The 60948-nt window shown below is 41.2% G+C and overlaps 3 protein-coding genes across 11 annotated transcripts in view; 2 read left to right on the top strand and 1 right to left on the bottom strand.

The window, feature by feature from the left end:
- Positions 1–806: 806 nt before the first annotated feature.
- On the top strand, positions 807–11005 carry LOC112958569 (endonuclease domain-containing 1 protein-like). 3 transcript variants are annotated; one of them, XM_026052448.1, is made up of 5 exons: positions 807–867; positions 1058–1248; positions 5391–5475; positions 8469–8840; positions 9795–11005. In XM_026052448.1, the coding sequence occupies exons 4-5, from the start codon at positions 8556–8558 to the stop codon at positions 10341–10343; spliced, it is 834 nt and encodes a 277-aa protein (XP_025908233.1). In that variant the 5' UTR covers positions 807–867; positions 1058–1248; positions 5391–5475; positions 8469–8555; the 3' UTR covers positions 10344–11005. The 3 variants fall into 3 exon arrangements, with proteins under 3 accessions (XP_025908233.1, XP_025908234.1, XP_025908235.1); XM_026052449.1 differs by lacking the exons at positions 807–867; positions 1058–1248 and having other exon boundaries at positions 5355–5475; XM_026052450.1 differs by lacking the exons at positions 807–867; positions 1058–1248 and having other exon boundaries at positions 5453–5475; positions 8523–8840.
- Positions 11006–19245: 8240 nt separating this feature from the next.
- Positions 19246–32932, bottom strand: LOC112958573 (interleukin-2 receptor subunit alpha-like). The gene is given in 6 exon segments (XM_026052453.1): positions 19246–19289; positions 20242–20289; positions 22448–22678; positions 22985–23128; positions 23323–23505; positions 32857–32932. Coding segments are annotated over 6 exon segments (726 nt in total).
- A 22049-nt stretch (positions 32933–54981) lies between these two features.
- RBM17 (RNA binding motif protein 17) overlaps positions 54982–60948 on the top strand; it is a 13850-nt gene continuing 7883 nt past the window's right edge. For 2 of the 7 annotated variants that reach the window (XM_026052436.1, XM_026052432.1), the window contains exons 1-5: positions 55821–55913; positions 56523–56663; positions 57974–58090; positions 58977–59143; positions 60731–60828. In XM_026052436.1, the coding sequence (XP_025908221.1) occupies positions 56541–56663; positions 57974–58090; positions 58977–59143; positions 60731–60828 (505 nt within the window). In that variant the 5' untranslated portion in view covers positions 55821–55913; positions 56523–56540. Of the gene's footprint in view, positions 55034–55249; positions 55307–55700; positions 55796–55820; positions 55914–56522; positions 56664–57973; positions 58091–58976; positions 59144–60730; positions 60829–60948 lie in introns of those variants that run through there. The other 5 variants (XM_026052434.1, XM_026052438.1, XM_026052433.1 and 2 more) reach the window with 5 other exon arrangements.

Here is a 60948-nt window from a genome sequence, read left to right as displayed (position 1 = left end):
TAAATGGATCTCCCAAAGCCGATGAAATGTACTCATTCCAAGGACAGAGAGGGTAGATTCCCAACCTGTCTAGCCCTTTTTCTATAATTTTTCATGACCCAGATCATGTGAGTAGGCAGTGGTGGGATGTTACAGCCAAGAATGATCCTTGATCACTGACTTAAATGCATTTTGGTCCCTCCTTTTGGTCTCACAGATACATCTTCTCCATCCCTCACTGCCTAGCCCTGCTTTTGTTGGCAGCATTTCCCCATCAGTTTGAGGCTTGCTTTTCTTAATGCAGTCCATTAAAATCAGTAAGGAGTCTCACTTTGGTCACAGAGTTGAGTTCCTTGAGTTCTGAGCACATGATTTCTTCTGTGGGGAAACCCATCTATCTGACCTAACCTAGGTCATCTTGTAACTTACAGAGGTGTTAGGATGTTCTCTGCTAATTTTCATAATGCAGGGTGAGAACCAAGCTGCCCTGTGGGTTATGTGGGAAGGAAATGCCTCAAAACATGCAGGCGAGACCCCAAGGCTGTTGTGTCTCGGTTTGCAATGCTCTTCCTCTATGTGGACATTGTATTCTAAGATCAAAATCACCAAGATAGAGAGTGCATTTAGTTCACAAAATTTGAAGCAGCTAATTGTCAGACTTTAATGACAGAGATATCTGTTTAGACTGCCTTTATACTCAATACAGAGAAGTAAATGCTTTTATTAAAGCTGTTTTACATAGTTTTGCGTTTTACATTTGCCTAATTTAGGCTAGCATGAACCTCTCCCTGGAGATGTCTTGTTCTCTTCATGAAACATACATTTGGAAATCTGTTTTTTGACTGCCTGAGCTAAGTTAAATGAATCCCAGTTATAGATATTCTGAAGGTGAGCATCTCTTCTTACTGCTTTCATTATAAGAGCTTTATATAAGGTTAATAGGTTAACATAAGTTTTCCATCTGTCATAAAATAGGCAGTTCATAGTGTTTGTATTTCCCTTCTATGTCAATATATCACTGGTTTCATCCGTCTAGGCAAATATCTTGCTCTTTACTTGCTGCCTTCTCTTCATGCAGGAACATTTGACATCTAGAAATACTGACACACGTTCGTAGTGAAGGATTTCGATTACTGCTTAACTGCCCAACAGACCCCGTGCTGCTACATGAATTGGAAAGTGAAAACTACAGATTGATTTTTGGTCTCCAAAGCTGAATGAAACTGAAAGAGTGAAAGAAACCACAGGCAACCCAACAACTGTCAGTTGGTGAGTATTTGCAGCAAGGTGGTTCATCTGTATTGAAGATGAGACCCCACTGACACCAAGCGTTGTCAGGCCTGCATGTACAGAGGCCAAGGCAGTCAGTCTACTGGAGATAATACACCTAAAGCTGCCAGGAGCACGTGCCGAATTTTCCAGTTGAACTGGAAATAACTGATTATTAAAATCACCACTTGGTCCTTATGGGGAAAAGATGAATTTAGCACATTTGTATCCAAAAAGCAAGAATGGCCTAAGAAGCATATTGCACAGAAGAATAACTCAGGGCAAATAATTTAAAATCAGTAAAATGCACCTGTTCTGCCTGTGGAAGAACAGGTGACCTAATAAATCTTTTGCAGTCTCACCTTATTTCCTTTATTTTCTCCATAAATCTCATGACTTTTGCAGACCCTGGTAAAGGGCTGTATTATTTGTACAGGAAATGAGCTGTGTTCCTTTAGAGAGATGTGTGTAGTGGAGCTTTGAGGTCACTCCTGGGAAACCAGGAAGGAGCAGAAGAAGCAGCTGCCTCTATTGGGCACCTCAAACCTTTGGTCTGGTCTAGGTCAGATTTTTATCCCTCATTTAAAGGTCATGAGCATTGGAACACCTCATAAGGGTGAACATAGTTGGCGCAGAGGTAGAGTGAGATGTAGATGTCTCAGCATCCTGGTTGTTATGAAAGAGTGCACTGACCAGCTCTGCCAGTTCACAGTGTGTCAACACTCCTTCTCTGCCCACGCTCACATCAGTGGACTGCCTCCCAAAACAGGCGGTTGACACACACGTAAATGAGCATGACATGTCCAGAGTCTGGACACCTTCACATCCTGCCTGTGGCTGTGAAATTCTGGGATCTTTGCTGCCCTCTAAGGAAAAGAGGGCAGGCATACTTCTCAGAACAGCATACTTCTCAATTCACACGTTGGAGCAATGTTTCCCTTCCTCATTCTTTGATTTCTCATCGCCATTTGGCTGTGGCTTCCATAATTTAATCCTTCGTGAGGACCAGCTTTGCTCTGTCTATTCATCTTCCCTTTGGCTCTTTGCTCCTTCCATGGGGACCAAGAAGTCAAGAAAAGGCTTTTGTGGTATCACTTCTTCTGCAGTAGCCTTTCCTCCTCCTACTGTGCTTGTCTTCTCATTTGTACCACCACCTCATGGCTTGTCGTAATGTGAGGTAGAGTTTGGACTGGAGACTTCTTGAGGTGCCTTTCAAGCTGAATTACTATGTGATCCTATGAATGGCTTCTACAGCACAAAACACACCTCTGCCCCATGTCAGCTGTGCAGAAAAAGAATAAGAAAGAAGTTAGAAAGAATACGGAAAGAAGTTACTAACACAGGACTACCTGCAATAATGAAACTGCTGTCTTTGGCACCCACTGGAAAGAAAATTGAGGTAGATATCAAGAAAGCATGTAGAGAAGCCAAGACTTTGGTATACATCCTCTAGAGAAGCACCGTGAATCCTGTTTCTTTCAATTATGATGCAATTGGAGAAAATATTGGAGGAGCTACATCTACAAACCTCTTGGCTCCTAGAGAATGGCTCCAGAATCCTCCTGGAGGATTCAATAGGATTTTCCCCTCCCTGTTTTAAGGGTCTATGAAATGGAGGTTTTCCTTACAAGATAGACTATGTAGGTATTTGTCTAGAGGAGAGCTAATTCAGTGCATCTCACCTCACTCATACTGGAAGTTCACAGCTGTGAAGAACATACAACCATTGTCCACTATGACATGAAAGGTAAAATAATGCCAGCTTTTGAATTTTGGAGGACATTTTTTAGAAAAATCAATAAAATGCAAAAGCATGGCTTTTTAGACTCCAGGAGCAGGAAGTAAAGTTCATGGCTCCTTCTTGTTATTTCACCAACTCATTGTTAAAGTGCTCCTAACCTGTTATCTATATTTTTAGACATGTGTTTTTGGATACATTCAGGAAAACTTGTCCAGATTAACTAAGAGTGTGGGCTTAAAATGGAAGAGTTCAGCTTCATTCCCAGAGGTCACATACTCAGAATTAAACTGAATTATTTTCTTTCACTTCCTAAAAAAAAAAAAAGAGTGCCCACATAAGAGTTTTACATTGGTCCATTTAAGAGTTTAGCATATATAGCTGATATCAATAGAAAATTCTTACTCATCCAAGGTCGGCTTGCTGCAAATTGATCTGTGTGGGATTTCAGCATAAGGCCTTTTGAAAATGTTGGCTATATTTCACTTGAACTTTCGTCGTAACTGCTGGATGTTGATTGCATTACCTTCTCTGACTGTTCACTGTTGTCCTATAGATATTTTAAGCTCTTTGTGGAAGGAAAAAAAAAAGGAGAGAGAAACTTGGAATTGGCTGCCTGTTCTCTTTCTCCACATATAACAAGACTGTGAGTGGCAGCAGGGTAGTGCCATGGCCTGATTCTACACTTTGTTAAAAGCAGAAGACCAACAAGGATTGCCTAGACATCAGGCTCAGACTCTTGCTATTCTTTTTGAGAAATTTCCGTCAAAAGCTGTCTTTAATTCTACTGCTCCAGTGTCAAGAAATATGGAATCCGTCACATTGACAAAATGTAGCAGGAACAGACTCAGAGGACAAGGAGAGGGCTCAAAAAGTGAGATCCAATGCAAGGAGACAGCTGCTTTTTCCTCTTGGTGTTTTGACTGCAGTATGTTTGGAAGCATTTGCTATATCAGAGAAGCCGAGCTCTGAGTTCATAGATACTCAGGGTAAGACACAGCATGTGGCAAGAGGACTATAAGGTCTATATCGTGATGGGAAATTCAGGATCAAATATTCATGCTTCCTGCAGTTTTTAATTTATACAAAATATTGCAAAAGCCCTTCTATCATGCTCTAACATGAGTGCTCAGGCCAATGGATCCACCTTCCTTCTGGTCCCTGACTGTCAAACCCTATTTTTAGTGCAGGCCCCAAGCTCCAATACATCCCCATTACTGCCAATGTTTCTTGGCCATAATCTTTAATGATCTTCAGTCCCATTTCCACCCCACTGTTAATCTTGGAATCTCATATCTTTCCTTTAGCTGTCTCTTAGCAAGACCAGAAGAATCAATACCTCTTGTCATCTTTGCCCTTTGAGATCTGGAGAAGGCAGCCTACTGAACCCCAATCTCTGCCTCCACCTCCAAAATACCTTTTGCCCATTCCTCCTAATGCATCACTCAGCATCCTTAGTGTGCAGTTTGGGATCCTATCTGAACACAAATGCAGTAGTGCCTGTAAAGGCAGAAGATGTGTTTTGCAGTCCCTTGCACACTTGCTGCCCAGAAAGAGCCATTTGGACATCACTTATTTTGTGAAGATGCAACCTGGAGGTGATAAATGCAGTGCTACATAAGAGGAGAGAGTATGAGGTTCAGGTATGAGTGCAGATACAGAAGAGGACCTGAAGTCTAATGAGATAAAACTTGTAAATATTACTTTTTCTAGAAAATGTAAGTATATAATAAATACTCCACAGTAATTTAGGACAGTGATGTGCCCTCAAAACCTGTCAGATGGCATTAATAAGTGCTGCTCCAAACTCATCCAAATCAGGCACAGGAAACATACTCTGACCATGTTGATTATGTTGAATTTCTGAGAGGCTGCAGAAAAGCCAATTTTGGAAGATTCGTGCATGCTCAAAGCTGGACTGTGTCGTCTAATGTCAGGGAAACAATTTAGTGCTTGCTTTGCTCTATCTTCTCCTGGGCACACAACCATGGATTTATGTGCCGCCAAAAAAATGTCTCTGGGCCCAAGTTGACCTATCTCAAGCTCCTGAGCTTGAAATCTGCTCGCCAGCGATGTGCAATCCCAGGGCTGCAGGGTAGGCCTGTAGGGACGTTGTGCTGGGAATAGAAATGTGTGAAGATGTTGCAGTAAGGGCTGCTGTGCCCCTGGGAAATGAGGAAATGGAAAGCGAAATCACCAGACACAGTTATCTGTTTCTGACACGTGATTCTAGTCAGCAAACTTGAAAGAAATCCTGGGGAAACTGCAAGTAGCCACTGCTACTCTATTTCAGGACCAGCATGAACAAATCTCCTCAGAACAGTAGTGACAGAAATCCCTCTTCTTTCTGTGAGTTTCCTTTGTTGTGAAAAGGGGCAGACTTATAACCTGGTATATATTGCAGGGGCCCTCTTGAGGAAACATGCATCTGCTTGTCCAGGGAGTAGAATGAAGCGATAGCTCAATTCTTCTGAGACTGGTGGTTCAAGGTAAGTTCTCACTTCTTTTTTTTCCACTATCAGCTTTAATATTTCTTCTCTGTTAAGTGTTATGTTAGACTTAAGAGAAAACATAGTGGGCAAAAGTGCAATTGCTAAGATCTACCCACCACTTTAGGAGGAGGTTACACATGCACCATACTTGAAGTACTTTACAATTTATTAGAGAGGGTGAGGAGAGAAGAAATGACTTGGGAAGGGAACACAAGCATAGAAAAGAGAAAGGCAAAGACCTGGAGAACGTGAGAAAGGTACTTAGAGGCAGCAGAGATTGGAGGAAGCTGGAAACTTGTTCCTATGTGGGCTAATAGCCAGTCTATAAGAAAATAAAATTAAAAAATCAGGTGGTGTCTAGGATAAATGGTACTTTTGCTGATGCTCAGATCAAAACCCTTGAGGAAGGAACACTGTTTCCAAAGGGAATAAACTATTCCACTGTGAGCTGGAAGCCGGTCTCCAGATGCTGTTAGACCAGAGCCCCGGAGCCTCTAGCAGCTCTGGTGATGTTTTGTTCATCTGCAAGAGGCTCCAGACCTTGATGGGACAATCCAGACTAGTCAATCTATTCCTGTCGCTGCTACTCACCAACCGTCCCAGCCAAGTGTTGGACATAGCCAAAGATGCTTAAGAGAAACAATAACCACAGGAAGCCCAGGGAACAGCACAGCAAGATGCCTAACAGTGGACTGAGATGTCAAATTGTAGGAAAAGAGATTCCTTGCTGTTTTTTCTTTAATTATTCACCATCAAGATGATAATAATCTTCATATTGCTATTGTCATTTGTTGTTGTTATCATTAAATAACTTCCAAAGAAGTGGCTATCCTGCACTTCTAGTGACTTTTCACAAGCCTCAAAGGTATTTAGCACTCTGGAATTAAAACAGCGTGAACTTGGCTAAGCAGGTCTTAGTTATTCAGCTAAACCATTTGGCTCCATAGGGACTGTGGTGGTAACACCGGTGTTATCTCCCAAAGACAAGTGTGAGGTTGGTTGGCCTGGTTGTTAGCTCACCTGGTAACTTCCCAACAATATCAGTTATAATTGAAACCGTGAGATGTTTCTTCTCCTTCTCCCTTTTTCTGCAGTCTTTGATCAGGGCCTTCTTGTGACAAGGTGTAATCTGAGTTGCTGTGAGTGTCCCTATGGACACATGAGTGTGCGTGCACGCAGGACGACTATTGGATCCTGCAGTGTGTCCTCACATATAGTGAAGGGGAACATTTATCATCCATATTATACCCTTAGATGGACCCTCAATTTTTTCTTACCCTCTCAAAGTTTCCGCAAAGCCGTGGCACAATCTTCTTTTTCAAACTGAGGAGATGCAACCACAGGCTATGAAGATGATGGGCCAGACTCAGTCTACTTACATTCGGTCAGGGTACATTGGATTTATCCCTTGTAACCTGAGGCATCCATGCAGTTCGCAGGGCTGAGCTATGGGCCCTGAACATCTTTCATAATCAATGAAGTCAAGCAGGCTCTTTGGGATGTGATTTCCCACAGCCCATGCTCAGCAGACAGGAATAGTCTTGTGGTTTGCACCCTCTTTCATGTGTGTCTTCAGAAATGGGTAGATTCATGGTCGTGTTTTGGCCTTCTATTAATAGAGGTTTTCTCATAAGGGAGAGATGTTTCAGAAATGTCATAAAACACCTTGCATAATAAAACTTTTTCATTTGCCAAGTCACCTGGAAAATTTATACCAAACTGCTATAGGAACTGAGCAGACTTGTGAATAAGAGGAGGTAGTTTGTAGGGTACTGTAACTCTGCCCTTGACCTTGCAAAAAAAACTATGGAAAAGCACAGGTCCTGGCTCCACCCCTTACCAGTCTTACTCCAAATCCTGTTTGAGAAAGCTAGTAAAACAGAATTACGTATAACTCTCCCTTCTTGAAGATCATATATAAACAGCCCCAAGGTCACAGCCAGTTTCAGACTGTGGTGGAAAATCCTCTACCCCTTTGGGGCTCCAAGCAAAACCACAAGAATAAACAAATTCATCTGCTGCTCTTACACACGGTATGTTGGTTTCTGTGTACCTGAAATGTACTTATTTTTATATATATATATATATATATATAAAGATCATGGAGGGGATAGTCAAGAGGAAGAACTTTTCAGTAATGTTTCTGTCTAACCTAGAGCAGTTACTCTCTGGAGATTGCTAGGATGAATCACTTCTCAATGACGAGTTAGAAAAAGTGCCTAGAGGAGAGATATGTCTCTGGGATTTCTCACTTCTCAATTTTCAGGTTACTGCTTTCCACATTCCTGATCCAAAGCTAGTCAAGAGGAAAAAAATGAAAAAGCAAAAAAGCCCTCATTGTAACTTTCCATTTAGATGACTGTAAGAAACAACTCTTGGGCTGTGAAATCAAGGCAATTTTCAGCTAAAAATACGTAAATAGGTGACAATATAAAATATGCCATAATGTGCTTAGGCTAAATATAATTGTACCAGATGTCTCTTGGGTCAGAGCATGGCTATCTCTAGCTCCGTATCCTGAATTCAGTGGAATTTAATAGATGAGACTCAGGGAAAAGAATTTAAAAAAAAAAAAAAGCAGAAGTGTAAGGTAAATTTCCTCTTCTTCAGCAGTCCTCAGTTTGGACAATTCCCCAGCCAAAGGTGGATTTTTGTGTGTTTTACAGACCATGGCAGCTTTCTCCTCTATGAATCACCTCAGCTGATTTTTCTACTTGCCTTTTTTCAATGTTACACATTTTAAAACTACTCAGCTGAAGATCTAGCAATGCAAATAGGAAGGTCACTGCTTTTCCAAAAGGAAAAGCAGAAAAAAAAAGAAAAAAAAAAAAAAAAGCAGAAGAAAAGGAGGCAGGATTGGACAAAAGATGTCCAACTTCAGCTCATCTTGAAGAACCAGCTGTGTCATAGTTTTTCACCCCAGGTAAAGAGGAGAAGGTGCCGGAAGACTTTTTTCCCTCTTTGATCTTTCAATGTCCTCTTTTTTCCAGGACAAAAACAACTCCAGGCTGTGAAACCTGTCTCTGTCTGCATTTGCCCTCCAGGTGCAAGAACTTTTAGCTTGATTTCCACCCAAAATGCTGTTACTGCTGCTGCTACAGATCTCAGCGAGCTGCCTCTGGCTGGGACGCAGTGAGGTGGTGACATCGTTTGAACATTCATGCCCTCAGTTTTTCTTCAAGGAAACCCCACCAAATGAAGCCCTGGAACCAAAAAATGCAGCTCGGATTTGCCAACGTTACAAAAACAAGTATTATTTTGCTACTCTATATGACAGGGACCGACGTATACCTGTATACTCCGCTTACCTGTACCAGCCTGGATCTGGCAAAAGACCCAAAACTTGGATGGTTGAGCCCCAGGTGAGTATCCTCTTTTACAGCACATCTCCCTCTAGCCAATAAACCTGAGCTGCAATGTAAAACCAAATATTGCCCTTTCTCCCTATGTACATGAAAATGGGCCCACTGGAGGGGATTCATTTCATCTAACTTCAGGCGCCCTGAACACATGATTCCTTTGATTCATTTTAGCCATCAGCAGGAGGATGGGATGAGTCAGGTCCTAGAAGTGCACATATGTCTGCATTGACCTTACAGGAACTTAGATGACCGTCTCATATATATCTATGTTCTATATTTCTCCATTTAGCCATATAACCCCTTTTTGTCGCATGCTGAAGTGGAGAGGACAAATCATGGGAAAAAGAGCTCAGCTTGGGGCACCAGTTTGATCTGAGCTGCTGTGCCACCATGGCATAGTTTTTTTGCTCCATGTTAAGAGTTACTTTGGCTTTGTAAGCACTATGAGCAAAGTTGTAGAAACTCAGAAATGGATGAGATGATCTAGTGAAAGAGTCCAGTCACAGGCACACAGGAATAAGTGGGCTAGGTTAAATAAATGATAAAAAAAAAAAAAAAAAAAAAAAAAAAGGGAACCAGTTGTGTGAGGGCAGACAACTCACTCAACTCAGCTTTTTCTGAAAACTTGGGAGAATGGAAAATATTCATTATCTCTTGTGTCCACCCGCACTTCCACAGCAGGCTGCAGGGAGGATTTCAAAGGTCACAAGTCAAATCAAAAGCAGTCAAATTTTGAACTTTGCTTTCTTCCAGTTTCCTGCATTTGTAGGGAAGGGGTGTCAGCATTATGATCTCTGATAATGTTTTCTTACGTGGAGATGGCAAAATCTCCAAATCCAGCAAAAGCTGGAGATGGCAGCTGTTTTCTAAGCTCTCAGAGACTTCTACTGCAGGGCAACCTGCTCCGTTATTCCTATCCCCAAGAACTAAACCCTTTCTTCTTTACTCCCCAAGCTGATGGATTCTGTTTATCCCAGCTCAATGGCAAGAGAATGGGTTCTCATAAACTATTATAACGTCACCTTGGAGCAAATCAGCAAGAGCCAGGCTGTCCTCGTGGACTACAAGAACCTGACGGGTTTGAATCGCGGTCATCTGAACCCCAGCGGCCATCATCCTGACAACAGCAGCAGGACGGCCACCTTCACCCTCACCAACATCGTTCCCCAGAATGAAAAACTCAACGGTGGAGCCTGGAAAAACTACGAGCAGCAAGTAATGATCAAGGAGACACAGGGCTGTGCCACCACCTACGTCGTCGTGGGTGCCGTGCCTGGGAACAACTATATTGCAGGTGGGCGGGTTAATAAACCCAGTCATCTCTGGTCTGGTGTCTGCTGTGAGATGGACAGTGACAAGGAGCTCAAGGCCTGGGCTGTCATCGCTGAGAATGACAGGAACGACGTCCAGTTCGTCTCGCTGGGAGAGCTGGAGGAGGCATTGAGCCAGCTCTATGGAAGGGACCAGGTTTCTCTGTTTGACAGAGACTGTCCTCGAGACTAAGCCTCACATCACCCCTCTGGGTATAAAGGGCTCAGGAGCTTTTGCCACTAGCAGCCTCATTGCATGCGCTGTGCACCCGCTGTCCTGCTTCCGTCACTAGCAGCTTTCCTGGCTCTGCCTCTTGGAGTCTGTCTCTTCTCCCTTGATAAAAGAAGGGCCAGCAGAAGCTCCAGCCGTTTGCTTCCTTGTCCTGTCACCAACAGGAGCTTGTCACCACCAACCTTGTCAGGAGGCTTCAAAGGATGTCTCCAGGAGGAGTGTCTGGCTGGGCGGATGGGCAAGGGAATCAGAGCCTGTCTTTAAAGCTAGCCAGACTTCGACTTTCTTTATTTTTTCTTTTCTTCTTCATCCATAGTCAGATATTCAGATTATAGTTCTTTCATCCCTTCATTTGACGTCACTGGTAGTTTGTTGCTGCCTTGCCTTATCAGTTAGAGCATAGGACTTCACTTTGGGACAAGGTAACTAAAGAGTCAGAGGAGTGCTGGTTAGCTATAAGGTTTGTGCTATACATAATGCATTTGCATTCAGTAAATGCAAGTGCAGTCACTGATAGCAGAAAAAAGAGAAGGACAGAGGGAAAGAGATGGAAAGAAGGAAGACCACAAAGCATATGAAAGGCATTCTGGTTATATGTAGATAGGTAAATCAAGAAGGAAGGAAATAATATAGAGCTCATTACTAAGCTCCCTAACCCTGAGGTTATATGAAGACTGTTCTTATGTAAATTTATTTACAGGTTTTTGTTTGCTTGCTTTTGGACCATGCGCCATTAGAGGTATCAGACTCAGGGATGAGCTATATAGCAGACTTTGAGCAATAAAAGATAAATTGCTGTGATACACTGGTTAAAAAATTTCATTTTGTTCTGCATCTGAACCTTATCTTCAGATTTATGTAGATTTTTTTAATTTTTTTTTTTTACTGTATTCAAAGGGTGTAAAAGGTCAATATACAGCATATAATTTAGCCTCTGTTTGTTCCACTGCTGGATCTAAGGATGACCTTGTGAGCAGCCACACAAGAGGCCACACAAGGTCCCTGAGGGCATCCCAAAGGATTCTAGGCACTTGAGTTCTGGTAACCTCGTCCCACTCCAGATCTTTGTGCAGTGCCCAGTACCACAGACTGTTCCTGAAGTCTTCAGTGCTGCAGCAATAGTAACAAAAATAGTGTTTTTTTTTCATATCTGTTGCTGACAGAGGTAGGAGAATATTCCTCACTTTCTTGGAAAGCTACCTGGTGTCCCAAGTCCCATGCCTTTGCCTGATTTTTGCTCCAAATTTCAAAAGCTGCCATAAATCACTGAGCTGGTGCAACTGGTGCAATTTCAGATTGAAGTCCCCAGCATGTCCTCAGCAGACACCTTTCAGGTTACTCATAGGGCCCTGTTCTGTCTGACTCATTCAACCCACCTCCTCACACCTGCTGGGACTCAAAACCACACTTGTCCTTGTGGCTCCTCGTCCCATCCGTGTCTCTGAAAGAAACTCCCACCTCTACTTTCCAAGACATGCTGGAATCCCCCTGGCTCTTCCCACTGACCACCTCCATGAGTCACCCCTCTGCCAGCTCCCAGGGCCTGTCCCTATGCCCATACCCAGAAACACCCTCCCCACCACAGAAAACAAGCATGAGATACATGGAAAGCCAAAGGAATAAATGAATCAGCTTGGTGCTTATGCCCCAGCAAATATCAGGGACACCTCACTCAGCACCCAGCTTGGAGCTGAGCAATGGACTGCTTAACCCACAGGATCCCCAGGTTCAGGAATAGCCTCCAGGCAGCTTTATTCTGTGATTTCCCCTGGTTTCTGCCAATGCCAGGAATGGGGAAGAGCTCGATTTCCCTGGATATGCCCCAGGAATAGCGATGCAGCCCTTTGGTGGGCTGCTCCAGTGACTCTCACAGAAATCCATGATGAGACAGGAATCTCCTCCATCTACTGCGAACCTTCTGCTGCGCTTCGAAGGGAAGGTAACTCACTGTTTGCTCTGCTCTGTGTTTATCTGTTTGGGGAAACAGCTCTGGGCATTAGTGGGATGTTGGGATTTTAGAAATGAAGGATAAATTACTTAAGAGGTACAGGAAGAGCTAAACTCCTGTAGACCAAGTCTTCATTGCATCAACTGCTGAGGATGCTGAAGAGCACACAGCTCTCCCAGGCAGCCTCAGATGTATGCTACTCATCCTAGAAAAGTATCTCCAGGTGCTCTATCCCTGTGCAGCCTGGAAGCACATCTGACATCTTTAAGAGACACCTTGGCCAAGAATCTGGTGTTCCTTCGCAGATCATCTTTGTATGTATAAGCATGTCCAAGAGAGCAGAAGACAGGGCCAGCGCTGAGCTGCAGGGGCAGCTTTCCTCCGGAGTATACTAGTGCAAGTTACTATTCCTAGCTTTGCCACAGACTTCCTGTGTGATCTAAGCTGAACCCTTTAATCTCTGCATGGGGATGTCTTGGTTGCAAATGCTCCTAAGGCAGAGTGTGAGTTAGCACAAAGAGTCTAGCCAGCATGTAGGCCAGGCTCTTCTGTCCTACCTGTGCTCTGAGAAATGTGGCATATCAGTGAGTGAAGAGCTCATGTTTGCTGCAACTCAACTGCTTCTCTTGCCAAGGGTCCGTAGGGTTTGTGGATTCACAGAATAAGGCTGGATGGACCGTAAAAGGGTTACTTTGTCCATATGTCAGCTTTGCTGTACTCAAACCGTTCAGATATGACCTGTTCCCATGAGCTTACAGGACTGCCAGTAGTTTAAAGAGCCAAAATGTTTAGAGTGGTTCTAGTTTCATCAGGGGCAAGTCATTCAGATCTATGACCTTGAAGTTAGAAGAGAAATAAAGGAGCAAGCACACGTGACACATGTCCTGGAGATTTCCATGACATTTGTGATCTGAAAGGCCAGATGCACCAGGATTTTGCAATGGCTGAAGGGGACATGCAAACAGGTAAGGGGATAAATGCTAGGCTTGTCATGCAGGGCAATATTTAAGCAAATTGAAGCAGGCCGTGTGAGATTTGTTCTGCACCTTGTGGTGAGCACTTCACCATGGGGAGAGAAGAACTAGCGGCAATTCCTTAGGTGGAACAAGTAGAAGGTCTTTCCTGAGGCTCACAGAAGGTCCCAATAGGAATTTCCTGTGTGGTTAAACGTGGGTCTTCAAAAAGCAAAATTGTGGTTTGTATTAATACAATTTCTGCTTTATACTGCTGAGAGTTGTTGGAAAGGAAGAATGCTTGGTTTATTAAAAAACAAAGGACATTTATATTTTTGAGTATTATGAAGTGTTGCGAGGTCATCAAAGAAACTGGAAAGGTTGGAGTCCTGAAGAGGAATTCTCCCTCTTGACTGTTCAACCAAGCAAGTGAAATATACTGTTTTGCAACTAAAAATAAGAGCAATTGAAGGTGGATCTTTGCATTTCTTTAGTATCATCTGTTTGATCTTTACTACACTTTCTGGAGATCAAAGACGTAAAACACAGTGGGCAGCTCCTAGAGCAATACCTAGCAGGGGATAAATTGAAGAACCCTGAATGTAAAGACTGAAAGCTTGAGATAGCAGGGAAGAAAAGTCACTTGAGAGCTTATAAAAGGAGAGTGGCAGAATCAAAATTATTGGGTCATTGAATATGTCTGTATGAAAGGAGAAAAATAATCATAGCTAAGATCAAAAGAAGAAAACTTCTTATAGACTAGGTGTAAACTAGGATTGGAATAAAGCTGTAGCAGGAAGAGAAAAAATTTTGGAACTGTTGTGGAGGAATCAGTGTCAATTTAACCTGGCAAAGAGAAAGAGATTATCTGAAAATATTTTCAGATATTGGATGCCAGGTCTCCTACTGTGAGTTAACATTTGCTTTCAAACTATGATGTTGGCTTCTGAAAAGTTTTTATAATGTAAATTTGTTCAATGTTTCTGAAAACATTGCACAACAACAACTCGTTCGACAGTTATGTTACCTGAATCTAATCTCTTCCTGAATAACCTACTTGCATTACCCAAGTTTGGCGAATTGAAGACTTGTATTTTGCACACTACTTTGTACCTAAATATCTCATATGTAATTTGCTTCTGAGGCTTTGAGATCTCATTCTGAATGCATAGAGCAGTGAACTGGGATGGAGGCTGGTTTACATCATTTTCAGTGCCAATTTATTTCCAGGGCATGACATTAAGATAGTAGAATAATCTTTACTTTGCTGTGTTTTGTGACTTATAGATAAAATGGATAGTAAAGAAAAGTTCAGTTTTATTATTTTGCTATTATACTGCCCTAATGCTTAGCTTTATTGAAGGCTGAGGGAGTTTCAGCAGTATAAAATCAATAAAAATTAGAGGAGAGATAAAACCTCTGGCTTTAAGCAGAGCGAGCTGCAAAACAGGGCTACTCGTGCACAGGAAATTTTGTCATTTCAAAATGTGGTTTCGCTCTGAATCAGAACAAAACCCCAAAAGTTTCCAAATTCCCCCCAAAATGGAAATTCTGAGAATTTCAGTTTGGAAATGCTGAAGCAGGGTATTTCTGGTACCCAGCTCCTGCCCCAGGCCTGCGGGGGGAAATGGGCTTTCTTGTCAGCCTCCATCAGCTTCCCTGAGCCAGTGGGAGGTTTCCTGGAGACACCCATGGTGTTGTAGGCTCCTCTGGAGCTGCTTCAAGGATTGCAGACCCCAAAGCATTGCTCTGGGAGGAGACCTAATTTCATTTCTTGCAATAGACTCCAATTCCTTCTCCTGAAGAAACTTACCCAAGGTTGGGACCTCAGCTCTAGAGCCTATCATTAATAGGGTCATGTTTTCTATGGGTATGAATGCTGCAGCTTGACAAGGAAAGTCTATTCAAGGAACAACTTCTCTGACTTCCTTCTGCAGAAAGACTTGTGGAGGAAATAATTACAGAACTGTTAAAAAGAAGATGTTGGATTCCTGGAAATGACTGTGGAAGTTGTGGCTTTCTGGAGCACTAATGTCTTTGCTCTCCGGTCTTCAAAGTCCACAGAAGAGCAGATATTAGCCCTGATAGGCTGCTATCACTATAGAAAAAGTGAAAAAAAAATCTGGAAAAATAGTTAGATAGCTGAAATGTCAAGACTATGACTTTTAGACAGATATGTCTTGACCCCTTGCTCTCTGTCTTCAGCCTTGTCTTCTATCTACCATACAAGTTGTCGATAAAGGCCACTTTTGGCCATCGAGCAGCACTTGTTCATGAGGTCCCCACTTATGTTTGTTTCTCATTTGTCACAGCAAGTAAAAACACATCTTAACTTCAATATAAGAAATTATTTGCTATATGGTGGGCATATCATATGGTAGGAAATTGGTTTTTGGGTGTCTTCAGTGATGCATTTACAGAAGCAACTGACAGCTTGTGCAAGTCTGGGTGTCTTCTGGGGCTGGGATTCAGCTCTCTGATGGGGACATCTTACAGAAAGCATCTGTACATGTGAAAATTTTGAAGGCTGGACACAAGTGTCTTGTCTTCCAGCTCTCAGTGCAGAGGACAGGCCTCTTTGAGAAGCTCTACTGTCCTGTAACTGTCCAGCCTATTGTTTCCTGCTATGTGTATTGCGGATATTGTTGTCAGAGCTCCCCTTGCCCAAATATTTTCAGTTTCCTCTGGCATTTTAAAGGTTAAGTGTGATTTTAAATGTGTGATGTCAGCTTTAGCATGTAATAGACCTTCCCTCTACATATTTTTATCTTTCACTAAAATAAGAGGGTAAAGGAAAATAAATGTTGCATTTTCCAAAGTACAGATCATTAAAAAGAAAAACAAGCTGTCTGGTAAACACCCGTAATGATTTATTATAGTAGTTTATCAGTCATTCCATACAGACAAGATCAAAGTTTTCAAAATAAAGATAACAAATGCTACACCTCACATAAGACTAGTGATGGTGGCCAAGAAGAGGTGCAGTAGCGTTGATGACAGCCCTTGGCCACAACCTCTCCCAAGTCGGAGTTTTGCTCCTAGGGAAAAACTCCCAGATCTCACTGATTTCAACACTCTGTGCATCATGTTGTAGGATCGGGCTTTAGACATAGTCCTTTCCTCAAGGGGCCAGCGAGCCCTGCTGAGAGGCAAAGTACAGTTTGATTGAGAGTCACAGCTTCCTATCGAAGTGTATTTGCAGCTCCTGGGCTCCCCATAACCTGGATTCAGACTCACTGTGTAGACAATGACATATTAAGGAAAGTTAAGGAAATTTTAACTTCCCAAAGAAAGGAAAATTAAGGAAAATTTAAAAATTAAAAAATTAAACTCTACACTAGTTCTCCAGTCCCACCATGGCATGCAAGTCCTTTACCAGCAAAATGTTTTCCTTAATAGTGGGCTTTCCAAGAAGAAAAAGTAGAATGTGGAGAGAGAGCTCATGAGCTAACCTAGCTCAGGGAAAGGTGGATATAAATCTGTAGCAGAAGACATATGACTCTGCCCTGCTTATGTGGATAACTCTGCGTAGAAATGAGAATTCAAACAAGATGAAGAATTCATTTTCCCTGCAAAATGTCCTAAGCAGGACAAGCTGTGTCAGACTAACTGCAGTGTTCAATGGAAGTTCTTTAGCAACAAGTAACACACATCAAAGAGTCAAAGCAGAATTGCTTAGTGCTGCTGTTTGCAGCTTCCAGAGCAACTAATGGGTCCGAAAACGTATCTATCTCATAAATACAGGTTGTCATCCATTCCCATACAAAATAACAGCGTTTAATAGACCATTACACCCATCTTTATAAAGATTTATATTACAAATTAGTCCTATTACAATGAGAATAAAAAAAAGGAAGCCATGAGAATATAAATAAAAAGAGTATGAAGTAATAATAACTCAAAGGAAACCGAAACCAGTAAAAATTAATGGTACATATACACTCTATCACAAAATAGAAAACTATACTGGTATCTCTCATGCCTCCTAAATTATACGAAAGGGTTTCATCCCATCTGGCTTTAAACATATGTAAGTATCTGTAGGTAATTTGGTTAATGTGGTCATCACTTACAGTCAAAGGAGAGAAATAGGCACCTTTAAACCATGCATCATTGGGCTTAAATATATCTCAGATAAGGTGTCTGTATTTTGTCAGATGGCCCTGTCCTTCTGTACTGGAGCTGGCTAGGGAGGCAGGCACCTACTCAAAGCTCATAATCTCCAGTAATATATGAATATGTCAAATAACGTGTATGCTGAACCACTTAACTTGGTTCTTAAATGCCCTTAAAATGCTCTTTGGTGCTCTGCTGCTATGGAAGGAGCTGTCAAATTGATCAGCTGCTGCAGTCTTCCTTGTGTTGGATGAATAACGTAGCAACTCTTCTGTGGAAGGGAGTAGTTGGGAAGAGGGAGGTGAAGACTGTTGCATCTGCATATTAAAACATGAGGGGATCTATACAGATTCATAGCTTTTATGCAGAAGGTAAATGGACTTCATTTTCCAAGAGAAACATTGTGAAGAGGAGAAAGACGTGGCTGGGCTTGACCTGCACATAAAGAGACGGGATGAAGGAAACCAGTGTCCAGCTTCTCTTGCCTTTGCCATCACTTCTCTTGCCACTGTCTAAGGAGGATGGACTTGCACATGCCTGGGCCAGCAGTGCCTGTGTGCACCAAGTAGCTTGCAGGAGGTTGCAGTTGTGCATCAGCTATCAAGCAGGAGGCAGAAAGACCTTTGGGGGAAGCTGGGGTCTTTCTCTACCTGTAAATAACTGCGTGCACGCTCTTATACTGGAGGCAGAAAGTTATTCTTCCCCCAGTAGAATATATTTTCTGTCTCCTTCATACATTAAATTTGAGTCTCTGGGCTTCCTCTTCATTTGATGATGATGGTCTTGGAGGTGCTGGTGCAATCTCATTTCTCTTGACACTTGACTCACTGCTGAGCCCCATCTTACCTGTTGCAAGGCATCACAAGCTTAGATTTGAATGCGGCAACTCATTGAATGGTCTTTACTACAAAAAAGACATGCTTTTTTTCTACATTTACTGTGACATTTACTACATTTACTGATACGTTCTACATTTACATCTTCTGCAGGAGACACCACTTAAGGTCTCAATTACCCTATGGCTGCAAGGGACCTCTTGGATCAGCTGTCTCATTGTCACCTGAGGGTCAATGAAATATATATAATTCCTGATAACTTTTGGCCTGTCTTGTTCAGACCAACAGCCTCAGCAACCTGCAGCACAGCTGACCACCTTCATCACTAAAATATGCTTCAAAGTGGCATCTATGCTTTCTGTCACCTTGCCCTATTGAAAACTGGTTGTTGTGGTTCCACAGATTCCTTCTCTCCTCCTTTTGGAAGAAAATTCAGTGGAGAAGTAGAGCCCATTCATAACTAGCCAGGGACCATGGAGGAGGATTAGCAAAGAGGAAAGAATAGGAAAGCAGAAAGCAGTCGTGACATGACCGAGAAATCAGAAGGATGAAGAGAGAAGAACTATGTGTTTGTGGTGGCAGATGCTCCACCAGACTTCCCACAGATGAAGCAGAAAGAGAAACACTGATTGTGTAATCTATCTGAAACCAACATATTTGCATAATTAACCCTAACTTCCTCACTGGATTCATTTCCCCCCTGTATTTGAACTGTCATTCTCAGTTACACCTTGGCAAGGACAAGGCAATTTAATTTCAAAAACTCTGAATCCTCCTTTTCCTGTGTTCCAATTTATATCTGAACCAAATGATCCAAAATCTAGGGACATTCACTTAATAACTTAATATCCATGAAGGTAGTAAGAAATCCAGACAATGCAGTATCAAAATGCCTGATGCAGTTGATAGCTTGGGATTTTTTTTTTTTTTTTAATTTTTTTTTTTTTAATTTATTTTTATTTAACATTCTCTTGATTCTTTCCTACTTACCATATATTTTGTTCGGTGAGTCACAGAAAGATGGCAGGAATGATAAGCAGAACAAAAAAGATAGCTGTTAAAACACAAAATCAGCACAGTTAGCACCTGGCATTATCTGTAATGCTCCCTAGGAATTACTATGATTACCCCAACTAGGAAAAACATGGGAAAAAAGGATCTCACCTTGACTCTACGCCAAGAGGCAATACCTCTTCCATAACGTCCCATTGCTTTGCTCCTTGGGGCAAATAGGACACCCTCAAAAAAGAGCAATGCTCTGGGAAATTAATAGCAGCCATGACCAAATGGTGATGGGCTAAGGATGCTGTGGTTTCTGGCAGAGCTTTCAGTATTTCTCCTTTCCCTTTATCTCGCTCCATTATTCCTGTGTATTATAATGTGTGCTACAAATGTCAGCAGGCTCCAGCTGGAATCCAGAGCCTTTGCTTGAAGTCTTGAACATGTGCAGAGCAAGAGACTATTTCTAATTTAGCAGCTAAAGGTTGAATTGAAGACAGGGAAGGGGGAGTAGAAAATCATTTCAGATTGATCTAAATGTACCAGTTTATCTGAGAGGAAATATTTTATTTGCTCACCCTTTTCAACCTCTTTGAATATGTGAAAGAAACAAAGCATTTAAACTATTACTAATTTTTTTCCAGTTAAAGTTATTCATTGAATCTACACAAACTTTTGGAGACAAAACTCAAACAGAATTCCAATTATAAAGCTACATTTTGATCTACTGATCTGAAAAAAGTCATCACAATCTGCTCTTATATTCATCATATTTCCTTTGGGAAAAAAAAAATGGTCTCTATAAAAGCTTGAGTGCTTAAACAGACTCTATTTACATTTTCTCTACTGACTTTTCACCCAGTACATGGGCATTGATGTTCCTTGAAGTTTGTTTATTAGCTTTTATAGCAGAGGTGGGTCTCTTCAGGAGCCCAGCAAATTGAGAGGCAAAGTCACTGATGTGAGGGATGAGGTGAAGCCCAAGTGCAATTAGGAGAATGGCATACCTGTCACTAGCTGTATCAGAGATGAGGAAAAGGAGGGATGAATTGTACCTACAAAGAGAGAGAAAATCATGATTTTGCATTTATTTACTGCTTCTAACAGAAGAGCCTGCTCATTTTCGAACCAAAGCAGGGATGAGGGTAGAGCCAAGATGGGTCGGAGAGGTCTTCCCCTGCACAGCAGACTTGATAATGGCCAGATTTGTCTTTTGGCCATCAGCTGACCTTTCCGGACTGGATATAAACACATCTGCTGCTCTGCTGAACATTAAGTGGACATAAAGTGAATTGTATCTTCTAGGGAACGGAATTGAGATTGCATCTTTATTTCGCATGAGATTGGGGAGGGAAGGATGACTTTCAAGTGCCAGGCTAGGGTTTGAAACATGGCTTCAAATCCATCTTATCCCCCAGAAATTCAACATAACACTTTCATATAGCAAGAAATTATTTGAATTTCTTTGAAATTGAAGTTCATTAGATTTTTCCCTTATTCTAAAAAGGAAGCTCTGAGCATGAGTCAATATAAAATACTGGCAAGTCTTCAACAAAAGATCCCATAGGAACTGTCTCTTCATAAATCCTTTGGTGCTGGGTGCTCAGGGGAGAACTGAGCAAAGGGAAAATCTGTTCCTTATCTAAATCTTATTAAAGACCTCACATTGTAATGAAGTGAAGGCAATACAATGATGGAATAAATTCTTAGAGCTCTAATTCATAGAATCACAGACTGGCTGAGGTTGGAAGGGACCTCTAGGGATCATCTAGTCCAACCTCCCTGCTCCAGCAGGGACACACAGAGCACAGGGCACAGGATGGCATCCAGGCAGGTTTTGAAGATCTCCAAGGAAGCAGACTCCACAACCTCTCTGGGCAGACTGTTCCAGTGCTCTCTCCCCCTAATTCCAAAGAATGAATTTGCTTAGATTTGAGTGTGTGTAATTCTTTTCTTCTTCAGGAGATGGGAATTATAGTCCTTCAGAAGTCAAAGCAAAAAAAAGTCCTATTTCATCATCTTATCTAATTTGTTTTTCATCATCCTAATTTTAATATTTCAACTATTTATAATCTCTGACCATTTAATAGGTTATACAACTTTTATCCTGATAGGGCTAAGCAATGGCAAAAAAACGATTACCTTTCAGGAGGAAGAAAAAACAAAAAACAATTTGTGATTGATTGCCATACCTGAAACACTCTGAACTAGACACCATTGGGAAACAGATGGATCTACAAAGAAGGGGAGAAATTCTCAGTTAAGGCTGACAATTTTTCCTACGAGAAATGTGGCTCATTTCTGCAGTCAGAATAGCAGCTAGAGGCAAAGATGGCCAAGCTCCACCATAGCATTGCGGTTATGAGTCACAAGGGTTGGTGTTCCTCTCACCTAGAACTGGCCTCCAAGATAGATAGTCATCTGGGCTCTGTCCTAGCCATTGGGAGAAACAGGTCCTTATAAGGTGCAATTCAGCTCATCCCAAGCCACACCTCTTAAACAGGGCAGCTAACATAGCACCTTTCACATCTGCTTCTCTGTGTTGTTTTTCAAGGTCAGATGCAGATGTCTGAGCAGTAGATGTCTACAGTGCCACAAGATAATTTTTTCCTTAAAGGCCTAAGTCCGGCTGACACTCTCATTTGGTAGGATCAAGTCATCTAAAGAGCTTGCTTTGATCCAGACCATTGGGATTGGCTTTCACCTGTATGAAATGGGGCACAGAGCTCCCTTGCGGGAGGTTGGGAGAGTAATGCAAGATTGAGAAGCGTAGAGGTGATGGATGGTTGAGTCCTACCATCTGCAATAGCTCTGCCTGCAACCCAGAGAACCTCGGTGCTGTCACAGATACTTGGTCTCTCTCCACGTGTCTTTGAGGGATCTCCATTGAACTGGTGCAGTGTGGAGTTAGGGGAGATGCCCTCATAGAAGGTGTTGTCCTAAAAGTGAGTTCTTAACCCAGAGCCAATAGACATACAGAGTCAAGATATTTGTTCATTCCTGCTCAGAGATGGGTGCTTAGTAGTGACTCCACATGGCTATCACACTTTCTCTTATCCTTATTTGCTATTTATTTACACTATTTTCGAAAATACTTTACACAAATCTCTCCACCCCATAGCCCAGCCAGGCTATTTCCTTGCACCAATGTGCAGAGCTGGAAGGTTCTGGCCCCTGCATGGCCATGATGTGAAGCCAGGACTACCATCTTACCTGACTCAATAATCTCTGATGGTCCCTTATAGCTGCTGTCATTGGTGCAGTGAATGTCCAGGGGGGTCCAGATGATATTGCCATTCTCCTCCTTGCATATGCGGATGCCCGAGGTGGGAGGGCGCTTGTCATAACCCTTCTGACACTTGAAATGCAGCACTTGCCCCACGCTATACGCTTTATTCTTTCTTAAAGAGGCATGTGGAAAGGCCTTGGGCATCCCACAGAAAGCTGTGAAACCACGAGGCAGCACACAGTCAGGCAGGTAGATCTAACCTTTGGTTTTCATTTGTGAAAGGGGTTTGTATTAGTAGGAGGCATAGACAAGCAGGGAATACCAAACTTTCCTAATTCATTGTGAGGATATCAAGCAGTCATTTGCTTACACCAGATTACTTGTTCAACAAAACAGATATTATAGCAAGATTTCCTTTCTTTATGACAACAAAAAGAAACCCTGAAGGTGCAATTTCCAAAATGGAAATTGCATGGAAATGAGCAGAGTAAGATTGCAATAGTACATGGGCTCCACCTTACCTTTCCAGTCAATTGCTGGAATATTTTCTCTTTTCTCAGGTTCAGGGCTCTGTGTTTTTCTTTCTGGCTTCTGTGGAGAGTCTACCAGAACCGTGGGAACCGTTGACAACAAAATGTTCTTGTCCGTGTGAGAGGTTTTATTTGCTGAATTACAGGACAAGCAGAAAATCCAAGTCAGAGCACCTCAACTTTTATAGTATAAACCCTTATAAGCTTTATTATGCAAAGGTAAACAGAAAAGATCATTTGTTATAGCAATGTCCAGAGGCATCTTATAATGATTAACTCATTGGAAAAACAGTGCTGCAGTGTGCATTAAAAGGACAATAATTACTTACGAATGCATTCAAAGTCCCTGTATGACCAATCAGCAATCCCGTGTGTACTCGTACATTGAATTCCCAGGTAGTGCCCACTTCTTCTCTTATAGCCTTGATCACAGTCATAATAGAGTTTGGTCCCCAATGGATATGCTTCAACAACATCAGCAAATTCAGTTCTCTGCAGAGATGGGCATTCTTCTGCAAACAAAACCCATAAATATGACACCATCTGCCTTACTCACCAAGAACTTCCTACAATTTTCTGTCTCATCAGTATCAGATCATACCCAGAGATCAGTTAAGTATCCATGATCAAATCATGCTCTCAACCAAAGGGTTGCAATCAAACCAGTCTCATATATGGTGGTGATGTTGAGAGGTAGAAGAAAGGGATCTGAAGAGATTCATCTAAGCTCCCTAAGAAAGTTCAAATTCGGGCCCAGAGGAAAACCAAGTGAAACCCAAGTTTTCCTGTCATCCACAGTGACTGCTGCTTTGAAGAGGTTATATATGAGAACTAAGGCCATAACACTGAAGCTGGGTAGGAAATGATTCCCACTTTCCAGTTTCTCTCTAAAGAACTCTCCAAGTGTATAGCTCCTAGAGCAATCAATTGGGACAGTCTCAGACCCAAGACAGACATGACTGTGGGGTATCTAAAAGGCACCTAAATGAAGAGGAAATGCATAGCCACAAGGTAACAGCACCATGTGCTCTGAACACCTGGGTCTGCCTGTGACTCAGCCTGGTTGAAATGAACCTGTGGTCATTTGAACTAATGCACAGTACAAATTCAGCTTCATCCTCCTCCTAATAGAGGGATGCTCACACCCTCAGAAGGTGTGAGCTAAAAGACGAATAGATTTGCAGTTCAGAATGAACACGCCAAAGAGAAGCTTACTGTGAAATAAGTTTGCAAACCTAAATATAACTTGCCCCAAAACAAGGACGTTAAGCATCGTGTCATTAGCAAATCACATCTAAATATACTTCTTAATCAGTTAGAATGAATTAAGTTGGATCATTTCAGTGCACTTGAGAAGTCAGCAGAAGCTGAGCTGAAGACGCAGACGCTGATGAAAGCACTATTTAATGATTATGTAAGGTCTAAAGGCTGAGAAATTCAAAGATAAAACATTCCGTTTGCATCAGGACTGGCATTCAGGAGCTTTGGGTACATGATCCATGGCCCTTGAAGCTTATGCATAATAGTCACAGCTATTATGAGTAAAATTTCTTAGTGTCTTCTGTGTCCTGTGTCTTCACATTTTCTGTAACCATAATTAATGCAGCCTTGGCAACCATCAAGAGTGACTGTGAATTCCTGATAGTTGTTCATATAGTGGCATCTGCCCTTGACTCCCAAGCTGCCTTCTCCTTGAAACAAAGCCATGCCTTGCTGCCAGTAATGCAATCAATGATTTCCAGACCTGGTCCTGCAATGCCCTTTCCTTTCAGAATCACCCATCATTTTCCTGCTTTGATATTTTCTGCCCTTTCTCCTTTTTTATTATCTCGCCACTTAATAAAAGTCACAGAGTTTGAAGAGGGCACCAATGAAAAGTGTTGTGAGCTGCTTAACAGCTAAGCTGCTTAAGGACTATTTCAATCCCCTTATATTTTTGTGTTATCAAAGGATTTACCTCCTCAACTGCATCAAACTGTGGCTTTGACAGAAGCTACTGTACCCGAAATAGTTAACCACATGGTTTACCACAGACTGTCAGGGTGATTAAAATTAAAGAGTTATCAGATTAGCAGCAGGCTGTGAGCACGTACTCTCACTTTCCCTAAGAGCTAAAAGCATGTTTCCCTCAAGACTTCAAAAGACTTCTTTGAAGCAGACTGCAGATCTGAATCTCAGCAAGAGACATTCAAACCTACAACTCTTTACTGTCTTCTTAAGAAAACCCACAGCATTTAGACTATTCATCATAAAGGGCAACTGTTGTTTTAATCAATGATCAAATGAAGTTAGGGTTCTTCTGAACTTACACACATCAGATAAGAAATGCAGAGAGATGATGTGCATGGGGTATTGTGAAAAATACCCGACTTTTACCCCAGTCACACTAGTATTCAACTCTCCTGGGTCCAGTCTCTTCATTCCATCCACGTCACTCAACGTCCTGTCTTCTAACACATAAGTCATGGCAATATCTTCTTTTCTGGCCTTCACAATCATATTCCTGACTCCAGCAACCATTCAGAAAGATGAATCTCTTAGACTTCATCAAGACCATTATGTCCTTCTTTTTACTTCATTCTTTTGATGTCTACTCCTTCACAGTTGCATCAAATATTTTATTCCCATTTTCAAGAACCTGCTCAACTCATCAACTCACATGTTCTTTCAAAGCATTGGCTTCTCTTTTTAATGAGAGCTTCATCACCCACTCATATGGTATGGAAGTCACCAGCTTCTGGGCTACTTATGTGGTGCCCCTTACACTTGCAATTGTCTTGCATAAATATGTACATTTCAAGGTAGCCAGTGTCATTATTCCTCTTAACTGTCTTTCTCCTTTTGTTATTCTCATTTCCCTGTGTATCAGTGGATTTTAGTCTCTAATGCATTTCCAGAAATTTTGGTGCTGTTTTCAAATATTATCATACAGCGAATGGAGAAATTAGAAGGGGACTTGTAACAGACAACCAAAATCTGTGCAACATATAACATAAAAGTAGATTTTGGATCTTCTCTTGTGGTATCTGGCAGAATATCCTAGCATGTCCACATTTGGGCACATGAATTATGCCCTGCCTTGTGCGAGTTCTTGACAGGTACTACATGAAGCTTAATTGCTTTTGGCCACTGATGCCTGGTAGAAGGTTAAATGGCAATTCTGTCATTTTTGCTTCTGTGATACACTTGTGTAGTCTCTAATCTGGTATTCTATCTGATAGTCTATCTATCTAGTACATCATCTATTCTTTTAGGGTAACATTTAGGGGCTGGCTCTGCCAGAGCACAGAAATGAAAGAGCGTGCTCAGTACAAAGGAAAATGTGTAAATATAAAGGAAAATGTGCTTACATTTTATCAGGTTTCCAGAATCAAAATTCTAGTTTGTGCTGCATTCCCTTCTAATTCTTGTTTAGCCACACCTGACTTGAAGGTCAGAAGCTTCAGATCACTTGCATGATTTCATGGCTAAAATAGACCCCTGAATTTTACCTAGGTACTTTTGTACTGAGTTCAATAATTTCTAGTTAACCGAAGCATATCTGCCTATGGGCAAATTCATTTATTAATAATGCCTGAAAGTTCAGAAAATCTCATACAAAGGCAATAGCAGTATATAGGCAACTTTCTCCTCAGCATTATGACTATACAATATAAAAAGACTCTTAATTCTCCTTTAATAAGACTACTTTCTTCTGATTTGTATTTATTGCCTAAAAAGTTGTTGCGTTGCAGCTGCCTTCCTTGTTTCCTTTCTCCAAAACCGTTGCAACACATCCATACATACAAGAAATGAAGGCTGAGATGATTGGCTGTACAGAGCGAGCCATGCGATCCTTAGAGACGGGGCAAAAACTGAGTGTCTCACAAAATTTACGGAAGGTGAACTCCACTAAGCTGTAGAAATGAAGGGCTTTACAATGAAATGCAAAATAACTGTTAAAATTCTCACAATAATTACGACAACAGTCTTTCAGTGCCCGGACCAATTTGAAAAACAGAGCATCACTTGTTGCACGTGTGTTTTACCCAGTTGAATCCCCTTGAACTTGCCACCACTTACTGTCCCCAAAGGGCAGACACAAAGCTTTGGGCTGCTCTCAGCACCTAATGTCTTTGTGTAGGCTGAGGGGAAAGGAAACTATTAGCTAAGTCACCATCAATTCTTTCAGTCCTTGGGTTTCTCCCTGATGTTTCCCATTCAAATACGTAAGTAAGACAAGCAAAACTTTGGTTGCAGAGGATGTACTGGCAATATTAGGATTTTTGAAGATCACCTATTTATTTCTCTTTAGTGCCTGAGCTGGAAGACTAGTTTTAGGTAAGGGATCAGAAGTTTCTAACAGGTATTATTAGTATTAGGTAAAGACAGGCAATGAGTCATGCCACGACAAAATTTCCTCTGTCTCATGACTCTGTCACCAACTTTGACATTGTTCTGATGTAAAGTTAAAACTCTCAGATGCAAAAATAGGATTTTTTTTTTTCCTAAATAAAAAGCTGGTTTGAAAGGAGCAGTAGGAAACTGGCTGCTCTGTAGATTTGATTAGAAGCAGTGGAAGAAACAAGCAGCTCATGCACCTGACTACTTCAGAAATGAAAATAACTCTTCCTCAGAGATACCAGGAAACCAAACTGTCTCAAAATGAAGATTCTTCCAGATGTACCTGAAAAGAGAGTGCACCCTGGGGGCTCATATGCAGTCAGAAACTAGCTGCTCTCGAAATAAACTGCGTATCTTGAAGACAAAACTGATATGGGTGAAGAGAAGGAATCGATACCAGCAACTGGACTCAACGGGTAACAAACTTATTCTAATTTCAAAACTTTTTCCAAAAGGGTAGGTTAATGTTACCTGTATCTCTGCCTGCTTCCTTCCCATCCTCAGCCTGCTTCCTAGACTAATAGACCTAGACTTCCTAGATTAATGCTGGCTTTTGTCTCTGTGGATTTGTAAGCCCACAATAGATCTGAGTTGTGAAGCAGAGGTGCAGATTGGAAATTTATGCAGATCTGTCTGAGAGACTTTAGCTATTTTGTAGACCGTATAGAGACTAAATCATCTTAGTCGTAATGGATTTACAATTTAACTAACAGAAGTACAGTACAAATAAAATCGCAAGAATTCATGAAAACAACAATGGAGAAGAGATAAGAAGATGGGTTTTAATATTTCTAACAGTGGAGAAGGGGCATGTCCTATGATGAAAACTAGTTTTAGTAGATCAGTGATCAGCAGATCAATGTCTGCTGAATTTGCTGGTACTAGAAATTACCTCTGCTGCAAAGTCAGTATTAAATAAGCTGGAATGTGAATAAGCAGGAGCTATCTGCTGGCTTTCGGTGGAAATTTATGGAAATGGAAAATTATAGCTAGAAGAGATGCACCTCTCATCTCTTGGCTCACTCATACCAACCAGCTGTTTGCAGTTGACATTTGCTGTGGAATCTAATATAAAATGAAGTGAAATGTGCTATACTTTTAAATGTTTCTTCAAAGAGCAAGGCCGGCGTTGGTTTGAGAGTGAACTAAGATTTCTTGCTCTGAGGGAGAGTTCCCAAGCACAACTCTAGCCCAAAGAACCGGTCTTCTTTGTTCCACCTGTAAGGACTGGAGTTGGACAGAGTTCTCCAGGGAATAGGAGACATCTAACTTTTGTTCTCCGAAGCACTGCTGTAGGCACCTCCCTCTTTAGTAGCTACAGTGACAGCCTTGGAAAAATAACGCTACATACCCACACTAGGAACCAGTGTGGTTTAGGTAATGCAGTCATTTAATTTTAAACCTTACTTTTCTGTGTTTACCACCAAGAAGCCCTAAGAGGTTGCATCTTTTACTGACCCAATCAATTGTTCTTTGACTGAGTATCAGTCTTCCCTCCTACTAAATGCAACTAAATGCATCCATCACCAGATCACCCTTGTTATAACACATAGACTAAATGAAGTGCCAATGACATGAGATTCATCTGATCAAACGCAGACAACCACAGACAGACTAGCTGTTTAAATTCCCCATGTAGTTCCTAGAAAAGGATTTACAAGACATGATTCATCTCATCTTGCAGGGGCTATCTGCAAACTGGTAGATGATCCTAAAAATGCTGCTTTCTCTCCACTGGCTTTGAAGGGTGTCCAATCTGATAATGCAGATGGCTGAAGCTGAGCAAGATGAGTGTTTAGTTTGTTCTGGACGAAGAAGTCAGGATGGGCACTTGGACAGCAAATTTAGAATTGAAAGAAGGAAAGTTAGGAAAGATGGAGAGTGTTTGATGAGTGAGGGAAAGTGATGAAAATTAGCCCAAACATAGTGTAGAGAAGGTACAAAACAGAGGATGGGGACATTTGTTTTTCTCATTCTTTTCTTATTGGATGTTTTGAATCTTCTTGGTTCTGTGGTAAAGCCACACAGCTTGAATTCATTTAAGGTAAATACTGCAGCAGAGCACACAATGTCTGGCTTTGAAAATATTGTTTGTGAAGAGCTTTGTTTTGGTGCATGACATTGGAGTTTTGAACAAGGTTGACTATATTTTACATACATCTGTAATTTCAGTAACACTTGTCTCTTCAGTAATTCCATCTAAAGGGAAAGACACATAATTAAGAAAGAAAATTGTCTTTTTAAGCAGCAGCAGATGCTTCAAATCCTTTTCTTTGGCTTGAACTTTTTCAGTGTCATCCTTTGTGTCATCTTTATGGAAATTGTTCCTAAGTGGTGATGATGCTTCTGCATGTAGCATGCTGCCACATAAAGAGGGCTGTATATTCCTTGTATGGAGGCTCACACCTTAGAAATGAGGAACATAAAGAAAAGGCAGCAAAGATGACAGGGTGCTGCTAGTGTGGTGGGGCTGAGGAAGGGAGAATTGAGCAAAGAAGGTCATGGAAGGACTCTGTAAGTGTGAGTTCTGGAGAAGCCCTGGAAAAAAGATGTGGAGAAAACCTGGTGAATCAGACTGCAGAATTGTTCTAAGATTCAGAATTGGGGTCAGGAGATGGAAGTAAGGGATAGAAAGCATCCAAAAGCCATGATTTGAAGACATCATTAGGGTAAGAGGAGAAGCAAAGGCTTCAGATGGAGATCAGGGAAGACCACAAGGAGACTAGAAGTCCAACATTATGAAAACAATAGTGAGCAAGGTCAAAGCTGTGCTTTCCAAGAATAGCCAAAGAAGTACTTTTTTACAAAGATGAAAGGAAAGGACATAACAGAATTTACCTAAAGACTGGGCAGGGATATGAAGAGGAGACTGGAAGACAGTCTTTGCAGTTATGGGTGATGCTGAGATAAAAGCACTAATGAAATTAGGAGAGAATACTCAATGGTGGCATATCCTCCGTGCCTGAAACAGTTCTTCCATCTCAAGATGAAAGCAGATACTGCAGGGACTCTGTCCAGAACTTCACCCTGCTTTTTTTTTCCATCAGGATCGCAATTTTAGCATTCTTTTTTGGTTGTAGCTGTGTGTTTGTCACTTTGCCGCTGAGGCCACTACAACTGGGGGTTTTATAAAGGTATATTGCTCTTTGGGTGACCTTACAGGAGGCACAATGACAACTTGAATTTATTCTGCACGGCATTTCAAATTCGTGGCAGCGAGCACTCATAAGCAAGTATAATGGGAAAGAAATTCCTCTCATTTAAATGTTCTGGTGCCCATCTTGTGTGAATTAAATCCAAATGAATGAAATTCCTTCCTTTGTGAGTTCGAATGCTTTCCAGGTTTGAGTTGCAAATCTATTCAGTGTTCTGAATGATTCTGGTAAGATGAATAGTAAGATTGTGCTTGCCCCTCACCTGGCATAAATGAAACCTAGTCCATGCCTGAAGCTTCTAAGCACTGCTCTTATGCAGAGAATACATGAAATAATCTTATGCTATTCTGGAGAAAAACAGGTGCCATTTAATTTTTCCTAAATGACCGATCACCCCGTGCCTCAGTTTCCCCAGTTGTGCAGAAGAAGACTTTGCCCTCAGCCCAAAAATAAAAGGCTTTTTATTTTCTTCCTCTCTTAGAGATATTTATTCTTCAGATTGTGTTTTGTCCATAAACGATCTTCCGAACAACTTCTAGGTGGGATTATTTAAAAATAAAAACCCTGAACTCACAATATTGGGAAGAGCTAAAAAGGCTAAGGAAAAATATTATGAATACCATTGTACGTATTGGACTAGAGAGATATGAAGCTAATTTTTGACCAGAGCTTGATCTAGCCTTGTTCTCTTCAACAGAGAGGACTTCTTGTCTTTTCTATGTCCCTTTAAAGAATAAAACCAATATGTCTTGCAGCAACAATATTTTAGGCATGTCTAAAATAAAAAGTCCTAAATTGGCTGAAGCAGTATTTCTACCTCAGTCTGCTATTTGCAGAGAGAAATTATATATATGCATTTTAATATTAATAATCAGGCAATTTCAATTAATAACAAATAATACTGAATTTGACATTTAAGTTTAAAGATTGATTTAATTAATATTAAGCAATATTAATGTTACCTTTAAATATTGGAAAAAGACATTCAAAATATATACAGGAAGCTGAGCGAGGAAGAACCTGGTGGCACAGAGAATGCAATGGTATGCATTTATTCACACAGCGAAGAATTAAATCAAATAGCATAACATGCAACTGCTTAACACCTCTCAATTTTTCCAAAAAGCAGAAAGATTTCTGATAAACGATACTTGCCTGCAAGAATTCTCACAATGTGTCCCAGGTACAGTAATACAGAGAGCATGATATAGGGGACCTGACTCATCCCAGAACCGATCCTATTTACATATCTCTGGCTGCACATCTCACAGTGGTACTCTCTCATATAGCACTCAAAAAAACCTGCTGTGAGCACTGGCATTTCACTTGGCTCTGCAAAAATGGGTGAAAAGATGAAGCATTTATGGGCAAAGTTCTTTAATGAGAATAAAACCACCTACATGGTTTAAATTAAGATCTTTCCTGGGTAGTATTAGTGCAGTTGATTGTTTTTAAGCCATCCAATCCCTCTTGGAGGCACTCCGACCTTTGTAAAATTAGCACCCTTGCTAGAGATGATCCATTAGCAGTAACAGTATCTGTGTATCTAAAATCCTCCCTTAGGCTCTATCTACTCTTACCACTATATCTAGAAATCACCAGAGGAAGAAGCAGCATAGAGGACATAAGCATATAGATGGCACATAGACGATATAAGACAACCACAAACCAACATTTTTCCCCTCCAATCTCAAACGCTCTTATATATCACCATACCATTTCTTAACACATGCACTCGTCTTAATAAGTGAACCAAACATAGACAATATTACAATTCATCACAGGACAAACCCATGGCAAATGCTGAATGAAGCAGCTACTTCCTTTTATTGTTTGTAGGTAATATCGGTTGGCATGTGTGGCTGAAAGAGCACGTGGTGTCTTTAGTACCTACAGTCAGCTTGGATGCTATGTTTTAGCTAATAGCATTGCCATGAATCTTACCTCTGGAGCTAAGATTGGCATTTTGGTGTCTATTTTTGCATTTCCTAAAGTTACATGTAAAATGGAAAAAAAGCAAACTCAAAGAGCTACCTAAGGCACACAAGGCTGCTTTGATCTACCCACCGTTCCAGTGATGGGTTGGAGGATACATACATTACTCAGACAAAACAAATTATCATGAACTGCTCTGGGTTGTCTCCACTTGATGGTCTGTGGGCACAAAACCCTCTTCTCTCATTTCCTTAGAAAAACAAATTCCTTAAGCTCTTGATGTCTTTCCTTACCTGAAAGAAGTCAGAACGTTGTGAACCTCCTCTGGGAGTGACCACAAAAAAATATATATATTTTTTCCCTCCCCAAAATGCAGAAATAGTCTTTTACCTGTTGCACTCGCCTTGATGGATCCAACCATGAGCCACATCAAAAGGCACTTGAGCTCCATGGAATGTGTTCACATCTTCTCTCCGCAGTGCTGAGGGTGAGGAAGGTTCTCAGAAGCGAGAGGCTCGTGTGGGGAGAGCCAACAAGGTGTCTATGGCACACTTAGCCCCACAGGAAACCTTGTGAGGACCTGGTGCTCGCTGGTCAGCCGAATCACCGCCGCGCTGGCTGGCTCCGCTTGCGTGCGTGAGGGCTGCTCTCTGTTCAGGTATTAGTAGCTTTTATCCAGGAAATCATACTTAATGCTAAGCGTCGCATGGTGTGCCGTCGTATGTAGGAAGTGGTTTGACACATCAGTTACTGACTCTGGGGCTGTTCCACTACAGTTGTGGCCAGGAGAACGGGGCAAGGTTTTAACAGCTCTGTGAAGTCATTCGACTCCGAATTTATGGCTGCATGGGAATCTGACGGTGGCTTTTGGTCTGGAGGAGTTGATAAATGACAGTGGACCTTATGCCCCATTGTTGTGACCCACCTATGCAAATAAAAAGAAACCCTGGAGGTAACGCCAGGGCTTTTTGGAGATCTCTGCCTACTGACCATTTGCTTGGACTTCTCAGAGATCTTTATCTGCTGATGTTTTTTGATCCATGCTGTTTTTCTGAGTGACAAAACAAACTTCTAGAAGTTTGCAAGTTTGAAGAAAAATACGTATTAGGTCCATGTAGGCAGGTTTTGAAATGATATCTCTCATTCCTAAACTGCCTGGCCATTCTTCAGCGAAGCCCAGTCTTCCAAATGTCAGTAAAAAAAGGAAGAATGATGCCCTCCCACCAAAAAAAATAGAAATAATCAAGAAAGTATTGCATATTTTATAGTTTGTCTATAGTCATTTCTACATAAATCCTTTTCCTTTAATGCCTAGAGAATTAGTTGGAATAGACTATAAAAAAGAATAAATTAAAACTCTCTGTGTTATTTTCTACTGATGTGCTTAGATCACCTATAAAATGCATTACCTATTACTGTGACGTGTTTATCGTGTCAGATACCTGCTTCCTCTATATAAACCTTTAATAAATGAAAACTTCATAACAAATATGACTAAGAAATATAAGTGATGTATTTGAAATGTGGCTACAGAGAGAGGCTACTGTCCTCGCTGTCCATCCTTGCTCCATGGACAGTTAGGACCACCGTGTTAGTGCGGAGGACATTTCTACCACTTCATTTCCCATATTCAGTAGTGCAACAGGAAACACCACAGAAATGCCAAAGGACTTGGAGAGCTTCATGCTTGAGACATCTGTCGGAAAGACACAGGCCCCGGATTTGCACCTGTGAAGTTTCCAAGAAGGCCAGAGATAAGCAATTGCCCCATGCCCCACCACCGCCATGCCTGGGAAAACATATTTGCACAAAGAAGAATCAGAGACAAGTTTTCTCATGATTTGTTTTTCCTCTGCAAAAAAAAACATAGTGTGCTCATTGCACATGCAGGGGTTTGCACCACAGCTTCTGCTTTTGTTTCTCCCTTGGGCAAACTTCAATTTTGCTGCATTTTATAGCTGTTTGCATGCTGGCAACAGCCGCTTGGGCAGAAGGTTCAATTTTGGCAGGTGAGTGAAGCCACGTTCACCCTTTAATGCAGCTTTTAGGCAGGAAAACTCAGGGCAGAGGGGTAATAGCTGCTAACATTTTATTAGCAAGGGTGAGTATTTAGCCTACTAAGAGCATGTGATGTTCCCTGTTGGAAAGAACGGTGACCTCTCAGGTGGCTAATTGCTCCAAGCACAGTTTGCACAAGAAAGACTCATAACTCTGGTATTCAGGCTTGGTAAAGGTCAGAGAAGCGGTTACCGCTTGTGCGAGCAATTAGTTAGGTCAGCTTGTGAAATAGGTCAGCTTGCTGAGTGATTCCTGGAAAAAAAAAGAAAAGAAAAAAAAGAAAAAAAAAAGAAAAAAGAAAAAAGGGGAAAAAAAGAAAAAAAATACTTCTGGGCACTGCAGGCAAAAAGTGTTCATCTGACTCAAAGCAGAGCTTCACATAGAAAGGAGGCAGATGAGAGAGGGAAAGGGAGCAGGCTAGGGAGAAAGTCACCTAAACACAGGAAAAAAAAAAAAAAAAAGAGGAAAAAACACAGTTATCTTTGCAATTTAGCTGATTAGCTTGACGTCATGCAAAGAAGTGTGACAATAAAAGAGGCAAATAAAAGAGGCAATAAAAGAGGCAAAATGTGATGGAAAGCTAGAAAGTGATGGAGGGAAATGGACATCTTGAGTGTTTTACAAGGTGTAGTGGGGAGAAGAAGGTGTTGGACTCCCTGTTGCTTTTTGAACTTTCTTCCAAAAACAATTTCATTGAAGAATAGGAGGTTTTGATGCTCAGGACAGTATTTTCTTTCAGGACTAGAAGGGAAAGAGACTGTCACATGGTTCAGATCATCATAGACAAGTGAGAAAGGCAAAGCAAGATTTTGAAGATTATTTTTGGTTTTAAAAACTGCTGCTAGATCAAGCAAAATACCAAAAAGGAATTCCCAGAGAAGAAAACAGCAAGAAAATAGAAAAACATTTTTGCAAATGCTACTGCACACTGAATCCTTTGGTCTGGAGCACTCACTAATGAAGGTGGCAAGTTTATTTTTCATTGTCTCTGATGGAGCTTTATCTGACAGGAAAAAGAAGAAAAGCAGAATCATACAGAAGCTGGGGAGAAAAGAGAAATTCATATGGGCCCATAAGAAGGATTCGTATAGAAATTCATATGGCCCCTATCAAGGCGTTTAATGCTCGATGTTACAAGCATAAACAATTCAGCTAGTTGAAAGTTGTAGCCTTGTCCTGTTTAAAGAAGTGGAAAATATCCATATAACTCACTAAAATGAGTTATTTGCTTTCTCTATGCTTTCTTTCCTTTTTTTTTCACTTCTCTGCTGTGAATTGCTCTTATGTGAGCCCTCTGTTCAAGGGAATGCCACTTCATGTAGACCTTGGGGGGCTCTAATAGCTAACTGAACGCTGTTAATCAGTACATTGCTCACATAGCCTTGAAATTATGGTGGTGATAGTTATTAACTCGTGTTATTTACTGCTTGACTTGGAAGAAAATGTGTGGGGAGCTCTGCTGTAGGCATGTGATATGGTGCTATTGTGCTTAACAGCTGAAATTCATAAAGCTGGATTTTGCACTTAAACAGACTGTTCTTGGCTTCTTTTACAGAATACATAGGGTATTATGGTTAGTATTGCCACCAACCGTCTTTAAAAATGCCGTGACAGCATTCAGTGGCCATGGTCCCACTTCCTTGCTTTGGGGTGGCTCTATAATGAAGACTATATCAGCTCCAATTTCTTCTTTCTTTCAGCCACTCTTATGTTCTGGGCCAGTCTTTTCCAAACTTTTCACTAGTAGAATGCCTCTTCTTGGAGGTTGTTTGCCCTTTGCAGCTGCATCATGTTTCTTTCCCTTTTTATATCCTTGCTGGTTCTCCCTTGCCATGGCGTTTACATAGTTTCCTCCTCCACCATCACAGCTAAGTATGAACATTTTTTTTCTCCGCAACCTGGAAGATGCTAAGTGCAGACTAAACTTTTAGGGAACAAATAAAGCAATCTTAGAAAGTATCTCCTGTGAACTATTTCACAAATGTGGAACTCAGTCAGATGTGTGGAGCTGTTCATAGGATGAGAAAAGGCATATCTGGGAGGTAAGGGCCATTCCTATTCTCCATAACACTCCACAGACAGCATCTAGCACTGCTCCAAAGCAGGAGAATCCTGTTTTTACTGTGTGCTAGAAAAGATCATCAGAACTTTTTTCCCCAATCTGATTGTTTACAGAGGCCAAACTGTTTTAATTGGTGCTTTTTCTCCATAAAGGTGAGTCAGAGCACATGTGGCACGTACCTTAATTGGAGCAGATTTTACAAGGTCAACAGCTTTAATGCAAAGGAGTCTTGTATGGTCAAAAGAGCTGTAAAAGTTCCCCATTGAGTCAATGAAGACAGTCAGCAAGAGCATCTAGAGAGTGATTCACCTCCTCTTTTGGACATATACATCAAGATAAAATGAATCATGCATTAGAACTGCCCTCCCTCCTTCCCATCTGCTTTAACCAGTTTAAACTAAACACAGACCTTCTAGGCAACCACAGCAGGATGAGATGAATGCAACCTGAAAAAAATTTACTGAATTTCACAAGGGAATTTAACATGCTTGTTTAGTGACTGAATGCAGCCCCCCTTGTCAAATGTTTTGGAAGCAGTTCATCACTTTCCTATTAAGGATTCCTTTCACAAGCACTGTGTTCTGTGACAAATAAGGAAGGAACATAAAACTCAAAAGGATCTCAGCAGTCCAGGATTCAGTGTCTGGCTAAATCCATCAACCAGGTTGCTTAGTGTCCTTTATTAGCTCCGTTATTATGCTCTATCAAAAGGTGGAGCAGATCTGTGTTAATTGAAAGGGATCTGGTGTGTTCCAACCACTCAATAGGTACCAAGTGTATTCATAATTTAGTACAAAGCAGGGAGCGAGAATGTACATCTCCACTTTCTTCATCATGCTTAGTAACATTGTTGGTGCCATGAATATTTATTATACCATGGCTCACTGTAGACAAGTCTAGAGTATGCCTTTTGGCATACTTTCTGTTTAGGGACATAGTGTCCATCACCTGATTCATCCCCCATTCCAATCTTTTGATGTTGTCAATCTCCACAGTCTTCTCCAGCAACAAGTTGCAGGAATTCAATACCCCTGTGCAAAGAATCTCTTTGATTCTATTCTCTTGGACTGTCTAAATCTCTGTGTTGAGCTCCTTATTCAACATGCCCTGTATCTTTACTCAGTTTAAGTAGGAATCTTCATACTGTCTGTCAAGTTAGGAAAATACACTCTTGCTGAAATATAGGTGAATTATAGTGCAAAAATTGTCTCTAAATCTAAAAAAGGAAAAGAAAAAGAAGAAGAAGAAGAAGAAGAAGAAGAAGAAGAAGAAGAAGAAGAAGAAGAAGAAGAAGAAGAAGAAGAAGAAGAAGAAAAAGAAAAAGAAAAAGAAAGTGTCTGTAAATGGTTCAAATCAAATTGGAAGAGTGCCTTGACTGGCACCAATTAACTGCCAGAAGTGAAGGATATATTGAAAGGGGTTCCCTAGGTGGTATCTTGGGTCTTAGGCTACTCAATATTTTCAGCAGTTGTCTGGATGATGAGTGCAGACTCTGCTTACTGTGTTTGCAAAAGATGCTAAGCCAGGAAGGACAATGAAAATATGGCAGGAAGGCAATTCACCATGACCTCATACGCTGGACAGAAAAACGGGAATGCAGTTTAAAGAATAAGCACAAGTATTTTGCATAGGCAGAATTAATCTCCCTATCGACCAGATGGAGTGCATGCATCACTAATGAGATAGTGTTTTCCAGAAACCAAGTGGAGGCTTGCATGCAGAACACCCATCTGCAACGTCACACTCATGAAAAACATAAATGACATTCTGAAATGTATAAAATGTGCAAAGCAATTTCTTTACATTGTGACATAAACGTCACAAATCTGATACATCAGGAGATACATGATACATCAATCTGATACATCAGGAGAAATATGGAATTTCCTTAATTATGGAAATTAAGAGGAAAGTGATGAGAGTGATAAGAGATACAAAACATGATGTAAAAGAAAAGACTGAATAACTTGGCATTGTGGAAACGTGATAGAGAAGGAGACAATATAACAGACTTCAGCAGTGACAGAGGTGGAGCAGATTCTTTCTGGACATGGCCCTCAAGTTCTCTTGCAGCACTGGAGTCTATGATCTGTTAAGGATCGTGCTCTTCCTCCTTGATTTCTGGTCACACAGTGCAGAAAGCTGCAATCTGTGACCCAACCTCATAACCTATAGCCAGACAAAGTCCTTCTGCACTAGCATTAGTTCTTACTTGATGTGTCACCTACCTTTTTGGCAATTTCTCATAGTTTGCATGACCTTTCAACCAGATAAAGAAATCCAATTATTTGGATTGTTGCTTAGCCTACAAAAATGCCTGGGCCACCTTCTGTTTTAATAGGGTCCGGGATTGTTCTGGGGTCTAGAACTATGTGAAAAAATGCATGTTTTATATAATATAACAGTATACATTGTGCACCGCTGTAGAGGTTAGTCAGTCTTGATTTATCTTGAACATTGAATATGTAATATCTTCCTTCTTTTTATCAAGAAGGTTTTATCCCATATCCAGTAAGCACATATCAAAGGTGGGATTCATCTCACCTTTAGAGACCCACACAGGAGACATCTACATCTGAGCTGTCTGTCTAGACTCTCTTCATAGTCAATGAAGTCAAGTAGACTCATCTAGGGAAAGACTGTGTCTTCAAAAATGTTTTAAATAGGGCAGATGGAACATGACCTGTAAGTATCTGTTTCTCTCCATTGAAAACAAATGCAATCTAGATGACAAGCTCATACAGAGATACCCTATATCCTAGGACATCCCTAGGAAATCAGGACAGATGAATCTGATGTCCAGCAAATGTTAAAGCATAGTCTAGTACCTTTTAACACCTTTGTCACGATATCCAGTGAACTTCTCTTGGAAGACCACCATTTTACATTTTTCTGCTGCTTGTGACCAAGGCAGCTTTTTAGTCCTTTTGTTTTTCAAATGGCGTAGATGTTTCTGTTTGTAAGCTGGTGCGCTGAAGGCGCAGTTGATTTCACCTATATGAATTTTATTGAGTCAGCTCTGAGTTTATCACCTAACAGGAAGCTGTTGCAAGTGTTCCAAGAACTGAGACTAGTCACACAACTATCCTAAAAACTATGTCACAGGAATAGATATGACGAGTTGCATTTTAGTTCCTAAATATTCATAATCTACTGTTTTTTCTTTAGCAGGGAAAACTTACAAACTTAGAGGATTCCTCATAGAAATGTAAAAAGAAAGAATTTCCAAAAGAAAAATATCAGTGATAGGAAATATTTAGGAAAGTTTTCAGTTAGACTGAGTTGGAGGTTTACAGATCAAACCACTAACCAAGAAGTGCTAGCGAATATGTGAGAAAACCTGTGCGGTCTCAGAGTCACAGAAGGGTTGCGGTTGGAAGAGGCCTCTAGCAATCATTGAGTTTAGACTCCTGTTCAAGAAGGGTCATCGAGAGCATGTTGCACAGGATCGTATCTAAGCAGGGTCTCCAAAGAAGGAGAATACCTCCGAAGAAGGAGAATATCTCTGAAGAAGGAGACTCCACAACCCTGGCAACACGTTACCCTCACAGTCAAGAAGTTTTTCCTCAAATTCAAGTGGAACTTCCTGTGTTTTAGTTTGTGGTCATTGTGTCTTGTCCTGTTGCTGGCCACCACTGAAAATAGTCTGGCCCCATCCTCTTCACACCCTCACTTAAGATATTTGCACACACTGATAAGATCCCCAGTCAGCTCTCTCAGCCTTTCCTCTTATGAGAGATGCTCCAGTCTCTGAGGTCCTCAGGAAGGAAGTATAAAATGAGAAAAGCTGAAGGTAGAAAGATCAGAGTACATTTCACAGTACATTTCACCTCAGGCTGAAGAAATAAATAATATGAGTTGTTCCTTTCTGCACCTAAATTATTAAATTTGATCCTTTCATTCACTACAGATTAAGGACTCTGCTTTTTTGCTCCTGAGGACAGCTACCTTGTACAGCAACAGCCCCCCCAACAAATCCCGAAGATATTTCTTACAGTATCAAGATCATCCTTCAAATTATGTCCAGAGCAATACAGCTGAGCCCATGCTACAAATCTATGAGCTCATGATTAAGGACATCACGTTAAAATTCCAATTTCCTGTGTTTCCTTTAGGATTTTCTTTTCCAGAGTGTTTTTCTTAATGCAGACTCTGCTGTTCTCAAATACTGCAATGACCTCAGCATTCAATAGCTGGTAGATGAAGACGATCTGAAGTTAGAGAATTAAACATTACTGCTCTGGCTAATGAGGGGAGCACTGGTGCTAGTAATGGAGGTATACATCTCAAGAGAAACGTAGCTGTGAGATATTAAATATATAATTGATTGTCATCCTTTGCATTTCTGTGACACCATTTCAACACTGCATCACTACCCTAGCATTTTCATGTGCTATTAGGAGCATGAACATGTGGAGGAAGTGTGGGGAGACCTTGCAGTTAGCAAAGGACCACAAGATGATGGATGTTTGAAGCACAAAGATTTGGAGTGACCCAACGGACTTGGGGATGTCAGAGCTCATTGTCCAGAGGATATCAAGGTTGCCAGGCCAAAACAAAACAAACAAACAAAAACTTTCAAATAAATAAGCTGCTTTTCACCTTTTCTTACTGTTAGAGCTTGGTGTAGACACTGGCTCCTGAGCAAGTCACTCAGCTCTTTTTGCAGTGCATGGAGAGGGGTAGGTGCAGCTCAGCTGACCTATTTTAGATATCTGCATTAGGGTAAGATGAATCGCCCTGCGGAAGTGTCTGCATCTCTGCCCTGACTACAAATGGGACAAACGCTCTCACATGACAGATGGTACATTTGGTCCAAAGATTCCCACCAAACCTTCTCATTTGTCTTTTAGTTGTCATTAGCAAATTATTTACTGTAATTAGCAGTGAACCTGCCCTGTGCTGCCTCGGTGTTTGAACTGCATCTCCCAGTGCTTAGGGGCCTTAACAAAAACAACATCCCTACTTTCAGATTTATCCCCTTCACTCGAATGAACTAGCATGTTCATGAAATGCCCTGGACCCAGATCCTGGAATTAACTCAGACATCTCTAGTTCATGCAGTGTTAGGCACAGACTATAAATGCTGGAGAAGAGTGCATTTAGGAGCTGAGCTCTGGGCAACACAACTCTTTAAAGTGAATGGCTAGATGGCAGAACTCAGAGGGTGGTGATAAGTGGGGCCGAGTCCAGTTGGATGCCTGTGGCCAGTGGTGTCCCCCAGGAGTCAGTACTGGCCTTGGCGCTCTTCAATTTGTTCATCAATGACCTGGACGAGGGCACGGAATGCACCCTGAGCAAGTTTGCAGATGACACCAAGCTGGGTGGAGTGGCCGACACTCCGGAGGGCTGTGCTGCCATCCAGAGGGACCTGGACAGGCTGGTGAGTTGGGCAGAGAGGAACCTCATGAGGTTCAATAAGGACAAGTGTAGGGTCCTGCACCTGGGGAGGAATAACCCCAGGCACCAGTACAGATTAGGGGTCGACCTGCTGGAAAGCACCTCCATAGAGAGGGACCTGGGAGTCTTGTTTGACACCAAGTTAACCATGAGTCAGCAGTGTGCCCTTGTGGCCAAGAAGGCCAATGGGATCCTGGCTGCATCAGGAGGAGTGTTGCCAGCAGGTCAAGGGAGGTGATTCTGCCCCTCTGCTCAGCTCTGGTGAGGCCGCACCTGGAGTACTGTGTTCAGTTCTGGGCTCCCCAGTATAAGAGGGACGTGGAGCTTCTCGAGAGGGTCCAGAGAAGGGCAACCAGGATGATTAAGGGAATGGAACATCTCTCGTATGAAGAGAGGCTGAGTGAGCTGGGCCTGTTTTCTCTGGAGAAGAGAAGGCTGAGAGGGGATATGATTAATATGTATAAGTTCAGGAAGGGAGAATGCAGGGAGGAAGGAGACAAGCTGTTTTCACTGGTGGCCAGCGACAGGACGAGGGGTAATGGCCACAAGCTGGAGCACAGGAAGTTCCATCTCCAGGTGAGGAGGAACTTCTTTACTGTGAGGGTGACAGAGCAGTGGAACAGGCTGCCCAGGGAGGTTGTGGAGTCTCCTACTCTGGAGGTCTTCAAAATCTGCCTGGATGCCACCCTGTGCCACATGCTGTAGGTGTGCCTGCTTGAGCAGGAAGGTTGGACTAGATGATCTGTAGAGGTCCCTTCCAACCTTAAATATTCTGTGATTCTGTGAATGCAACTACGCTTGAAGCACAAAACCGTGTGGCTGGCAAATCCAGAGTACTGCAAGGTCCAAGATGTCCATACCTGTCACTATGCTGGTGTTGTGCATGGTATGTGATGGTCAGTGCCCCTCTGGGATCTGAGAGGGGAAGGAAGGAGAAAGGTGACCTAGCAGGAGTGTGAAACATGCTAATGAACTGCAGGACCTATTTCCATAAAGCACTTACTATTTCATGCCCTGTAGCTGTTCCTCACAAAGAAACAGCACCTATTTATAAGGTTGTAAAACAGAACTCAGTCTACCCTGAGAAATTCCTCCTCTGACCTTCAAAGATTTAATGTTCCAATACTTTCCTGCTGGACTCTCTTTCCTCAAGTTTATGCATCTGACCAGGACAAGTGCCCATTGGCTACTTTTGGAGGTTGCTAGTGCAGCTGCTAAGTCAGAGGATGCATATTTTGTCCCCAAAGCAAGGATAAAGCTACTATAACACTATACTATAGTCCCCAGGAAAGGATCTTCACCCAAGAAGCCAACCTTGGTCAGAGAGTCCAATTGGCTTTTAGGTTGCACGTCCCAGCTTCACAGGAAATGGGCAAACTTTGCTGCAGAGCCACTTTTCTCCTGCACATCCCACCACATGAGGACAGCAGTGCTCAAGTGGGTCAGTAGTAATCCTACGATCTTGTCATGCCTTGAAAGGGTATGGTGACACTCATTGCAGGCAGAGATTGCGATGGAAAGGCAACATATGGGATATATATATTTCTCATCTGGACACACACACACCCACTCTTCCATATTGATGCCTCTAACTTTCATAATTCAGCCCTTCTAAAATCCTATTTTGATCTCTGCTTGTTGATATACCACAGACATCCCTGTAAGAGAAGACGATCCTGTAGAAAAGGTATTATATAATCAGATAGTGTAAAGGTTATATCCTACGGCAAAGGAGATGAAGTGAAGCTCCAAGATTTCTTAATTTCTAATTTCTAAATGTTGACTTTTCTCTAGCTTAGGGAGTTCAATTTGCAACTCTGTTTTATTATAGGAAATATACACTATATATGTATTTCTTTTTAATAAAGAAGGCTTTGAAAGTGAGGATTTGTTGGGAGTTCATAAGGCTTTCTGTTACAGAGGAGCTGATGTCACTTGTGTTTAAGCAGTGAAGACAGGATGAGATCTCCTGGGGCTGACTGAGTTCATATCCATCAGGCCTTAACTGACCCCTGCTAAGATACCCTAAGGACCACTTTTGTTACAGCTGTGTTATCTGTATGATACCAATGATAGCCCTCAAAGAAAGAAAATTCTCATTAGCTGTTATCACAGTGAGCAAGTGGAAAACCCAAAATACTTGCTGTGACTAATAAAAACCACAGACACCAAGGCTCCTTGGAGTGTTTTGTCAGCTTATTTAAAATTAGCTGAAGAAAATACTCCAAATGCCATGCCAGATATATGCAGTTCAGAAACTACAGAAAGAATAGACATAGAACGATATAAAATATAAAGAAAAGATATACTATATATATATAATATAATGATAGTATCGTCTTGCTTGGCTGTTTATTGTTCACCAATGACACCACACAGTCACAAGATAACACCAGAGTATATCCATATCATCTTTCCTAACTGGAATTAAGATTTTCATGAACAAATTAAGATGAACTGTTCCTTCCCCCAATCTTGGCCCAGACATTGATATATATAGCTTCATCCTTTTTCTTTTCATTGAGTTTCATAGCGTGATTGATCCCAGACTTGGAGTCCTTCTGGACTTCTGGACTCCAAGTGATAGGCACTGCCCTAGAGTCAGCTTTATAGGCTTGAGTAGAGAAGAAAACATCATGAAACTGGGCAAGTACCAAGGCATTAGTATACCGAGACAGATTAAGATTGTATCGTGCGTTTAATCCATCAGGCTCCAGCTCTCTCTTCCCACTATGGCTTAATGAGGCAGGCAGTGCAAGTCAGCTCTGCCCTTTTGGGGGCTCCATCCAACCAGTGTCCAACTTCAACAAGGGGGCTTGAAAATGAAAAATAGTAACCCAAAATGTAACTGAGAAGGAAGATGGGCTGAGAGACAACATCAAAAGAAAAACCCATTGCTTCTGCCACTGAAGCAACAAGCTTCAGAGGGATGAGCCCAGAGAAGATGGTCAACAACTCCTCATCCTGATTTTGACTCCTCCACTAACTCCAGATGTGGCCTCTGGAAGTCATTTCTCTGCCTCCCCTCTTTCCAACACCTGTAACGGGTTAATAACAGTCTTGACCGTGACTGCAGTAATGTCTCTAACATTGTGCAGTGATTAAGTGAGCTTTAAAAGCCTTTGTTCAGAGTATCAGCTCCTGATTCTGATAGCTAGAAGACAATTGAGCAGAATTTTAGTTAAAATGTTTTCTAACTTACATTTAGAAAGAAAGAAAGCTTCATTTGTTTTTGCTTCAGGAAGCTCTTCGCAGCAAAAGAAAAGAAAGTCCCTTTCTAAAATAACAAGAAATTCATTAGCACTTCTTGTACTTTTTAAGGTCATTATAGATATTTTTGATAACACATCCTTTTACGTGCATGTGGTCTGCCCTGACGGTGAAGATAATGCTGTTTACAAGGCTGTTACCTGAAGAGAGGGTGGTTTTTTGATTAGGTCTTCCTTGTTTTTCAGGAACAGAAGGATGGACGATCTTGACACTTGGCCGCTTAGCCATCATTTATGCTCTATAGCTTGGTTTGTAAAAATTGGAAAGGGCCTAAAAGAAAAAACAAGGGACATGATGGGCATTTTCATATTAAAACAGATGAGAGTTCAGTTTTCAATTTTCTTATTTGCCTTCCATGACGCCATGAACCTAGATCATTAAATACTTCATCTCTGACTACAGTGCCTTTTCTTAAGACTTATATAGGATTTACTAGGTTGGGCTAGATGCCTCCTCAACGTAATTTTGTATCAGGCCTTTTTTAATTAATTGGTATAATATCTTAGAAGGAAGGAACAAGAATCTCACCTAGGAAAATGCAGGATAATTTGCCCTCATTGCTAACTTCGCTCTAATTTCCAGTCATCAGGTTGTCTTGTTTCTTACCTTAATAAGGGTTTTTCTTTCTTGTATGAGACTGTGCTCTGAATAAACAGAGACAACTTTTTTTCTTACGAGAGAAGTATGTTGTAAATTATACACCTACCAAAAATTCTCAAGGTACGCACCCTTCTTGATGAGATGAAACATCAGAACAAAAATAACTCCCAGGACATAAAATAGAAAATGGAAACTGCTCCAGTAAAAGCAGAAAGTGCTGCTCCATGGACATATTTGTCCTCTACAGGTGACTCACCTCCTGATTACTGCCCATGCATGAAAACTAATCAAATAGCTGAGACTGGGCATCTATGTTTTGGATGGCTAAAATCAATTAGATGAATTGCACTATAACTATGGAAGATATCTTAGGTGACCATGCAGTAAAAGTATCCCATGTACATGCTCCTGTCCTGGCATGTTATTGCTAAATAGCTGAGAAATGCTGCCTGGCTTGCTGAAGGTCAGTGCTGTTCACTTGCACTATTCTAGGGACAAAGATGCAACGCATTCCCCAAAGAGGATGAAAGCCATATGAAAGCCAGGTGAAAACATGCCCCAGCATTAAAAGTCTATACACAAAGGAAAGAAGCCAAACTTCTGTGTAAAAACTGGTAGTCCCTCACTGACCAAGTGAGATTTTGTGATACTCTTCAGAAGGTCAATCCTTAAATTACATGAAAGTACCAGCTTGGGTAATAATATATTGCACTTCCATAAGGATGCCTAAAACTTAATGGTTGGGTCTACAGTAGCATGCTGGGCAGTGCAGAATCATTATGGTTATATAGGATGAAGCACAAGAGTCCGACTTGGCACCCCAATTCAGTTGGCCTACAGCTTAGATGCACAGGTAAGAGCCTGGCAGGCTATTTCAGGATTCCCATCTTAAATGTTTGGGCAGAATATTTCAGGATTCCCATCTTAAGTGTTTGAGCTGTCCATGTAATTACTGGTGAGAATCCATGACTTTCCTAGAGTGATTCATCTAGCTCAAGAGAAATAGCCAACTCTCTCCATTGAATTGACATTGCTCCTGTAGCTTTCTGATGTGGTGCTTTACTGTGGAGAACAAGGAGTAACCTCAAATCAGGCAGCTGGAAATTTATTAGGGTGAGTCTGAGCAAGTGGCTGATTCAGGGAACACATAAAGTGCCACCATCTACTTGGACTTCACAGAACTCTTGCCATTTCCGAGCAAAACAACTAGGGGGTGGAAGAGGAGGAGGACTCCTTTTGCTCATTTTCCTGGGGTTAGAGCACTTGCTTGAGAGCTCAATAAACCTGGATGCTCACCTTGGTCCCACTTCTCTGGAGGATTATAACCAGGAACAAAACCATGGAAATAACCACAGAATCCTTGAATAATTTTATCTGAAAGAGAATAGTTCTACCAGCTGCACGAACAGGATTGACTATGAGATCTGATCTGGTTACTCAGGTCTCTATGTAGTAAGACCTTGAATATCTCCAAGAACAGAGACTTCACAATCTCTGTTACAACGCATGCTTGTCCTACTACCTATCCATGTGCTTTTCACACCAAATAATTCTTGCTGTGTAGAAAGTACCTTACAGCAGTCTACAGGGGCTCCAGATCATTCTCCTTGAATCTTAAGTTCCAGGATCCAACTGTTTTGAACTGAAAATGATGGTTCACAGAATCTGATAGAAATCTGCAGTGAGAGGAAGGGTAACCTTGCCTATCTGTAAATTGCCAGCACGGACACATTTCCAAAACAACCTCCAGTTCTTAGAATTTACTCTCAAATACGGAATTATACTTCAGTTCACAAAAGAAAAGAATATTTGCACCTGTAAATGTGGAAGGAAATTTCATTCAGATTTTGCAACTGGTGTTGAAATTGCTGTTTGAGACTCCTCCTGTTTTTCGAGGACTCAGCTCGAGATATTTTAATTTGCGAAGAATAGACGTGAAGAAACTTTCAAATGGTCTGAGCATTGAGCATTCAAAATCATAGGTTATCAATTAGGGTCATTGTTAAATCTGCAGTAGACTCAGGTAATATTTTAGCCAAAATGGTTCTAAATGGAAATGAGCATTTTTCCATGGTAGGAGAATCAATGAATTTAACCATTGTGGCCTTTCCTGGAATAAAATCTTCCTGTAGTCAAACAAACTTAATAACGAAGAGGTCCTTCCATTTTCTAAAGAAAAAGAGTAGAAACTCCTTAAATTTATGGAAATAAATAAAGAAAGAAAAAAAAATGCAATAGTTCAACTGAGGTTTTCACACTGGTGGAAGAAAACTCTAAAAGAAAGAGGGTAACACTAGAAATAATACTTTCACTGCAAGTATGGGTCGGATGGAAAGCCAACTTCTAATGTTATTTTTTCCCTTCTCTTCCACATGTTCCAGCACTGTCTACCTTAGCTTCCAAAGCCTTTCTCAAGGCTTTTCATTTTAAAATTGACAACCAATGCAAGGGAGCTTAATTTTTTTTTCTTTTTTTTTTTTTCTTCATTCTTGTAAAAGCATCCGCAAACCTCATGGAATCCTTCCAATATTATCAATGCATCTTACAGTGGGGTTTGAGCCATGTAAGCAACCTGCAACTTGGGCTAAAAAAGGGGATCTGAGTAACTTTCTATGGAAAATCTTTGTCTGAGCAGCAAAAACATTTTTTCTCGCAGTCATGGCACAGGGTCCCATTTGTACTGAATCTAGTCAAGTGTAATATAGTCACTTAGATTTTCAACATGTTTTTTCAGTTCTTCAAACAAGCTTGAGACAGTGATGGGAGAACAAAATGGTCATTTCCTCATTTATATTATTTTCCCCCTCATTGCCCAAACCAAAATACTCCCCTGTGCAGTGTCAGTAGCAGCAGAGCTTTCATTAGCTGCGATAAAAATTATTTAAATATGGGTCTGGGAAACTTCAGTACGTGCTGAAGTATTACTGGATGCTTTCTTAGTCATTCTCAATGTGGAACTGAGCCAAAATGTGAAACTAGGTGAAAATGTGAAGCAGGTAAAAAAACCCACACTTTTCTGGGTTTTGGGGTCACTCTATATATGGCAAAAATAGGCAGTTTTCATTGGTCCCTTAGTGGCATTTTCAGATGTTCTCTTTGCTGAGGTCAGGATATTGAAAATGCCTTTCTAACTGTTTTCAGCTCTTTATGATTGCTGTTCATTGGAGATTTTTAGATAAAAAATTACAGCACAGTTCCCTTCTGTTTTATTTTAGAGTTATTAGAGTATTTTATAGATCAGGAAGTAGATTTGAAAGCATCCTATGTTTAGGTGGTACCTTTCGACAACACCATGGCATTACAGAATCACAGAATGGTTGAGGTGGGAAGGGACCTCCGGACATCATCTAGTCCAACCTTCCTGCTCCAGCAGGGACACCCAGAGCACGGGGCACAGGGTGACATCCAGGCGGATTTGGAAGACCTCCAGAGAAGGAGACTCCACAATCTCCCTGGGCAGCCTGTTCCAGGGCTCCATCACCCTCACAGGGAAGAAGTTCTTCCTCACATGGAGATGGAACTTCCTGGTTTTCAAATTATACCCGTTGGCCCTTGTCCTATCACTGGCCACCACTGAGAAGAGATGACACCATCTTTTTCACATTCTCCCCTCAGATATCTATATATATTGATCAGATTCCGACCCCCCTTTCTTCTCCAGGCTAAACAGGCCCAACTCACTCAGTCTTTCTTCATACGATAGTTGCTCTGGTCCCTTAATCATCTTTGTTGCTCTTCGCTGGAGCCTCTCTAGAAGCTTCACGTCCATCTTTTACTGGGGAGCCCTAGTTGGCTGCACGCAGTACTCCAGGTGCAGCCTCACCAGAGCTGAGCAGAGGGGCAGGATCACCTCATTCAATCTGCTGGCAACATCCTCCTGATGCAGGCCAGGATCCCATTGGCCTTCTTGGCTACAAGTGTTGGTTTAGCAGCCAACAGACTCAAGCTAAACTTCCTAAGCCAGGATGAATTTTCTTCCATCAGACTAATTTTTGGTCCGTTTTGCCACGTGGGTCACCCTGAAGGACACCGTCAAGATAGCAGTAGAAGCAACTGGGTATTTTTTGGAAAATAAAAGAAATTCATCAAGGTTTGGAGGTGCTGTGATGGTCATTAAGGAGAGGTGTGATGGGATTTGCCCTCTGCTTAGGCACCCTGGCTAGAAATCATCACTCCAAAACATGTGATTTAAGGACTTTTGCTCTAGCTGCTGCTTTGACCGAGTTCAGTTTTGCTTTCATGTGTGCTCTGCTTCGAATCACATCTCATCCCACATGCATGTGTGGGAACCACTCTGCTCTCCTGATTCCCAGGGCCATGCGGATGGTTTGGAGACTTTGCTGCAGTTGCCACTTGCCACCCCAAAGGTCTCGCCTTAGACTGAGATGCACTGCCCTCTAATGCCATTCTGGCATACTAGCGACCTGGCTTTAAGCATGCGAGCGTCATCCCCCAAAGGCTGTCCTGCAAAATATAGCACAAATAATCTGAGTCTGGTAAAAGCAGCTATCAAAACTTAAGAGAATTTTTTAAGAAACAGAAATTTATAGATTGTAGTTTTTTTCTTTGGTATTTCTGTCTTGTGTCCAGCATCAGTGAGCTAGTGGTATTTTTAAGATATAAGCAGTACTTTGACCATGGTGTTTACCAACGCCAAGACCCTATCCCTCATGACCTTCTCCCATCTTCTTTTGGATCCCTTCATCTTCCAGAGATGGCACCTCTGGCACCAAGATCCATAATATTCACCTTTGTGGGTTTTTTTTTTTTTTTTTTTTTTTTTTTTTTTTTTTTTTTTTTTTTTTTTTTTTTTTTTTTTTTTTTTTTTTTTTTTTTTTTTTTTTTTTTTTTTTTTTTTTTTTTTTTGTTCTGCATGTTCTTGGAGATCACTCCTAGAGAGAAAAATGAGAAAAATGAGAACTCCCTATTTATCTTTTTGATATCATTGTTGATGCTGGATGCTCCCATGGTACCTTTCAGTTGCCTCTTTTCAGACGATGCATCTTATTTCCTTCAGGTTAAAATAGCACTCCTCTTGTCCTTCACCATACATTTTTCCATTGCACTACATGTACTTGGAAGTAATGAGGTTCCCAGAAGGGCAGATGCAAAGTACATCTGCGCTTTAGATTATATCAAGTATGTTTTCTGTTTTTTCCCCCTCTTTCTTTCTTTTTAAAACTTCCCAACACTGTTTGCCTTCGTGCTTCCTTCAGAGCACCAAGTTGGCCTTTCTAGAAAATTATCTGCAGCAAATCCAGCATCTCTCCCCTGAATGATAACAGCTGATTTGGAGCCTGCTGCTGTGTGTGTGTTGTTAGTGCTGTTTTCTCTTGCCTGTCCTGCTTTGCATTCATTAACACTGGGTCCCATCTGCCACCCCACCACCCAGCCAACATCAGGCCATCCCTCTGCAACTTCTTGCCTCTAGCTTTTGGCTGATTGCTCTGAATACTGTTGAAGCTACAGCAACTACAGCCACCTTTGCTAAGATCTTTTCCAGGTTGCCTATAGTGATGATGAGGAAGCCTGACTCAGGCCTCTAGCACTCTGCCACTCGCTGACCACGGTGGGAAAGCAACCAATTTATGGGTAGCCTTTTGGTCCCGTCTGCAATCTGCTGCAATCTGCTCTCTGTAACCCTCCCATAACCTTTTCTTTCCTTTCCCTGGAGCTCAGCCCAGGACCAAGTCCAGCCTGGCCTGGCTATATGACCTTGTCTCAGACTGCTGAAAAAGCTGCTAAGCTGTGAAAAAGAGTGATGCAAAAATGTCCAAGTAGATCTTGGTGAGATAAAGAAGGTGGGTACGGAGGTAGGAGTGCTGATGCTGGGATGATTGGTGGGGTTCAGTGAGGAATTGAATAAAAGTCAAAGCTTGGTCATTGGAAAGCAGCAACTGAGCATCACCAAGGTTCCATTGGAGAGAGCAGAGGAGGCCAGTGCTGCTCCACCTGCCTCTGCCTCATCAGCAAAGGTTGTCATTGAAGCCATGAGCATGCCAATGCTTGGCCCACTACTTCATTAAATCCTGGCTATCTACTGCATGTCAAAGCAAAGTGCTTTGCACTTTTTCAGCAGTGTTTGTCTAGCCTGTAGAGTCTCTTTATGCATAGTGAAAGGTGTCCAAAGTGGGTGCATCACTTACAACTCATATTGGCTTTTCTCATCTGTCATCCCCGGAGTCTTTCCTACAGACTGGTTGGTGGAGATCCCCTCTTCATCAGAGAGGACTCTATGGTCCTGCTGTTCTTTAGGCTTTGAGACATTTACCGCAAGAGTGATAGCCCATCTGGAGCTTTTCTCTAGACCTTCTAGGACAAGGAATTAGTCTGCCATTGAGTTAATTTAGCCTAAATAACTTATAAAAAATTGCAGTGTTTGACCTCAGGGGGCAGATGTATCAGAAAAGCAGTCAAGAGCAGTGTCCCCACTGACATGCATTGGGATCTCCTTCATCATCTTTGTCTATGGAGATATAGTTGAAAAAGAGTTGTCCGCCAAAGCTATCATCCATATCATAGTCATCCCTAGCAGTGTTCAAGAAATGTGTAGATGAGATACTTGGGGACATGGTTTAATAGGCATAGTGGTGATGGGTTTACAGTTGGACTTGATGATTTTGAAGGTCTTTTCCAATTTTAATAATTCTATGTTTCTATAGCATGAAGGACTGGGGATAACTTCCAAAAGTGTCCTCCATTTCCAGTTTGTCCAGGGACTCTGAAGCATGGTGAGATTTCTTCTTTCGGATGGTTTTGCAAATGTAGACTTTAGGTCACACCTTCAAACAGTCTTCATGGTGTCAACCAGAATTTTGTCAAAATTAATGTGATGGATTTTGTTGGTGTCTTTGCTCTTGCAAGTGCCTTCTAGGAGTCTATGGTGGTTATTACCATAGATAATGATAGATACATTTTGAAGCACATCTACTGTTCTCTCTAGGTCTTAATCAAATGTTGCTTCACTGCTTGTGAAGTTATATTATATATGAAGAATTATATAAGTGCTTTAATAGGTAGATATTTACAAGTCTAATAACTGAGCCATTTCCTTCCCTGTTGTGATACCTTCCCAGTCTACCCAGGAGTAACTGAATTCTCCGATGACTACCATGTTTTCTGTCTTTGTGGGCGCTGATCTCTGAACTTTTCCTGGTGACTTTTCCATGCTGTGAAACTGCTCTGTGGTGCTAGGTACTGAATTTCAAACCACGAGGATTTTTTTTTTTATTACATGTGAATGAAATTAAACATTTGGTTCTTTGCTTCAGCACAGAGCACCAATTCTTTTCTCTATGAGTTTCTGTCACTATGAAATTGGTATTCAAGTGTCCTGCTGATTTCCCTTCTTGCACAAAGAAGACATAAAACATATCGTAGCCACCTCTTCCTTTAGGAGTGAAGGCATTTCTTGAGCGAGGAACAAAAGCCTGATTGGATGATCCTCCTTGAATAAAGTGAATAAAAATGCTTTTTACATTTAAGAAGGTTTCACTATTGTTATTCAAACAGATTTATCTTAAAACACTATCTACAAAGACCCCAAGGAGAAGACCAGCTTAAGTGGTATGGGAAGAGTCTAGGGCAGCCCAGAATTTGAAATGAGCTACTACTTTGTTAAATAACAACTCTGTTCACTGGCGCTGCTTTTGATTTGAAGAGTGCAGAAATAACTGCATAAGCAGCGAAGTGGAAAGCAATGCTGGAGATAAAGATGTTCTGATTAATAAAGAGATAACTCTTGCAGTGATTTGAGGTTGAAGTGGTGACACTATTTGCTGTGAGGTTGGAGGTTTTGCTTTGCTTTGCAAGTTTATTCCCACAGCTCCCACTATGTGCTGCAAGGGGCCGTAATTCTTAGAAATCTCAACTCTGACTTCATTCTGCCTGGTTTAAGCCAGAGATATACCTGCCCATCAGAAAGAAAACTGAGGTCTTGCCACTGTCAAAGAGAACAAAAATGAATGAATTACTTCAGAATGAGCTATCCAGAGATGAGGAGAAGTCGATGCAGTTGAATAAACTCTGGGCTAGAAGAGATATACAATTTAAGGCATTGTTACAGAAAACAGAAATTATATCTGCAGATTAATGTATTTTAATGATCAGACGAATCACCTGATCCAGCCCACTTTAGGCCCTAATTATGCTCTAACACTAGATGTGCTTTTACTAGCCAAATACTTTGCAATAACACAGCTATCCAGTGACCTCAACACTAGTGAGACTCACTGCATAGTGAAATGATAACCATGATACCTTAATAACAGATGATTTGGGGACATCCCTGCAATATACTTGAAGCAAAATGCATGCCACATTTCTTTCTTATTTACTGCTTCATTACAACAGTGTAGGCAAGATCAGAAGAGTCTCATATTATTTGCTTTTTGTTTTCTTTTTAAGGAAATTAAGAGGAGCTTGATAAGCAATTGCAAATGCCAAATGCCCAAGAAGCCGATAGACACATTACTCATTCAATGAGCTAGCATGGATTTCTTAAATCTAGAAACATATTAGAAGGCTTGAAAGCTAGAAATATATAATACAGAAATTATACTGGAAAGACAGTATAGAGAAATGTCATACAAGAAAAAGGGAAAGTAGGGGAAAACGGGCTGGAATAGCCTGATAGTTTGAACATCCTGCCCTCTGCTGATGGAAAGGCTAAATTCACTTCCAATTACAACACATTAGCAATAGAGTAAGGTGATTTGTTCCCAGTTTTGGGGAAAGATGACAATTTTTTCCATTCCTTATTTTTTATTTTTTTCCAATGATGACTGTGGATCCTCAGTATAGGATGCGAGCAATCGTGCAAGCAGCAAAAGAAGCTGCTGGAAGAAGCTACAGGGGATATCTAGCAGTGCTTGCTGCTTGCTCTTATTAAAACCACCACTTTGCCGATGGTTTTAATCATCTCTTTATCCCTCTCTCCATGCAAACGCTATTTAAAGGGTGACTGCAGTTCCAGGCTCCACTGGGATGCGGCAGTGAGGGAGGCTGCTGCGCCGCTCCGCGCCCGCCGGGGGGCGTTACAACAGCGGCGCCGCCGCGCGCGCCTCCCATTGGCCGAGCGTCGCGCATGCGCTTGGAGGCGCGCGCGCAGGCGCGGTGGGCGCAGCCGCCCTTCCCGGCTGCCTCCGCGGGCGGCTCATGGCGGCGGCGCCGTGACGGGTGAGCGGCGGGCGGCGGCCCCCGGGGGCCCCGGCGGGTCGGGACGGGCCCTGACGAGGCCGGGAGCGGGGAGAGGGATGGGGTACGTCCCCCCAGCGCCTCCTCAGCGCCCGGCTTCGGTCCGCGCTGGCGGCTGCCTCCTCCCTGCCCCCTTGGCCTCAAAAAACCGCCTTTTTCTGCCCCAGTTTTAGCCCCCTGTGACGCAGGGAGGTTTCGTGGCTCTCCTTCCCACCCACGTCGCCTGTGCTGTGTAATATCCCTCCCTGCACCCGTGTAAGCACCGAGCCTTAGTTATTTATATTTTTTCCTGGAGAAAATCGTCTTTTCTGCGTTATTTTTACTCATTTTGCTATATGCATAATACCCCTTTTTTAACTTTTATTATTAAATGCATAATATATAAGCAAATGCATATATTTCCATTATTCCATACCTCCTGCCTGTGGGAATCGGAATGCAGTTGTCTGCTGGCTGCATTGGAGCCTTGCTAAGCATTTTAAATATATATAAGTTGTGTAACAGCTTCGAGCAGTCAGCTCCTCCGTCAGGTGCCTTCAAACAGAGACACTCCTCTGTGCAGGGAGGTCTTGGCTTTGTGCTTGTAAAGCGTCACTTTGGGCACTTTATCAGTGATTTTTAACACTGTTGTGGGTGATTTCTCCTGCAGGAAGTAAAGGCGTTAAAGCAGTGGTTGGAGACCCTTAATCCCGGCCTGAAGGAGGATAAATAATGTGCTCGCGGGTTGTTCCCAGGCAGCTGCAGGTGACAGAGCTCTCATTCCTGCCCATTCTTTTTCCTCCTTCCTTTCACGTCGGATGCAGTGTCGCCCAGGCAGTGATATGTGCCCTGTTCTGATGTTGTGTCCTGGCTGATTTTATAGGTGTGTTTGTATATTTTGGTTGCTCGAGGTCTTCGAATGTGTGAAATTGTTTACTTAACCATGCTCTAGCAAGTAGCGCTCCAGCAAGACTTACTAATGTAAAAATCATATCTTTTTCAGTCTAGTGATGTTGTAAAATTCTTAAATTTAAGAAATTGGTTGCATTGTTGACTTATTTGTACTGACTTTAAGGCCGAGGGAGATGGTGCTTCTTAGGTGCTCTAACTTGGAAATCTTGGGTTTTCAGTCATACTTGCAAATTTATTTTGTGGCTTGATATTTTTGTGGACTGTGTCACAAGAGCTTAGAATGATGTTACAACCGTAATTTTGCCAACTATGTTACAAAAAATTGTTTTAGAAAGTTTCCAACACTCATTGACACTTGATCACTACTCACAGAAGCATTTTATCATCTTTTAAATAACTATTTTTCTACAGCACATATGCATATCTACTGTTGACCAGAAAAAACACGCCCCTGCTTGGAATACTCTTTGGCTTGAAGAAAAAAGATATTTAAAAATACGGTGTGCAAGCATAACTAAACTAAGAGCAAATAAACTTTGAACATGTGATTTATTATGGCTTTTTTTTTCCTGTCTTGTAGTTCTGAATCAAAGAGAAAATGTCCCTCTACGATGACTTGGGAGTTGAGACCAGCGATTCAAAAACAGAAGGCTGGTCCAAAAATTTCAAGCTACTGCAGTCTCAGTTGCAGGTGAAGAAGGCAGCTCTCACACAAGCAAAGGTACTGTTATTAGTAATTTTTGTTGTTCAAACTTCTTGGGAACACTGAGGAAAGTTTGTGACTCTGGAGTACATATTTGGGATCTTTTTGTTACAATCCTTCTATGAGTTTGTAGCATGGAGGCTGCTGAAAAGGCATTGGGCGTGGGGACCAAGATTGGTGCTTTTGGAAATTAGAGAAAGTCTTGTAAATTTAAAAAGCAAATGAAGAATTGATGTGTACTCTGTGGGCCTCTTTTTTGACAGAAGAGGGCTAAAACCTGATCTTTAAATTGAAAGCGAATGAGATTAAGCGTTTTGTTTTTAAGTAGGTAAGGGTCATATTGCCCTTAATGGCAGTGTCAGCTGTTGGTCATTCCTGGCATTTTGTATCCATTGTCATTTATGTGTTTGCCTCGCTTTTTGCTTGCTATTTAAAAAGATTTTAGATACTTAAAGGTAAATCCTTTTTTGTTAATTTTTGCAGTATTCCCAGGATACATGAAAGGGAACAGGTTGAAGGATAATTGTTAGAGCTCAGCTGTGACAGCTTTTTTTTTTTTTTATTATTGCTCCAGTGTTTCGCTCTGTCCTTTTAAGCAATGTGTCCTGCTTAAACATAAAACATCAACATAACCTTTGTAGACTATGTGCAGACTATGTAGAATGAGAATATTTGATTAAAATAGAAGTGTGAGTGCTGCTAAAATTGAAAACAGAATTTGGAACAATTTTTATGAATGAAACCTGAAGTGGCACATACAATATGCCTGAGCAGGAGGGTTGGACTTGATGATCTCTCAAGATCCCTTCCAACTCAACCATTCTGTGATTCTGTGATCTGAATATTTAATGCCTGTTTGGCCTGTTCCTGCCAGTGCTTGTTGGCACTAGTTCCAAAACTTTTTTCTTATCACTGTACGTTCTGGTGCATACCAATGAAAAGTATAAACCCCTTAAAAGCAGAATAATATGCGCTGTTTTTGTTGAAGTTTTCTCTTCAAATTATTTCATTGGATTTGTATTTTTTTGTAGAAGCTCTCTAGCCATAGAGCCATCCTCTAGCAGAGCAGAGTTGGCCTTTTCCACCAATTAATATGAAATAAATTCTATTTATTCACAATGAAGTTCATTAGAAATATTGAAAATTAATTTGTTGATAAGCTTATGGAAAATTGTTTATTGAACTTCAAGCAGAAAAGATTTTGAGCTAGAGCTTCATTTTCATTCTTTAAAAAAGAAATCTACTTGAGCAATATCAAAAGAGCTGCTTTTCAGAAAACTATTTTGTTACTTGTTTTAGACACTTTTTGTTGCAATTTTTGTTTCCAGAGCCAGAGAACAAAACAAACAACAGTCCTTGCTCCGGTGATTGACCTGAAACGAGGCAGCACTTCTGATGAGAGGCAGATTGTGGACACGCCACCTCATGTAGCAGCTGGATTAAAGGTAGGATCAAGGTGATTAGACAGTCCAGCTGTAATCAGATAATTTTGAATTTGGGTTCTTTGTAATCTGTATATTTGTTTTTCACCACGTTTTTTACCACCTTTTCCTTACTGATAAAAGAAGTCAACCTTAGAGTTGGTTTCCTCTGTTCAGAGATGTTTCAAGAAGTCTTTTTTATACAGACTTCCATGTGATACAATATTGAAGTACCAAGACTGCTGTACAATTAAACTAAAACAACAGTCCTAGCATATTTCTCCTGGAAAGCTTCAAAACATTTTGGATAGATTAGGTCAATAGCAATGGTAATTGTGATTGCACTGCTGTTGGAACTGGTCAAATTTAAATAAATAAATGGAAGCCACCTCATCTTTTAAATGCATTCCTAATGATAAAAGCACACTTTATCCCTGAAACTTTCTGAAAGATGAAGATTTTGGAATAGTCTTCAGGAGAAGAGCAGAGTGTCTGTCTCTGTCAGGTACTGTAATATTAGCAGATGAGAGAAAAGACTAGTGAGATTGCACAGGATGACCCTTGGCAGGTGGTTGCAGTGAGAAGATGCATTTTTCCAGTAACAATGAACAAATGGGTATCAAAATAATCTTGTCCACATCGGTTTGCTGCTGTGTTGTGTTTCCTGGTGGGGGATTCTGTTCTTCATGGTGGTACTTGAGGTGGTGAGGGCCTGGGTGAAATCTTAGTTTTGAAAGAAAGCAGAGCTTCCATGTAGTTTTGGCAGGATCAAGGTACCGCCTTACATTATTAAAGGCAGAAATGGGGTTTGGTGATATTTAGAGTGAGGAGGGCTTGCCCATTTTGGATATGGTGTGCAGATCTCAGCTGGAAAATATTAAATGTTTCCCTTTTCTTTTTTTTTCTGAAGGATCCTGTACCTAGTGGCTTTTCTGCAGGAGATGTGTTAATTCCTTTGGCAGATGAATATGATCCCATGTTTCCAAATGATTATGAGAAAGTGGTAAAACGTCAAAGAGAGGAACGACAGAGGCAGCGTGAACTGGAGAGGCAAAAGGAGATTGAAGAAAGAGAAAAGTAAGGTTTTTGTTCTAACTCATCACATACTGATTGTTAGATAAAGACTAGTTATTTAAAGATCTGTTCAGTTAGTTTTACACCCTGAAACAGTTTCAGGGAAGTACTGGAAACTATTTTGAAGAATATTATATGCTTGCAGAAGCAAACACTTGGCAAGTTTTAATGCTCTTGCTGAAATCACCTAACAATTCAAAAATTACCTGATTTGTCATATATTCGGCATCTTACATTTTTAATGGACAAACTGGAAAACCTGCGTCAAATGTTGCTATTTCATTTATTTCGCCAGGGGCAGAAGTATTTGGGTACTTGATGCATGATTATCAGACCTTGAGCCTGCAGGTGTTTCAGAGTATTTTATTTCAGTGTAACCTAACTGCAGAAATACCTTTCAACACCTAGTGATAAACCATCTGTTTTCCTCTTACATATTTTATACTGCCATATGAAAGCACTTCAGTTCTATACATCTAACCACCTCTGCGCCCAGAGGCATAATAGCCTTTCTTTTTTTTTTCTTTTTATTCTGTATTAGTTAAGCAAGTTAATTGCATATTTATTACTCTTTTGCCTCACGGCAAAAAAAAAGTTCTTTACCTTTGCTTGTTTTTAGTGAAATTAATAAGCTAATTTCATCAGGGTATGAATCAGCTCAAGTCCATAGAATTAAGAGATGCACCATTTAGGCTGCAGAAGCAAATATTTTTAGTCATTTGGACCTCTCTTTCTTCTCTAAATTGTGATCTGTAGTGAAGAGGAATGCCTGAGACCGTGTTACAGTTCTCTGTAACTGACATTGAAGATCTCAGAAATCTGCATTGACAGTTCCCCAGCTTCACCATTAGTTGCCATATAATTGTGCTTGAAATTTGTTGCATATAGATCAAGAGCGTAGACCTTAGATACAGGTAGCTATATGTAGGTAAAAGGCAGGTAGAGGGAGGAAATTGAAAATACATAACAAACCTTGTTAAAAAACAAAAAAGTTACGAAAGTTAAAAGCTGTGTCAGCCAATCTGTCAGCCAAACATGCATCAGATAGATGCTTTCCAATAAGCCAGGTGTATGAACAAAGTATATAGTTCTTTTTAATTCAAAATTCTTTACAGAATCTAATTGACAAGCTAACTTTTCAAGAGTCTGATAATGAAGTGTAGTGATAACTTTCATAGACTGAGTGAATGATCCTCTTCCTTATAGCCAGTAATGCAGAATTTAAAAAGAACTCTGTACAAAGCGGAATGATTTAATGCCTTTCTACCAGTTGTTTCTTGGACTTCTTCCACTGCAATCACTCAGAACTAGATTTATTCATTTAGTTCATCGTTTCCATCCATTCTCCTTGGGTGATTTGAAGGTGGAGAGTGATTCTCTTTGGATCTGTCTCATAATTTATGAAAATACTTCATAAGGATAAAAACAACACCAAAAAAAGTAAAGTTGTTTGCTTACACCTTAGTGTATAGCACATTATGAAATACAGATTAGAATATAGCAATGTAATTCATGTCATAAAGAAGGTATCACAAATTATAGGAAAGCGTAGGCTTGATGTTTCTTATCCTAATGCATTGTGTTTCCCAGAAGACGTAAAGACAGACACGAAGCCAGCGGGTTTTCAAGAAGACCAGATCCGGATTCTGACGAAGATGAAGATTATGAAAGGGAGAGAAGAAAACGAAGTAAGGAAGCTGTTTAGTCTTTTGGTGCGGCAGAGGGGGAAGGGAGGAAAAGAAAGAAAAAAAAAAAATCAACAATCCTGTTCTTGTTTTTGTGGACGCTGTAATCCTGTTTTCTTGGTT

This window comes from Nothoprocta perdicaria, unplaced genomic scaffold (genome assembly GCF_003342845.1).
Source record: "Nothoprocta perdicaria isolate Ctin4 unplaced genomic scaffold, notPer1 scaffold_89, whole genome shotgun sequence".
NCBI lineage: Eukaryota > Metazoa > Chordata > Aves > Tinamiformes > Tinamidae > Nothoprocta > Nothoprocta perdicaria.
Note: the sequence above shows the minus strand (reverse complement) of the source record. Positions and strands in the feature narration are given on the sequence as shown.

Bases quoted from the DNA above. Each gene is read 5' to 3' on its own strand.
- LOC112958569 (XM_026052448.1), top strand. From the start codon at position 8,556: ATGCTGTTACTGCTGCTGCTACAGATCTCAGCGAGCTGCCTCTGGCTG. The intron at 8,841-9,794 runs GTGAGTATCCTC...TTACTCCCCAAG, and splicing joins CTTGGATGGTTGAGCCCCAG to CTGATGGATTCTGTTTATCC.